The sequence below is a fragment of the Oreochromis niloticus genome, linkage group LG15 (genome assembly GCF_001858045.2).
Source record: "Oreochromis niloticus isolate F11D_XX linkage group LG15, O_niloticus_UMD_NMBU, whole genome shotgun sequence".
In the NCBI taxonomy this organism is placed as follows: Eukaryota; Metazoa; Chordata; class Actinopteri; order Cichliformes; family Cichlidae; genus Oreochromis; species Oreochromis niloticus.
Genome location: NC_031980.2, coordinates 24,328,224 through 24,389,280, shown reverse-complemented (window position 1 = coordinate 24,389,280; position 61,057 = coordinate 24,328,224). Strand labels below are relative to the sequence as shown.

Genomic DNA, 61,057 nt, shown 5'->3' with positions numbered 1-61,057 from the left:
AACATTACCATGACAAAATAGGCAGTTTCATTAGGGAAAAAACAAAACAAATTTGTGACAAAAATGTAGATTTTGAAAGAAAAATTCAAAACTAAGGAAAGATGAGAAAACGATGGCAAATTTACAATAAGCTTTACTTTTACTTGTGCTGTAGCTCTCAGTAATACTTTAAATGGCTCAGTATAATGTGATCACTTTTAAAACTTAACTTGAATCCAAAATCCCTTTTAAATATGCAGTTCATCCATCATCACAGGTGTGGTGTAATAACCTGTTTTTATTAGCTCTAGCTTCATATTTACCATTGAGACATTATTTATTTATTTTTAGAAAGAGGGGCAATACATATTAATGAACATTTTAATAAATGTAAATATGCCAGATTATAGCCTTGGGCTAATTTCCATCTGCAGACCCTCTGGCAGGTTGGTGTTAAACACAAGTTAGTAAAAACATACAGAGACACTGTTTACAGGTCATGTGACAAGGACAAAAACAGTCATCACATTATACTAGAGCAAACAAATGACAAGAAGAGTGGACACAGAGGACAGTATAGATAACAATAACGGAAACACATCAATTATATTGCACAAACCCCAGTATTGCACATGCCCTGACTGTCGTGATATTGCGTTCACCCATTGCACTAACAGTTGTTTACCTTTTTGTAATATGTTGCACCCTCAGAGAGACATGACTCCATTCTCCTTTTGGCAACTTTATTCTCCTCAGTTCAGGTTCGGAGTTTACAGGCAGTATAGCGTATCATCAGCAAAACATCGCTCTCATGCCTCAGACACTGTTTTTTTCCTTTCTGCGCTTACTGATGACATCACTCGTCTGAACTCTAACCTCTGGTGATAGTAAACTACAAAAATTAACTAGAAATGTGTCCAAAAACAAAACAATATTAAATAAGAATAGTCTTTAGAGATTTTTCCAATGATTCAGAAAATGCAAGTTCTATAACTACTTTTAGAGCGCAACACCCTCCCCCACAAAAGAAAAATGTTGCCACACATTTTCTTTCTAATCTTTGACAATTTACCAAAAACAAAACATTTAACCGAAGATGAGCAAGGAAACCAGTATTTCCACACATATTACACATTACTGGGTTATGACATCTCTTATTATCTCAGGACAAGTCTCTCATGGTCACGATACAAAACTAAATGTTCATAGTCCTTTTGTATTGAAGGGTGGGTTATCCCTCGAAGCATTGGTGGACCCGTCGAATCTTCGCAGTGGGACAAGGAAAATACCATTTACACCCAAACATCATGTGATTACACACTTCAAAACCATGAGTCCATTAAACCCGTATTGTACCCACTACTGTCTTAACTCTTTGACGCTAGAATGATAAACCTTTCCTCTATTTATTACAGTAATAATGCTCAGAGTACCTGTTTTCTTTTAACTGTAACATGTGTCAATACCACATCAACATGAACTGCAACTGTAATGTTACGTTTAGATTAAACTCTCATGTAAAGTTGACTGTGTGTTTTCTGTTATTTCTATTCATACTGTAAAGGATACATGAATGATGGTGGGGCAGAGGAATGGTGGATGGCACTTGAAGGGCTGTTCACACTGACAGGGCACGTGCTCCAATGCTGGACAGTTGGCTGGCCTAGCTTTTCATATGTGTAGACACGCCGGGGCTGTCTAATTCTCTTTGGCTTGTGCCTCCATGTCTTGGCATCACTCTACTCACTCTCGGGTCCAACAGCTGGAGCTTTAACCTCCTCCTCCAAATTGCGTCTCTCCTCCACCTGTTCCTCTTCAGGCTGCCCCTCTGCTCTGAAAGCAGGCTCAGACTTCTCTCCGAGTGCTTCACTCCGCAGGCAGAAATCCTCTGCTTCCAGGTTGAGGGGTGGATCAGCATATCTGAGTGCTGTCCACGTGTGACAGTCGTCTTCACTGGAACTGCCTGTGTCTGTTTGATCAGTATCGGGTTTGGTCTGATGATGTCTTCTTGGTGACTGTCTCTGTTTGTTTCCACGGCTTTTCTCTTTCAGGCTGCTTTCACACACCACAGAGTCGTCGACCAGGTAAGGACACGGCAACAGTAGGTTACGGTGTAACACTCGTCTTCTTCCTGTCCCCTGCAATGGCTCAACCACATACACTGGACTATCAGGACCTTTCGTTTCGGTGATGACATGAATCATATCCTCCCAATAGCTGCGCAGTTTCCCAGGACCTCCTCTGGGTGTGAGATTTCTCACCAAGACATGGTCACCTGGCTGAAGCACAGAGCTCCACGCACGTTGATTGTAGTTTTTCTGTCCCCTTCTTGCACTCTTTCTCATTTTCTGCCTCGCAATTGCATAGGCCTCTTGCATAACTCCTCTCCATTTCTCTGCATAGCCAATGTGTGATTGACTCTTCTCTTCTTCTCTTTTTGGGAAGAGCAGGTCGATAGGCAAGGTTGGTTCACGACCAAAGAGAAGGAAGAATGGAGAAAATCCTGTTGCTTCGTGCACAGTCGAGTTGTAGGCATGAACTACTTTGTTCAAATGGTCTTTCCATCTTGACTTCTGTGATTCATCAAGTGTCCGCAGCATACCTAGCAGTGTCCTATTGAAGCGCTCTGCAGGGTTGGCCTGTGGGTGGTACGGGGAGGTACGAGAATTACTGATACCGCAGTAGCCTTGAAGCTTGCGGAAAAGATTGTTCTCAAATTCTTTCCCCTGGTCATGGTGTATTTTGGATGGGAAACCGAAACGCATGATAAAGTCATCAAAGAGCTTTCTTGCCGCAGTCTTCCCAGACTTGTCCCTTGTTGCATATGCCTGGGCATATTTGGTGAAATGATCCACGACTACGAGTATGTATTCCTCACCTCCTTTGCACTTGTCCAAATGCAGATAGTCAATGGATATCATCTCAAACGGTGCAGAGGTTTCAATGCTCTGAATTGGTGTTCTAGTTATCCTGTTAGGCTTCTTCTTCTTTATACAGCGACACACCTGAGTGACATAGTGCTCCATTTCCTGCCTCATTTTAGGCCAGAAGAAGCGCTCCCTGGCGAGAGCGACCATCCTGTCTGCTCCTAACTGTCCCATCTCCTCATGTAGATGTTTATAGACCATGGGCTTTAATGAGTCAGGAACAACTAACTGCATTCTCCTTGTGGTCTCACGCCTCAGAATGCCATCTCCATCAATCTGCAAATGGGGCCACTGCCGAAGAAGGTACCTAACTGCCTCACTCTCCGCCATCTTTTCTTTATGCTTCAGGTAGGTGTGTGTTCTTTTCAGGGACAAAACTCGATTTATGGCTATGTCTGCATCCTGGGCTTCCCTGATGTCGTCACTTGGAAATGGCTGAATTGGCTCTGAGATGATGCATTCCTCTGGAAGCGCGTTGACATTACAGGTGACAGCTGAGATCCAGTTCACGTCTCCTGTTCTTTCTCTCTCTAGAGCTTTCCCAATACATTCAATGGCCTCCTGCTGACATTCCTCTGTGCATTCCTGCATGATGTCTTCAATGGGCTTTCCTCTTCTTGATAAGAAATCTGCATCTCGATTCGCTGCCCCTGGCCTGTACTTAAGAGTGAACTGATAATCTGCCAACTCCGCCACCCATCTGTGTCCAGCTGCATTAAGTTTCGCTGACTTCATGACGTATGTTAGCGGGTTATTGTCACTGTACACAGTAAAATGAGGCGCATGAAACAGATAATCACGAAAGCGTTCTGTTATGGCCCATTTCAGTGCCAGGAATTCCAGCTTGCCTGAATGTAGCTTGTAGTTTTTTTCTGCAGCTGTCAGTGTCCGTGAGCCATAGCCTATGACTCTCAGGGCAGTCCCTTGACGCTGGTACAAGACTGCACCCAAACCATCCTCAGAGGCATCTACATGAAGAACAAATGGTTTCTCTAGATCCGGATATGCCATTACTGGTGGGTTTGTCAGCTGGTTTACTATTTTGTCCAATGTCTCTTGATGAACTGTCATCCACTGGATTGGATGGGATGGTGGCAGCTGGGCAGATTTGCAGTGGCACTCCTTATTCTTTCCACGCTGCTTGTGTTCAGACTTAGGCTTTGCTAAGAGTTCGTAGAGGGGTTTGGCTGTCCTCGAGAAGTCTTGTATGTATGGTCTGTAGTAGCTAAGGAAACCCATCAACTTCCTCACCTCTCTCACAGTCGATGGTTTCTCCTGTTTCAGGGCTTGCACTGCTTCGACTTCTTTGGGGTTCATCTTGTATCCCTCTGCTGAAACTACTCGCCCCACATAGCAGACTTCACGTTTGAAAAAGTCACACTTCTGTGGCCTTAATTTGATACCACATTCTCTTTGTTGCTGTAGCACTCTCCTCACATTTTGGATGTGTTGTTCGAAGCTTGAGCTAAAGACGAGTACATCATCCAAATATGGGACACACATTTCATCCCTGAGGTCTCCCAGGCATCCCTCCATGTAGCACTGGAATGCTCCTGGGGCATTAGTAAGGCCGAATGGGACCCTCACCCACTCATAGAGTCCCCATGGTGTTATAAATGCGGTACAGGGTCTGCTGTTCTCACTCATGAAACCCTGGTGATAAGCCTTTCCCTGGTCCAATACTGTGAACCAGGAGTTGCCCCCAAGGCTTTCCAGGATCTCCTGTATTCTCGAGATGGGATGTCTGTCGGGCAGTGTCTTTGCATTCAGGAGCCTATAGTCTACACACAAGCGAAGGCCACCATCTTTCTTCCTGACACATACCACAGGCGAAGAATATGAAGAACAAGACTTTTGGATCCAGCCCCGATTGAGTAAGTCTTGTATGTGTGCTTTTACCTCCTGATAAAGGTGTCTGGGGATTGCATTGTATGTCTTTTGCACAGGCACATTGTCTTTTAGCTGTATCTCCAGCTCTAGATCTTTAATGCATCCTGTGTCCCAGTCATCTTTTGCAAAAACATTGCATTCCTCCCTCAGCATCTGTTTTACCTGCTGCTGTTGGTCACTTGTCAGATGGCTCAAATCCACTGGTGGGTCCCAGGGCTCAGTTTGTGTTGTCTGACTGGACTGCGCTGTGGGTGAGGAAGCACTGTCTGATGTTTTAGAAAGCTCACCCTCCATACATTTTACCTGCGGCATGTAGATGGCATCAACATTGTGCAGCCACCCCAGTGTAGTGCGACCACAGAGGGTGATATCATGGTCAGTCATATTTTCCACAGTCACTGCAACTTTAGCATTATCTTCTGAGGGGAGCTGGATTAGCTGTTCTCTAACAACTAGGCCTGCTGGCCATGGTGTCTCACAGTTCGGCTCCAACACTGCATGTGACCCACTCAACACACTCTTATTTAACCAACCACATTGCACTGTCATCATGTTACGCTTTGGGATGGTCACAGGTCGCCTACCTACTCGGGCTATGTGGGGATGGCTGTCAGGTGTTTGTTTCTTTAGGACAGACAGGACAGCTCTTGCAGTTTTGTGCCCCACCTCGAATGCTGAGCACAATCTGTCCAGCATATGCCCTGGGGGGATACAGTCTTTGCTGGTGTCATTTCTCAAAGCTAATTCTTCTATCACATTAAAACCGATGATGGGGCATTCAATGTCACCACTGGCGACTAGGATTGGAACTTGGACGGGCCTGTTGGTCATCCCAGCCACAGCATTTTTGGACAGGCTGAACTCAGTCTCTATCCATCCTTCATATGGAATACTGGTCCCATTAGCAGCCGAGAGCTCTAAAGCTCCCTCTTCGAGCAGCTCTTCCACTGACCTCACTTCAGCATGTGTTTCTTTCTCCAGTTTGTCCCCACTATCGATACTTGTGAGCCGGTGTCCCACAATATTGTGGTGTCGACACCTCCTAAGAAGCCACGGACCTGCCATCTTTTGCCTACCAGCTTCGCCATTTGTTGTCGTTTACCAGTGAGGAGTGCTTTGAGGCTGAATGGGTCGGTTTGGTGCTTCTCCCCTTCAGGGTTAAGTATGATTTCGATCTTACTTGAATTAGCTGAGCACTTTTTCCTACGACAACCTGCTGCCCAGTGTTCCGTACTGCCACAGTTGTAACAGTGGTCGCATTTGTTTCCTGTATTGGATGAGTGACACTGCTGGCACTGTCTAACGTTTGTGCTCCTAGACTGTGATTGGTATTTCCAGTCAGGTGGTTCGGCCATTCTCATGTGCTGAGGCTTAACGGTCTGCTGGAGACTGGCAATGTGAGTGGTGAGGTTCTACAGAGCCTCACATATAGCCTTGTTGCCTTGATCAACTTTATCCATTAATGTGTCTCGTTTGACCGCTCCATCTTGCTTGTTCTTACTGTTTGATGTGTGCATACTGCTTTCTTTCTCCACCTCTGGATCTTCCCCACTAACTGCTGCAACTTTGATCATCTTTGCTCTTGATGCAGCTGACAGCTTATTCCTTCTTTCCATTTCCAGACTGTACACCGCAGTCATTTTTTCCAGAAGAGCCTCATCTGTGATCTTAGGATTTTGCAGGTATAGCTTCACATCAGCTCGGATGGTGTCATCATGGAAGCCAGTGAGTACTGTCTGGAGAAACTGATTTTGGATGAGCTCCGAACTGTACTTCAAACCAGACTGAACTCTCTCTGAAGCAAGAACAAGTTGTTGTCTCAAATCCATTGCTCGCATCAAAAACTGGATTGGAGTTTCTTTTGGCTCCTGTACAGCACATGTGAGCGAGTGATACAACTCTGTGGCATCTTTCTCAATGTAATGAGTCCGTAATATTTGCCTGAGAGCTTGCAAAGTCAAATCTACTCTACTCTCAAGATAGCTTTTCAGTTTTGTTCCTGGGGTTATAGCTTGAATGATGGCTTCAACAATGTCTCCTTCATCATAACCCCTCTTCAATGCCCTCTGGATTTGTCTTTCCAAGCTAGTGTATGTTAATTTGTCCTTTTGATTTGGTTCTCCAATTTGTCCCATTATCTTCAGATCCCGTCGGTACAGTGGATGTACAAAAGGGACACTTTGAGTAGCGACAGGGGTGACTCGTGTAGCATTCAGATGAGAAACACTTTCTCTCTGCTCGTCTGAATTACTGGGTGCTATCACATTTTCAGCCACAGGATGGTGCTCTTTTACCACTTGTTGAGACAACGGGGCATTAGTTTTGCATCTCTTTTGCTTCACTTCATTAATTTTGTCATCTAATTCCAACAACAGAGACATTCCTTCATCTTCTCGTGCAGTAACATCCTCTCCCTCTAAGTACTGGAGAATACGCCGCCTCAGTTTACGAGGTAAGTCTTTTTCACTTTCATCCACGGCTAAACTAAGGGCAGCACAAATCTCATTCAGATCCGGTGCCAGCAGTGTAAGTAACTTTTCCTCTATCTCCTCAAGAAGTTGCTCCCAATCAGGAGACATCTGCTGTACTTTAGATATGATGAAAAACTTTTACCTTCACTGCCTTTTCTCGGAGGGATGGCACTGCCGTACGCGTTCAGGTGGGAGATAGTGAGCGAGGCTAGTCACCTCTAGCTCGTCCTTCTTTGCAGTATAAACTCCAAACCGGGCGGAAACACCAAGATTATGTTGCACCCTCAGAGAGACATGACTCCATTCTCCTTTTGGCAACTTTATTCTCCTCAGTTCAGGTTTGAAGTTTACAGGCAGTATAGCGTATTGTGGCGAGCTCAGTCACGGAGGAGACAAAGGTTTCTTTGGGAGCACCCGTTTATTTACAACCGGCCCAGAATACTGCCGCTACCTCCCTCCTCCGCGCGGCAACCCAACATAAACAACAACAACAACAAAAAAAGGCGCTCTCTCACCGGAAAACAGTCGCCGAGAGAGCGCGTCACTCATCACCATGACAACAGTAAACAGAACTATAATAACAAAACCCCAAAACAGCCCTGACCCGCTACATAGCCCCCACCTAAGGGGTCAGTCGTCCCCGACAGCCCCATTACCCCACACAAAGTCCTGTAAGTGTCCGGGTGCCTTCTTCTGGTGCACCGGCCGGTCTCGACCGGCGGGGGAAAAGTCACTCGGATCAGAACCTGGGGTGTCACCAGCATCCCCTGCCCCAGCGTCCGCCGGAGCGAGTGGTCGATACGGTGAAAGCCTGTCCCGGTGCAACACCACCATGCGCCCCGGGCCCGGCATGCGGATACGGTACACCACTTCCGTTAGCCGCTCCACGACCTCCGCCGGCCCTTGCCAGTGACTGCACAGTTTGGGGGACACTCCTCTCTTGCGAACCGGGCAGTACACCCAAACCTTGTCGCCAGGCACAAAAGCCTCCCCCCGGCACTTGGTGTCGTAGGCTCTTACTCCGGCGCTGGCCTGGGCCTGGCGGGTATAGTCGTGAACCACCTGCAGCCGCTCCCTCAGCCTCCTGTAGTAGTCCATCTCTGGCCCACCGTTAATCTCCGGCTCAGGGGGGGACCCAAACACCAGATCCACAGGCGTCCGGAGCTCCCGCCCAAACATCAAAGCGGCAGGCGTGCACTGGCTAGACTCCTGAACCGCAGTCCGATACGACCAAAGGACCAGGGGCAGATGTCGGTCCCAATCACGCTGGTGGCGGCTGGTGAGAATGGCGAGCTGGGTAGCCAGTGTGCGGTTAAAACGCTCAACCAAGCCGTCGCTTTGCGGGTGGAGCGGTGTGGTTCTTGTCTTCTCCACCCCCAGCCGCCGGCAAATCTCCCCGAAGACCTTCAATTCGAAGTTGTGCCCCTGGTCACTGTGGAGCTCAGCCGGGACCCCAAAACGGGCGAACATCTCCTCCACCAGCCTCTCTGCCGTCGTCATCGCACTCTGGTCCGGCACCGCGTAGGCCTCCGGCCACTTTGTGAAATAGTCCATCGCCACCAGCACGTACCGGTTCCCTGACTCCGTAACGGGGAAAGGCCCTAGGACGTCCACTCCCACTCGCTCCATCGGGGCCCCCACCAAGTACTGCTGAAGGGGGGCAGTGGAGCGTTGAGTGGGGCCCTTCTGCGCCGTGCAGGTGTCGCAGCAGTGCATGTGAAGTTCCACATCCCGTCGACAGCCAGGCCAGTAGAACCGTCCCCTGAGGCGGCGGAGAGTTTTGGCGGTCCATAGTGGCCTGCCCCCACCGAGCCGTGGACAAGCTCAAGCACCTGCGACCGCAGCGACCGAGGCACCAACAACTGCAGGAGATCTCTGCCCTGACCGAGGGCCCGCCATCTCCGGTACAGGAGGCCGTCGTGGGTCTCCAGGTTGTTGTGCTGGGAGTAGTAGGCCTTCACCTCGGGCTCCTGACCCGACACCCCCGTCCAGTCTGGGCGTTGCGCCGCCTCCAGCCAGGCCCCCACCTGAACCAACGTCGCTTCGGCCTCCTGCTCCCGCTTCAACTGCTGCGTTGTCAATGGGATCCACCCCCCTCCGCTGGCTGTGGCCTGAGCAGTAGCCACCCCCAGCGCCTCCTGGGCCCGCTCCTCCTGTTGCAGACCTGGCATGGCTGGTCCTCAACACAGCAGCTCAGGTAGAGTCCCTTGAGGTGCCCAACTCGGCCCACCACCGTGCATCGTCCTTGGAGGGGGGCAGGAAGCTGGAGCGGTGGTCCCCTCGCTACACCGCTCCCTCCCCGTTTCCTTGAGGCTGCGTAGTCCTGGTCTTTGGGGCAGGTGCTGGGCAGTCCGGTCGACGGAGACGCCTCCGGGGCACCGAGGGTTGCAGCTGGCATATCTCGGCGACCTCCCCCTCCCCGTCGCAGTCTGCGACTCTGATTTGGGGACAGTTTGGGGGGGGCACCTGCTGGTTAGGTTGCGAGGTGAACACCAGCTCGGCCCTCTCAGCCTCAAGGAGCGCCTCACGGAGAGTTTGAGGCATGGCCAGGCGAACGTGTTGACGTAGTCGCTCTGGAAAAAGTCCTCGCAGAAAAGCATGCAGGCTAAGCTCCTCATGGGCTGCTGCTGGGAACTCCGGGTAGCCACGACGAGCATGCAGCAACACGTCCGCTGCAAAGGTGCCCAGGCTCTCCCCCGGCCGACGGCTCCGGTTGGTCAGCTGCTCTCTGCTCTGATCAGTGGAGTGCCGCTGCCCGAATCGCCTCTCGAGTGCTATGGTGAGGGTCTGGAGCTCATGCTGCTCTGACGGGGCTAGGTCAAGGAGTACCTGCAGTGCATCTCCTTCCAATGCTAGCGCTAAGTGTGTAGCAGCCTCTTCATCGCTCCAGCCATTATGCCTCGCGGCTAGCCGTACTTGTGAGAGGTAGGGCTCTAGCGGGGTTAGCCCGTTGTATTTCGGTACCTTAGCTGGCGTTGCAGGCGTCACTGCCCACTGTCGGGGGCTCGGTGTGTCGGTCGACAGAGGCAGCCCATGAAGCATTGCCCTAGCGCAGGGGTCTGCAACCTTTTACACCCAAAGAGCCATTTGGACCCGGTTTCCACGCAAAAGAAAACACTGGGAGCCGCAAATACTTTTTGACATCTAAAATGAAGGTAACACTGTATATATTGTTTTTTATCTTTATGCTTTGTGTGAACAACTAAGGTTAAATTATATTATATTTATGTAATCAACACATTTTGAACTCTTAAAGAAATATAACAAAAGGAAAGACACCCAGCTGAACTAAAATGATCCATGTAGCAAACAAAAACTGTTGTCAGCCGCCACCCTTATATCGCCTTTGGGCTGTTGGAGCCTTGACCTGACTCTTAAAAAATAATTGGAAAAAAGCACTATGCTGCTGAAAGATGAAAAATAGATATTTGCAAAATTCTGCCTAATTATGTATTTTACCTGGTTAATGCGTGCGGCGGGGCGTGGTTTGCGGCGCCGCTGCAGGGGAGGCGGACGCACCTGAGCGACACCCGCAATCACGCCTCGCTGCCTTTACGTCTGCGCTATCTGTGCTGTGTTGGTGGTGTATGTCGGGCTGTGAGCTGAAAAGCTACAGCCGGCTGTATGCGTACAGCAACCGTGTGTGAAAAGAAAAGTGCCCAATAAAGAGATGCTCAAAAGCGTGTTCATGGAAACATCGTCGGGTCTGCCGTGATTTGTTTACAATGGGACTTCTGCTCCTGAACCTCTGCGCACAGAGTCCGCAAATCGGGGCTGTACGAAGTCAGTTTACGCAGGACTGTAAGCTGTCATCTGTCAGGCGTGAACGGTGTTTGTCTTTAACATAGTTCACGGTGGAGAACAGCTGCTGACATAATGTGGATCCGAAGATCCATAATTGGCCTACCTGGGGTTGAAAGTCTCGATAAATGCACGGCGTTTCGGCGGGTACACCGGCTTCCGCGAGTGTGACTCTTATTTTGAGCAATGAAAAAATAATAGAATATAATTTTATTTTTATATTTCAATATCACAATAATCTTCCAATTTAGAACTCCGAGTTAAAAAGAACTAACATAAATAAAATACACTTCAGCTAAATGCTTCTAATTTATTTGCCCAAACCAGGCGGAGCCGCACTTTAAGGACTAAAGAGCCGCATGCGGCTCCGGAGCCGCAGGTTGCCGACCCCTGCCCTAGCGTCTATCGCGACGGGCCGCTGCCGCGGTGTGCTCGCGCCGTCGGGACCCGTCGGGGACTTACATGGCCGCTCGCTTCCTCTCTCCTCGATCGCCAGCTTCCCAAGCAGCGGATGCTCTCCTCGACAGCTTGCTCCAGCCTCCGAATATCTCTCTCCATTATGGCGAGGGTGAGCAATCCCACTTCTGACACCAATGTGGCGAGCTCAGTCACGGAGGAGACAAAGGTTTCTTTGGGAGCACCCGTTTATTTACAACCGGCCCAGAATACTGCCGCTACCTCCCTCCTCCGCGTGGCAACCCAACATAAACAACAAAAAAGGCGCTCTCTCACCGGAAAACAGTCGCCGAGAGAGCGCGTCACTCATCACCATGACAACAGTAAACAGAACTATAATAACAAAACCCCCAAAACAGCCCTGACCCGCTACAGTATCATCAGCAAAGCATCGCTCTCATGTCTCAGACACTGTTTTTTTCCTTTCTGCGCTTACTGATGACATCACTCGTCTGAACTCTAACTTCTGGTGCTAGTAAACTACAAAAATTAACTAGAAATGTGTCCAAAAACAAAACAATATTAAATAAGAATAGTCTTTAGAGATTTTTCCAATGATTCAGAAAATGCAAGTTCTATAACTACTTTTAGAGCGCAACAAATACACTAACTCTTTTTCCCGTCCAATATAAAGCATGATTATTAAACATGATCACATGTTTGTGTGTCCCTCACCCGCCCTTTTAAGTGACTCTTAAAGATGGGTAGACTTGTACTTTCCCTCACTGACAGTGGAAGACTATTCCAGAAGCTCACTCCCTGATGATGACATGATCTGTAGAGGTTTTAGCTTTGCTTATTTCAGCTTTTCTGATTTTGTCCATTTTTGTTTTTATGCAGAATTGTGACGTCATGTGATAGCTGAGTTCAAATACTGCAGACAAACCGGATAAAGCAATTTAAACATGTTGCAGGACCGAAAAAAGGGAAGAGGAAGCAGGTAGCATTTAAGCTCTGTCACTAATTCAATTAACAAAGCTAAATCACTCCAGAGTTCTGCATGAACTCAGAGTCAGGACAGCATAAACCAACTCAACTGTATGCAATTCACTCTACTGCTGCTGACACGTGCTTTCATCTTTAACCCTTACAAATATTTCTATTTACCTTTCAAATCATTTCTTTTAAATCTGCACAGAGAAATCTGAGTTTATTTTGACTGCTTAATCTTAAATTTACAATCTTTCATGCATGTAGTTAGAAAGTTAACTACTCAATCACTACAGTGAAGACATCGCTGAGCTCTTTAAGGGTTTGTAAACTACTTAAAGTTGAGTGGAAACATCTGCACAACACATGACTTAGATTTGAAGGTCACAATCAGCCGTTTACTGTTTTACATATTGTTAAGTCTAATTGTTGAATGTTGTCATTGTGTTTCATAAATTTGTAAGTCTGAGTTCAATCTATAGGATCAAGACATTCCTTTGATCCTGACCACCTCTCCAACCACTCTGTGCTGGGGGAGGTTTTATTGCAGATACATCTATCTGGAAGATTCTGTTTGTTGTTTGGTAAGCTTCCTGCCCTTTTATATGGCTTCACTGTGTTGTGCATGGTGAACCAATACAGGAATTGAGCCACATATTGGGTGTGGGGGAGATTACCATTTTATGACCGAGGATTTTGTTAGAAACAGTTGTGATCAGGAAGTTACGCATACAGAGAGACACACGCGCATTCTCACATGCTTACACACACACACACACGTTCTTGCACATGCATACAGGTGCTTACACACACACACACACAGTGCCTTGTCTTAGAACCACTGGGGGGTTTTACGGTGGGAGGGGCTTTTGCTTTGATCCGTATTGTGTGAACTGTTTTTCCCAATAAAAGGCAGCGAGCGGAGGCTGGAGTCGGGGTCATTTGTGATAGGATTTGAAGTGCGTTTCTGAGATACCGACGAGTTCTCCCTTGCGCAAGTAAAATCGATCGATCGCTGACTGTCTTGTTTTCCGTTCTTCATGAGGAATAAGTCTCTAAACTAGCGGAGCATGTGGAAACACAGACCCAACACATATTTAAATTTCAAATTAAACAACCATTTCTGCCAGCTTCCACACTTCAAAGGCCAAAAATGATTTTTTTTTTTTTTTTTTTTTTTTTTGTCTGTCCCATTTGGTTCTTAAGCCGTCAGAATTGTTGTCTGAAGACCAACAAGGATACCAAATGGATTTATTTTGCCAAATGGATCATCATGGCATTGCCGTATTGGTCCATTTGATCAAACTTTGTTGTTATTATTTATTTTATTTTCAGTTGTTACAGATGGGACAGACATGACTGGGGGATAGGAAAGGGAGAAAGAAAGAGAGGAAGGAAAAGAAAAACAGAAGGGAAAAGGGACAGTGAGAAAGGGCACTTATAAAGACAAAGAGAAAGAAAAAAAAAAAAAAAATCTCCTGGATCACCTGTTGAGAGAAAAAGAAGAGAAGACAAGCAAAAAAAACCAAACAAAAACAAAGCAACATACTAAACACAACACCATCACGTTAATCTAGCTGAGTGTGAACAGCAGTAAATACTAAATATTGAAAGTTGTTGTGCAGCACGCAGGACAGACAGCGCACAATGTGCTTTGAAGTAGCAGCTAAGAAAGGTGTAGTTTATGTCTACGAACAGTGAACACCCGTGTGCACACCTGTGTGGATCAACGCGCTTGTATACAAAAGGTTTTCCCATGTAACGGTCTGCTAGAGGGTGTGGAGGCCCATAGCCCCGTCCCCCAGGGCATGAAGCAGGCATGGAGGAGATCCAGGCTCCAGACATCCAGAGGACCCAGAGTGCGAGAGCCCAAGGAGTACCACCGGAGGGGCATCCGTGCCACCTTCCTGGGAAGGGCTGAGGAGATCCCCAGACGAGGGGTCACCCAGTAGCCACGGAGCAGAAGCCAGAGGGGGCTGCACCGGCTCTGCCGGCAGCCAGCTGTGCCAGAGTGAACCGAGTTGCAGGCCCCAAGGCCGGAGGCCCGAGGGCCCCCTTTGCCCCGGAAGAGGCCTGACCGAGCGACAGGCATCGGGCCCCGCCAAGTAGCCACCGGGAGTGAGCCGGTGCATACCTGAGCGCCCAGCCCCGGACACAAAAAACCACCAATGCACCAACCCCTGAGGGCATCAGTTACCAGCAGGGAGTGTGGTGAGGGGAGATAGGCCTCCACACTTGGAGGGCCTGGGAGTACCCAGGGAGGTGGAGTCTAAGACCCGACCTGACATATAGACACAGACAAACAGGCACACACAGACATAAACATGCTTTCCCACCCTCATGCACACATATACAAACACTCAGCACTCACCCAACGTAGGGATAGACATACATAGACATGTACACACAATCATACTCCCCAAACATCCTCTATGCCCTGGGTCCAGGTACCCTCACCCCCAGAGGGGGAAACGGCACCCAGACCCAAGAGATGTGACCCTTTCCCCCGGGGTGGAGGCAAGCAGACCGCCCCAGGCTCCGCAGCAGCAGGGAGGCCAATCGGACAGCCAACACCTCCTCCCAGCCCCCCGCCCGATGGCTAGTAGAGAACGGGGGTGTGTGAAGACCCCATACCTCCCTCCTCCCGCTCATGTGTAGTGTTGCTGCGTGTTGTTCTAAAGTGCATTTAAAACAAGGGAGGGCATGGTGCTGCTGCCAGAGAGCAGCAGGTGTTAGCACGGCCCCTCCCGAGAACCCTCAATGTCTACATGGATTTAAAATTGAGAGGTGGGCACCGGCGCCAGAGGTAGGGTTTGTGGAATTACAGGGATTATTTTACATAACCATCATCTTATCATTGCATTAATTATCATTTCATCAAAGTGTTTATTGAAGTTGCTGGCATTATGTTATAATTTATATTATAGGGGTTATCATAATCAAATATTAACATTTTTATTACAGGTGCAGTTATAACTACTTTAAAATGATTGAGTTAAATATATATGTATCATAACTCATATGCTGAGTATATTGGTATAGTAAAAAAGTAGCTGAGCAAAGGCCTGAATGTATTCAGCTTCTTGTTGCATTTGAGTTTGCTTAGTTACAGGTGACGGAAGGATGTCCAGTCCATGGTGACCTCAAAGGCCTTAGGTCATCACCATATTCGGAAGAGTATGCCACAAGGAGGAACCTCTATGTTGCATTTAATTCTTAAAATACATGAATGTTCTGTACATGCAAATTATGTGCTTGTAAACGCAAGAAGGGGCGTTACAATACCCTGATGTTATAAAAGCAATCTAGAGTGTATTTTGGGTAGAGATGTACAACTGTTTGGCAGTTTACACCTCTCCACGCTGCGTGCATTCATTAAAAATCAATTGTTTGATTGACCTCTTCTGGACCATCATTGTTTTACTCTCGTCCTCAATTTCGAACCCGTAACAGGTTGAATACACAGACCGTCCTCTGGACGCCGTTAACGTGATCACCCTCAAGGCCCTATATATATATATATATATGTGTGTGTGTGTGTTATGAGAGTGTGAATAATGTGGATGTCTAAGTTGTGAAATAAAATTGAGGCACAGGTGGCCAGAAGGGGACAGAGGGGGGGGGAATGCCTCCCCTGCACCCTGGTGACACACCCGCACCCCAAGGCCCTACCTGTGTGGGTGGGTGTGGTGGAGCGGGAAGAGGGAGGCAGCCGGGGATGGGGAGGAAAAGAAGGGAGGGGCAAGATGCCCCTCCTTAGGGCCAGCTCCCCGGCTGACCCCAGTAGGCACCCCCGTCCTCTAGTACCCACCAAGGCAAGGGAGCCCAGGCCCATCCCGATCGGGGCCCACGGCAGCAGCACCGCTAAGCCCCACAGGACCTGGGGAAGCCCACCCCACCCCACCGCAGAGGAAACTATACCCACCCCAACATTCAATCATCTCCAGACTACACAAGACAACAGACACCCAGGTTAGGTTTATTCTCCACCTCTCCTGTGTCTCTCCCCCACCTGCAGAGTGGACTTCTGCAAGGATGGAACTCTGCAAGGCCAAAAATGATTGCCTAAAGATGTGGAAATTTGGCTTAACTTTCCTTGAAAGAAACTTTATTTATTTGCAAGTTGGAGCATTTAAGTACAGAGACATGAAAGGAACCCCACAGTGCCAAGTATCCAGACTTAGAAAAACAGGAAAGGCAACATGAAACTGAACTTAAAGTCTGAGATGGGGTTATAGACCCTGACCGACTCCCACAAGACATGACACTGTAAACCAGCTGTTATTAAACCCTTGTTTAGTGAGTTTAAAGGTTCTGAACCCCTAAAAGCTTATGAAGATTTTAGCTGGTTGCTAATTCATTTTTCTCTTTGGCAACTAAAACCCACTTTTTCACAAGTCCTGTGACATACACCTGTCACACACCTGTCAGGGGTGTATCCCAGCTGTTGCTTGTGACAGCAGGGATAGGACACCCTTTCACAGCTTCAATCCCACATGATGAAAACTCACTCTTTAGTGCATTTAAAAGTGGCCCACTTTAATCTTAGGCAGGCTGAACCAGTGAAACTCATTTTTCTCTTGGTGCAAAGACTTTGATATAGAACATTTAATCTCTGACATATCTTAATATAAGAAAATGAAGTGCAATTTCAACAATACCTCTCAGTTTTCTGCATGACTCATGTGTAAAATAACAGGAAAAAAGTTCTAATACTTATTGCACATAATGTTGTCTATAGTAGAAAACTTGGTAGATACTAGGAAGAACAGGAACTTTTTTTGTTTTTTAAATGTTTATCTATTATATAACTTTGGTGTAGTATGGATGGTAATGGGGGGCAGGGCATCTTTATTAACAGAAAAAGCTGTTAAACGACAAAATACAAAAAAAAATAAAAAATACAATGCTTTCCAGTGGGTTGCAGTGGAATCTTTGCAGGCCCCGGGCTTTATGTTTGACACTACTAATGAAGATGGAGTAGAACCTAGCTCCATTTAGTGTGCTAACATGCTAACATTAGCAAATTAACACAGAGCATGTTTGGCCGTAAACCAAGTTACTGGAGAAACTCCAAAGCTGACGAGATGACGGCACTACATTAAAAAGCCAGAGGATCACTAAACTGGTTGTGTTTCCTCCTTAGGCAAGCAAGATATCTAAACCCAACAATTCCATTTGTTAAGGAGAAAGAAGTTATTCAAGCCAACCTGCCCTGTGTGAAAAAGTAACTGTCCCCTAAACCTAATAACCTGTGGTGCCACTCTTGGCAGCAGGAACTGGAATCAAGTCTTTGTGATAACTACAACAAGTCTTTTACACCATTGTGGAGGAATTCTGGCCCACTCATCTTTGCAGAATTGCTTTAATTCAGCCATATCGGAGGCTTTTCAGGATGAATGTCCAGACTTTGACTTGGCAACTCCAAAACCTTCGTTTTGTTTGTTTGAGCCAATCAGAGGTGGACTAGCTGCTGTGTTTTAGATCATGCTGCTGCATAATCAGAGTGCTTTTAAACTCCAGGGCATGAACTGACGGTCGGAGATTCCCTTTCAGGGTTTTCTTGTATGGAGCAGAATTCCTGGTTACCATCAGTCACAGCGAGTCATCCTGAAGCAGCAGAGCAACCCAGACCATCACACTACCACCACCGTGTCTGACTCCTGCTGTGATGTTCTCTTTATGAAACGCTGTTGGTTTGATTGTAGATGTAACGGGATTCAAACCTTCCAGAAAGTTCAGCTTTTGTCTCATCGATCCTTGTGGGTTTGATTATCATTCGGGATTAATAGAATCTTAAGTTTTTCACTGATTGAATAATTACTTGCAGACATATCAGTATAAAAGAATTTGCTTGAGGCAGCTGTGGACACGATGACTGGTGCCTGATATCCATCATAGCCACCTCTTAGCTCAGGGCCTGCAAAACAAGCAGCTTGACTCCACCAGTTTTAACCGGTTAGATAGATGCACATTCTCATATAAAGCTCTGTGAACTGCTAGGGAGGCTAAGCTCTTCTGGAAAGTTGGCTGCAGCAAACTGTCTTAATCATTCAATGCTTTGATAAATAATAATCAAAAGAAGAAGTGTTTCACTGGTGATTCCTCAAGGTGGATAAACAAACACTTTATCAGTCAGAATATTTTCCTAGATGTTTGTTGGCAGATATGATATGATATAGTCAGCAGTGGTTTTCTCCTTGAATTGTCCCACGGAGGCTATTTTTGGTCAATCTCTTTCTCATTCTTGAATCATGACCTCTGACCTTCACTGAGCCAAGTGAGGCCTGCAGTTTTTCAGATGTTGTTCTGGTTCTCCTGTGACCACCTGGAGGAGTCGTCCATGTGTTCTGTTGAAGTGATTTCTTGAGAGGTCTGGCAGTAGTCAGGTCTGGCAGTGAAACTAAACTTTTTCAAAAAAAATTGTCTTTATTACATTCAATTCATGAATCATGGGGGGATAACTACTTTTTTTTACATGAGGCAGGTAGGTTTCGGATAGCTGTTTTTCCCAAATAAATGAAATCATGATTTAAAAACTGTGTTTGTTCAGGTTATCTTTGTCTAATGTTAAAAAAAAAGTTTGATGATCTGAAACATCTAAGCGTGATAAATGGCCTGTATTTATATAGCCCTTTACTAGTCCCTAAGGACCCCAAAGCGCTTTAAACATCCAGTCATCCACCCATTCACACACTGGTGATGGCAAGCCTCGCACTGACAGAGGCGAGGCTGCCGGACACTGGCGCCACCGGGCCCTCTGACCACCACCAGTAGGCAACGGGTGAAGTGTCTTGCCCAAGGACACAACGACCGAGACTGTCCAAGCCGGGGCTCGAACCGGCAACCTTCCGATTACAAGGCGAACTCCCAACTCTTGAGCCACGATCGCCCACACTTGCGAATACATGCAAGTCCCCACAACCACACCACACCACACTACACAAACACACAAAAAAAATCTCTGTATTTCACTCTGGTCCATTTTGGTAGAAAGACCAAGTGACCAGCTTTCCACCAGCTAACAGCTAAACACTCAACACACACACTCAGTTTTTACCATATGTTTATTATGAAATGGCAGCGCTGTCCAGCTTAGCAGTGCAATACCTGTCACTACCCAAATGTGCAAAATATTAATACCACTGTGCATCTGCCACAGTAGGCAGGTATCTGGCTAATGGTGTGGTGTGGGGGAGTCTGATGGTTCCTCCGGATCTCACAGTTAGCAGGGCTTAAAAAACATCAAACACAAAAAATCTTGTTGGTGCTGATTTCATTTTGAGGCCAAAGTATACAGAAGACGAGAGTTATAACTACACACAAAAGATATTTTACACATTTTCTTCTGACCACAGCACTTTTTTTCATTCGAGGCTGCCAATGATTACTGGATTTGTTTCAACTCTTGGCTGCGTTTTTTACGCTTTTGTCCAAATTTGTTCCTAGATATTACCACACTGACATGGGGCTTCCCTGTTATAAAAAAATATTAGTCATTAAGGTCAGGGTTTTATGAAGAAAGTTTTCCGGTCCTGCATGATTACATCAGGGTGTTATTTTAATCGGTCGTGGTTTCACTGCCTTTGAAAACAGTTTTTAAAAGTTAGATGTTTCCACGGAAACTCCAGAGAAGCACGAGTGAAACCATAAAAACCAGGGAAGCTGTTTGGCCCTCAAGTCCAGCAGCTGAGTTGTACAGCTTGATGCGTCCTTCAACAGAGGGATAAACTTTTTTTCTTTGTGTGATGTATCTTGACACGACTGAAATGTCCAAATCCCCTGGAAGCAAAAGAAACGGGTGTGAAAAGAAGCACCTGAAAAAATTAAAGCAAGCGCAAGACTAACAAAACCCTCACCGCTGTTATGTTTGAGGAACCCGTCTTTAATCATCGAGAATCCATCGCCTCCTGTCACCATGTACGATGGCAGGACCACCTTGTAAACCATCTCATTCTCGACGGGTTCATAGACAGGAACGCGGCATTTGGTGCAAAGGATGCTGAGGCTTTTGACGCGATGCTGCGGCGGTTTGGAGAGGTCAAATTCTACACGAATTCCTGTTGGAGGAAACAGAGACACTATCAATCTGAATCAGATGTACTGTACGGGTAGCTGGAGAGTAAGAACAGAGAACGTTCTCTCCAGCTCCTTATACATGTGGAATATGTATAATGTGGAGAGAGAGTCTTGACACAACAGAGAACTCAGGTTCTCTCTGGTGCTGACTAATTCCTGGGTCAGATAGATCCTGATTGAAACCAACCGGATGATGATATTTTTAAGTTCTTGTCTAGTTTCTAGTACTTGGACGACATTTGAGGCACGCTGTGCTTTTCAACACAGGATTTAAGTAAGGAGGGCACAATCTATCAAATGTAGCTTATGTTCTGTACATCCAAAAGACAAGACTTTGCTTTAAGTTTTCTCAATGGGGCAAATGTTGATGGCACAATCTAAAAACTAAGTAATGACACCATCTACATGTACACTGAGTCCATCTTTCCAGGTCAAACTTTCACAGTTCTTCATCTGAATGAAGAGGAGAGTGTACCTTTAAACCAGAATATCATTGATGCAGTAGCTCATGTGGCTCAGGATCCTTCACAATTCACAAGTTTTTATAAAATAACAAATGTGGCCAGTTTGGGTGAAAACCCATTTGGTGAACACTGTATGGAAGTTGATTAGATTCTGACCAATAATATAGTAGGGGGTGCCACTGTGAAATTTGGAGAGATAGTCGCCTCGAAATGGCTTAAGCTCATTGTTCCTTTGGCCAGATGAGCTAAAAACTGTTCTCATAAGCTGAACACAAGCAGGTATTTTAAAAGGGAGAGCAAATCCAAAGCAGCAGGGATGGGTGGGCTGTAGAAAAGTTATCTATTGTAAATGGTAAATGGCCTGTATTTGTATAACGCTTTACTTAGCCCTAAGGACCCCAAAGCGCTTTACACTACATTCAGTCATCCACCCATTCACACACACATTCACACACTGGTGATGGCAAGCTACATTGTAGCCACAGCTGCCCTGGGGCGCACTGACAGATGATAATAAAACAGATTGGTTTTATTATCCAAGATTTATTATCCAAAGCAAACCCAATGTTCCCACAAAGATTTCTTTATACTTCAAGGCTTCTCAAAAAGTTCAGGTTAAACAGATTTAGATGCTTTACTGAACTCTTCCCATCCGGTACCATCGTCATATTAAAAATTGAATTTGTCCAAAATGAGATGCAATCGATCAGACCCAGTTCTGGATGTAATGAGTAAAATGCATGCCAAATATAAGTTTAGCTCATCTACTCTTTGTGGAGGTGTACAGAGATACACAGGAAGATGGTGTTGAAGGGGGACAGTGGCCAAATTTAGAGAATGTATGGTTTTTATATTGACATTGGGTAACCTATTGAATCTTATATTGGACAACCTGAAATTATGAAGTGAAAGCGCTGGAGGGAAAATACATAAGTTTTTGTACCAACAAAATCACAATTGTGCACTTCGAAGCTGCACCAGAGTAAAAGTCAGAGGATCACATGGTTCCACTGGATATCAATTTAAGATTGAGTGCCAAAAAACTGCTGATAATTCTGTCTGAACCAAATAACCAGAGTAGATGTACACGTGCAGATACCGGACACTTGAAGGAACTCTCCGGTGCTCTGGCCGTATCGTTCCACCGAGTGTTCGAAAGCTTTCCTCAGCGTGGAGCCCTTTAGCTCCACCAGGTCAAATGTTCCGCTAAAGGGTAAGACGGCTATCAGGTCCTCCATTGTGATTGAACCTATAGAAAATCAATCACAGAAAACAGTTTTATAAAATCCTCTTGACACAAATCAGAAACTGCTTTGAAGAAAAATCCCAAGTAGTCAATGACAGGTTGTCCTAACGTTCTGACTCTGCACATGAAATACAGCTCTATGTTTATTTGACTTCACCGTTCCTCGTGCGCTCGTCGATAGATGCCCGAACGCCTCCTCCGTTCAAGATGCAGGCGCTGACGTGGTTCCACTGGATATCATTTGAAAAGCTGATGTAGTTGTCAAGCTGAGGAACAGAAACAGGAAGCAGATTTCCTCGGTCATACGTGGGTCTATTGCATGTTGCTACAACTTCTCTACTTCTGACAGATGTATATGATAGCTGTTGTTATAGTGCTTTTATACTGTTTAGTTCATAGTTCTGGAACTTTGGAACAGATAGCACTGCCTACACTGCTAAACTGGAGTCACTCTGAAGTTTGATTCATGGAGATGATACTAACCGCTAACCCTCAGCTACAAGCCTCTGAGAGCCAGGAGGAGGAACATAATAGTACTCAAGTATTTCTATAAAGGCTCACCATGGCGTCGCAGATGAGGTTTCCCAGGTTGCATTCCTTAAAGCGGCAATCGTGAGTCGACCCATTCAGGAAGACCAGAGTCTTTCCCACCACCTGAGCAGAGTAGTTGGCCAGATTCTTCTTCCATTCCTCCACATCAGCCAGCACCTCTGAATCTGTGCAAGACATTATTCCGTTTTAAAAACAGTCAAGCAGTTAACAGTTTTAAAAGCCTGCTTTACTGTTTTGACACCAAGCTCCTACTCTACACATCATTTACATAACCCACTCTGTCTGAGCGACTAAAATCCACTCCACTCCATCCAAGCTCCCTGCTTTTCTTTTACAATCTTCTGATATCAAAAATGATAAACAATCTGATAAAGATACGATGTCTGTTTGTAAAAAGCAGACATAGCAGTAGCTAATTTTATTTGCAAGCATACACAAGGTCATAAAAATACTTCCAGACAGAAGTACAGGAGGCTGATCAATCCACCCACTAATTTGAAGGTTGGTGGTGGCCAAAAAGTATCTTTGGGCAAGATACTGCCTGTGTTCATCAGACCGTGAGTGTTGGATAGAAAGAACTTAGACACAGAAAAACATTCTGGTATGACTGGGTGAAGCTTCAACAGAAAAGTGCTACATAAGAACCAGCACATTCAATAAGTCCTTGCTCTCCCCATAATCCACAATTTTCAGCATAGCAAGTATAAAAGATGGACATAGAGACTGGATCTAAACAATGAAGTCAGTATGTAAGTGCCTTTAACCTGGATTCTTTCTAATGATCAGCAGGGGACACCTCTGGTTGCAAAAGAGAAATATAATTGGAAAATGGTCCTTGCCTCCCTTATCTGTGACCTTAAAGACTTTTCTGATGAACTGATGGTATCAAATTGTAGTTTCAAATTGTACTGAATACAAAGGAAGGCTTATTTGATTTCTATGTAAATTACGGCCAACATTACACTAATGGAAGACGGCAGCGAAAGTGAGCGCACTCATCTTTTTTATGCCTTCTGTAGCACAGTAATAGACATGGCATGTTCTTTTAACATCAACGGCTGTGCAGCTCGGAAGGTGTCCCAGGGGCTTTTGTGCAATTCATAAAATTTAAAACCAGAACCATAGCACAAAAATGGCAAAATACATTCAGAGAATGTGAGCTCTGAATGTGACAGCCAACCAGATTTGTCCAATTTGCACCAAGTAGAAGATAAAAGATTCCACAAACTCTCTCAAAGAGCATTCAGATTTCGGCTGCTGAGGCAAAACATCCACAAAAGACACCAGAGATCCCTCATGTGCCCTGTCACCCTGTGACAACTGCAATCAGAAATCCTCCAACAGCACAAAGACGGCACGAAGAACCTGGTAAAAAACAGAAAACGAAGAACAAAGATGGCAGACTCTGCTTCATTACCCTGTTTGATGCTGCTGTTCAGGAGGATGGGGTTTCCAGTTGACTTCACTACATTCCCAGCATCATCAAAAGAGACCTTCAGATAACCCAGATATTTTCCAAAGGCATAGGCCTGCACAACAGGAACCTTTCGCCCATCCTCTGAGTTCACCATGAAGGGATACGGACCGACTGGGACTTCAGTAGAAGGAGGAGTTCCTGAAAAACAGAGCAGAAAAAACAAAGGATGGAAAGTAAAAAATGATAAGTTTTCTGAATATAAACATCCTCAGCAGATCTTCAGCTCTTTGTGTCAAAGGGCACATTTGAAAAGATTCGCCCTCCATGGGAAGCTTCCAGGAAGGGAGCCTCAAAACTACAGCACAGAACGGGCCTTCTGAAGTCACGTGACCTGGGCAGATGGCTCAAAGAGCTTCTTGTAGTCTGATATCAACTCAGTTTGATCGGGTAGATTAAACTCCTTTGTGACATCACTCAGAGACAAAGATGTGAAATCTGCACTTATAAATATTCATTCGTTCATTCAAAGAAATTCCAAACAGTTCTCTTTTTTTACTCTCCTGTTTTTCAGTAACATCCTTTCACTGCTCTGAAGTCTAATCTGTGCATTCGTGACACTACCAGGGGAATGTTTTCCATCACGAAGAGGTTAAAGACTGAAAAAGAGCAACGCTCAGAATATGCACTAACCAACGCTGATTAATGATGCTTGCCTGTCTAAACACGAGTCCAATGGGCTGTGCAGGATTATCTGCACAACAGGAAGACACCGTCACCCTTCAAGGACTCTCTTCCTTCCTGAACCCCAAACAGTGATGAAGTGCTGCCCAAGCCTCTAAGTGAAGGCAGTTCCACACTGCAGACAAACAACTCTGTGCGGTTAGAAGTCCAAACCTCATCTTGCCCACGCAACACTCCAGAGTTATTTATAAGAGGCTCACTCGCACAGACAGCCTGTTTACTCCAAAACGAGTCAGAAGGATGAAGACTCAAAGTTTCCTCTCATGAAGAAACAAAGACACGCCTCACAGAGACGGACTGCGGGAGAATGAAATGCATGAAGCAAGATGTAAATGATTTTGCTCATGAAAATGCATGAAAGAGCAAAGCCACAGCCGCAGATCTGAGCTGCTGGATGGATGAAAAATCAGGTCAACATTTTTACCTCCTGACCATTAACAGAGCAAAATCAGCTGAGGTATGAGTAGTATTGTACCCATCTAAGTAAAATCTGTTGTTTCGGATAAAATGCTAATCAGCATTGTAGGGCATAGAACACCGACAGACCACTGAAACAGACTACTTAAAAAAAAGAAACATTAAAAACAAGCAAAATAAACTTTATTTAAATGCATTAAATAACCTGCTGATCAGTTTTAAATCATTAAAAACTGCCTGCACCTTCAGTAATAGTGTGAGCCTCACAGTGTAGGTGACAGATGTGACAGCTGTATCCGCTTTCCTACCTGTATACAGGAACGTGTTGGTGTGTCCGCCGATGACGACGTCGACCCCACGGACCTTCTTGGCGATCTTCTTATCCACAGTGAAGCCAGAGTGACCGAGAGCGATGATCTTATTGATCCCCAGAGTCCGAAGTTTATCCACCTGTACCTGTAGAGAGGTCACCTCGTCCAGGAACTGCAGGTGAGGTCCTAGGGATAAACATTGGCACTGGTCAGTTTGTCCATGTCAGTCTGCTTTTCTGCCAAATCCAAAAAACAGCACAGGCACTATTTTCATATTTATGTCTGTGATTTATCATAAGTAACAGTTATTTCTGCTGTGACCAACAAACTTCTGTGAAGAGGAAGAAGAATAGAGTATTTCTATGTCCTGTCCTTATTTCAGTGTTCATGCAGGCCTGAAGACCATTTGGTGGCCAACAGATATGGATGTTTTTACAGCTGTTAGAGAGGTGGAAGAAAGCATGTCGACTTAGATAACAAAGCATATTCATCCCATTGTAAGGAACAATAAATGGTGTATGTTCCAAAACCTGGGACGAGCCATCGCAGCACATTCAGACCCGGAAGTCTTCAGGAGCCCCAAAACATCGCCAGCAGATCTGCAGCCTTCATGTCAAAGGGCACATCTGAACAAATCTGACCTCCACAGGAAGCTTCCTGGGGAAAAAAAGACTCAAGTACGACACAGAATGGGGCTTCTGAAGTCACGTGACCTGGGCAGATGGATGAAAGGTCTTCTTGTCTGGCCACAGCCCCAGCTGACATTTTTGAAACAAAAGAGCTTTAAGAAGAACTTCACAGCAACCGTGAAGCATGGCAGTGGAAATGTTCTGCTGTGGGGTTTCTCCACTGCGCCAGGGTGCAGTCATTACCAGAACACACCTAAAATGCATCGTACTTTAGATGTTTTATTTGATGGTTGTTTCCAATCTTGTCCAGTGAAACACTTTGTAACCTTGATTTAAAAGGATCTTAATAAATAAGATGAATGGAGGATTATGGAAAGGCCCAAATCAGAGCTTGGGTTTTAATCCGCATGAAATGCTGTGGCGTTATTTTCAAATTAAAGGTTGATCCCACTTCCTGATACCAGTTACTTCCTTTCACTGGAAAACACTACATCCACTGATGTATTTGTTCATTAATAAACCATTAAACAGTTTCCATGGGGTTTTTTTCACATTACTGTAAATGTGTCAGAAGCTCAGAGGAGCCACTTACCAGGCTTGGAGAGAGCTGGTGTTTCCTGTGAGGTGTACCCCACCACGCCCACCTTCTCTTTGCCAATGGTAAATATCTTATAAGGTAAATAAGTGATCCCAAACGTTGCGTTCAGAGTGTGGTCCGGTTTGATGTTAGCACTGAGAACGGGACACTTGATCTGTTCCAGGAACGGTTTCATGAGTCCTTCGACTCCGTTATCGAACTCGTGATTCCCAAAAACCTGAAAAAGAAAACAAGGAATGAAGAGCTCGGACTGATCAGCAGAAGTTGGTTGTTACTCCAAACACCCCACCAACCAAGCTCACGCTGTGTCCTTCAGTTTCTTCTGGTTTCAACCACTATAACTGCCTTCACATCAGCCACGGCCATGAAGCCGTCCACTCACCTCCGACTAAAATCGCGGAACCTTCTCAAACATTGCTTTCATATGAAAAACCTTCTCTTGCTTTTGAACCTGTTCTGGTTATATAGACAGAGTTTCTTCTGAAAACTTAATTATTTTATTGTTTCAGTGTTTAGGGCTAAAATAAAACTCCTGCTGCAGCTGGATAGTGTAGTGGTAAGACCACACACCTTTGGAGCGGAAGCCGCAAGTTTGATTCCCTCCCAGTATACAGTAAGGGTCCTGGCTAGGCCCCCCATGCCAAAAGACCAAACCATGGAATGCCGCGGCTACGTCTGCAGCCTGTCCGCAGCTCGGACACGACACATTTCACTGCATGTTGTACTCTGTATGATTGTGTACGTGGCCAATAAAGCTCCTTTCTTCTTTCTGTGTGCACTTCCTGCACTTCTTTAAACTCACCACAGGCCTCAAACCTTCATACAAAGAAAACTTTAACCTTGTTAAACTGCCCAGGTGACACTTCTGTTTCTGGTGATCAGAGTTGAGGAAACAACTCGGAGACCAAACAGCAGAGTTAGTGGAACAGTCCGCCACATTTAAGCTCATCAGCTCACAAGCACTTATTTAGGAGTTTGCCATCATTTGCAGGATTGTACACCTTGAATTCAGCTGCTGATGTGACATTTTGTGCAGAAACGTCTAGTAAAACACTTTGAAGGTGAATGATGACAGGAAATGAGCTGATGGAGGGGGAGGAGTTTCCAGGCCAAACCAAAAACCTTTGACAGGGGCAAAGATGACCTTCAAATTCGGATGGTGGGAGTTAAAGTGGGTGTAGTGTTTCACCAAATTGTTTTGCCTTATGGAAACTTGCTTTGTTGTGTACTCACAGTGAAGTTTTTCATGTTTTCACATAAATTAATTAAATGTAATGTGTTTTTATTTTTCATTCATGAACTTTTATTCACCTGTGGAACATTTAGCTCTCTTGGCCGCTAGAAACAAATCCTTCTTCCTACTTTCACAATTTAAAAGACAAAATGTTTAGACTTGCTGAGCCAATAAAAACGCACTTTTGTTACCCGCCAAAAGTAAATCAAATGGAGACTCTAAACTTGGATCTCTGATTCTGTCTGAGAGTTAAAAAGCAAAGAGAGAAGAAGCTTATCTGTCAATGAGTAATTAGAGGAATTAAAATCGAGTGCAGCCTTTAAACCTGAACCAATAAATCAAGCCTTTCACTGAGTGCAGTCCTGCGTGTGCCTCTCCCAATAAAAACCAGAACAATGATTGGACCCCACCATCTCTGCAGAGATGGAAATTGTGTTTGAGATGCTTATATTCCTGCTCTTCATCTTCACGCTAACATTTCCATAAAGCCCCTAAAGACATAGAAGCAATTAGGATTTTGCAGTAATGTATTTGGGTAATTATCAGATCAGAGCGTCCGAATGCCCGGGAAGCTTCACGTTACAGAGCCGGGATCCTCCCTCAAGCCTCCAGCTCTTACACTAACTCAGGGACAGCAGCACCACGCACTCGGGCTGGTGCGCTGACCTGGTGCACATGTGGCTGTGCTCTCCAGATGTGAGTAAGCAGCTCTCTCTCTGCCTGTTTTGTGCTTTTTTCTTCAAACTTTGGATTTTATCAGCTCAGAAACATTTTCTAAACTTCCTGCTCAGCGGGGGGGGATTTCAGTCCTCCTCTGCACTTCATCAGACCCCCCCCCCCCCCCCCCCCCCAAATCCTTGTTTATCTGGCACCAGAGAGCAGGTGAAGGAGGTGGAAGGGGGGGTCACGTCTGTGTGGGACGGGTAATTACGATCACTACCACAGAGAGTAATCTGATTACTCAGCAATACTCAGTTAACCCAGCATCTACAGCGGAGCTGGGCAGCACAGGAGGCGCTCCTACCGTGGCATTGTAGCCCAGCTTGTTCATGAAGTGTGCCGCCTCGGCCCCCTTGTAGAAGTTGAACCACACGGTACCCTGGAACTGGTCCCCGGCGTCCAGGAGCAGGACGTTGTTCTCGGTGCTGCGGATCCTGCTGACCTCCGTGGCTCTCCGGGCCACGCCGGCGAAGCACTGCCCGTTAACGCCGCATTTCCCGGAGTTAACGTCGGTCTCCTCCACACGAGCGTGTACGTCGTTGGTGTGGAGCAGCACCAGGTCCCAGACCGCCGACGAGGACGCGAAGAATCCCAGCAGGAGGAGGAGGAGGAGGGGGAGCAGGCGCACCGCTTCCATCGCTGCGCGCAAAAAAAGTGCAGGAGGAGCCCGGAGCACGGCGGCTCCCTCTCCTCCTCCTCCTCCTCCTCCCCCGCCCTCAGACCCGCTACCTGCTCCCTGTGAGGGGGCTCCGAGGGGGCAAACAGAGCATGAGAACCTGGAGCAAGTTTTTCATCTTTTTGGAGCTTCGCCTTCTTTGTAACTGTGGAGCAGGGCACATGCTCGCTCCCTGCTTTTTTCTAAACTTTCTGACGTTTCACATTCGCCTGATGTCTGCTCTGCAACACTCAGTGTGATGTTCAGTTCACGGACTTTGATAAACGTGCTGCATTCACTGTTTGAGAACCACCAGCATTTCAGACACAGTGCCCGGTTTTCTTAAAACGAACTGGGCACTCTCACATAACCGCTGTTCAGGATTAAACCTCCTTTGGTCAGTCCTTATTATCCAGTCCCCTGGATAATATTTTTCCTTAATTAATTCCTTAATTAATAATATTATCCATTATTTTGACAATAAAGTGAAATTGTGGAGATTATTAGACCAGACACAGCTGCTGGACCCTCTGACTCGGTTTTAGTTACAAGCATTAAACGATTTAAACTCATGAACTTGTTGCAGTGATGACACATGTTTTCTCACGCCCCTCCCCGAGCCTGGGTCTGTCGAAAGAAACTTTTCTTCCTGTTAAAAGGGACTTTTCCCTTCCCACTGGCGCCAAAGTGCTTGCTCATAGAGTGTCATATCTGGTCAGAAGGACAAACAACCAAATGTGGAAGAGTTGATTCGTCCAGAATCAAACATCTGCGGTGTTTGTGAGGTGATTGACGGTTATGGCCTCCTGAAATAAAGACGATGGATGATGTAGCACTTTTTCTTCCACCAAGGCTTTTGGAAAGGGAACAGCAGCCGTGGCAGTGAAACGACAATCTAATAATCTCCACATTTATTCTCAAAATGATTTATATCATTTATTTCATCTGTCCAAAGGATTTTCTGAAGATCTGCGCAGCTCTTTAGATGCTTTTTTATGAACTTTGACCTTCCCATTCCTCAGTGTAACCAGCGGTTTGCACCTTGTTGTAAAGTCTGTGTATTTCATGAACGTATTTCTTGAATGTAGACCTGGACAGTGATACTCTGGCTCCTCATCACTTTCATGGGTTAAAAGTTATTTTTTAAGCACAGAAATAATTCTGTCATCATGCACGTTTTCAGGCCTTTTGTTGTTGCCGAGCTGCTCAGTGACATTCAGATTTTAAAATGTTTGCTTTCTCTCTGGTTTATTTTAAATTTTCAGCCTAATGATGGCCTCTATCAATGCACTAACTTTTCTTTGGAGCTTTTATTTTAGAGTTTCATGGAAAGATACTAAACTGTAATTCCTGAACAGAGATCACAGAGAAATGTGTCATTGTTCCAAAACTCATTGCCCTGACTGTATGGTCTCTGAAATGAATGAATGAATGATTAATCCTTGCATTCAGAGCATTAGAGAGCTGCAAAAAGAAAAAAGAAAATGCAAAGAGAGGTGAGAAATTTCACTGTGGTGAGATTTTCCGGTTTACAGACCAAGTGTGGAAACCCTGGTGAACAGAAAAGTTCCTTCTTAAGCAAGAGTGTAATCGGTCCCACAGAGCTCAGTTTGATCTTGTAGCACATTCCTCCATTCATAAAAAACCCAGAGACTTCAAAAAGACACCAAGATTAGTTTTTATTCCACATCTGATTTCATCTTAAAACCCACCATCATATCAGAAACTTCATTTTTACAGCTCTCCCCGCAGCACCCCTACTGCGGGGAGAGCTGTAAAACATGCAATAGTCACACCCATTGCATGTTCCAATGGGTGTGACCTGCAGAGCTGAAAGATGTGCCAAAAAACTGCAGTTCCTCTAACGTCCACTAGTGTCCTCTAAATATCCAACTTTACAGCAGAAATAAACCTGTTCAATAAAAGTGGCCATCACACCAAGTACATCCATCCATCTTTTGGATCGGCCAATCCGATTTGGAGAAAACCATCTAAAATCTTTACAAGTGTAAAAAGAATCTTCACTTTTATAAGGATCCATTAAAAAAATAAAAAATAAAAGTAAGGAGCTTTTTTTCCAACATCACACACACAGAACCATTTACAGCTCACTGCACAACACACATAACTAAACAGCAGGAATGTTTGACATCTTCACGATTCAGAATTTGTTGATATATAAATATAGTTTTCAAAGATTTTCATCCTGCTCTGTGATGACGAACAAACACCCGAACCGGCATGGGGACGACAGAGTTGTGAGCGTGACCTTGGCCTCCTTTTGGATGTCAGCATCATTTTCAGGTGATCTGTGAAACAGGATGTGATGAAGCTGCAGGGATATCACTGCACATCCATCAGGCCCGTGACCCTCTCTGCTCTCTAACTTCATTCAGCATGCCTTACATGAGCAGCTCAGTCCTCTGCAGTGACACAACCTTTAAATTTACCCTCCTCTGCTGCTGTAAAACACTTTGACACATGCTGTACAAACACAGCTGTTTTACTGCCCCATACAGGCATGAACTCTCTGTGTACACAGCACGCACACATACACACCTGTGCAGAAACACACATGAAGCTCATCTATCCTCCAGCTCGCTTTACACTCATTTATTATTTCTAATCGTGCACAAACACTGCAGCGACGCTCAGACTGGAATGAAATGTCCTCACAGCGTTCGCTGATGGATGACTGAACTGAGATGGGGCAGGAAATAAACAGCTGAAGGTGCCGCGGTGTCGACTTACTTTTTTTTTTTATTATGAAACCAAAGAAAAAGATAAAAAAAAAACAACCTGCAGACTGTGCTCAGACATGTTTTGCTCAAAGTTTTAAAAAAAATGAAAAGATTTTATTAAAAATGTGACTCAGAGTGGTTTCATGTGGTGTACACCGAGCCTTTTTGAGTTCACACCCGACATCAGGCCGGGAAATAATTGTCAGTTGACAATAAAATCTAATAATGGCCACCCCAACATTTGCATCAGTGGAATGCTCCACAAGCTCCTTCTGCTGTTTCAGGAAGTCTCTCCAGAAAAGATGTGAACTCGCAGGCGAATTTCTGCTCTGTGAACAGACCGACGCAAACGTCAGCTCTGGAAAATTTAATGTTAACCAGAATCCGCAACAGACACGTCTGTAAAATATGATGCTGAGCACAGAAAGAACAGAGAGGCCAGGAAGACGAGAGAAAAGAAAGAGAGAGCTGAAAACACAGCAATGGTGGCGTAAGAATGGAACAGGAATAAATCCTGGAGTTATTTTCATGAGTTCTGTCCTCTCCAAAGTGCATGAATCCCCCCTGTGGTGAGCCTTTAAAGCCTCGTGTAACCCCTTCTGCTCATAAACAGTCTGGTGGATCTTTGTGAGTGTGAGCATATTTGGAAAACCACCATCACCGACAGAAGAAACTTTGAGACATACAAACAGAGCTTTCCCTCACTGTGTCCACGGCTCTGCTGAAATGGACTCTTTGTAAGCCACAATCTGTTCAGTTAGAAGTTTGATATGTGCCGCTGTCCCTTTGAACACCAGCACAGTGTCTACACGTGAACCTGGGACAGCGGCTCAAAGTGAAAAATGTTCCTATATGAGGCTTGAAGCTCAGTCTTTGGGTTCAAGTGGCTCCTTGAAGCATAAACACAGCAAGATATGGACTTTTATTTGAATGGCCCCAATCACACTGAGGAAAGGGCCTCCATCTGCTGTGACTGGAGGCGAGAGGAATGAGACCAAAAGTTGTTCTGTCATCGTGAATCTGTTAAACTTCTCAAACCATCAATATGGGACAAACTCTGCGTCACAATCACGAGTGCACAGTCATCTCGTGGTTTCTCAAAAAGCAGAACAGAAACCTTACTAACGTCTGTGCTGGGGTCGGCTTTATGGTAAATTATGAAGTCTGTAAATGCGTTAGTCCTCCCCCGTGTCTGCAGAAGCGACCACACAGGAAATAAGTTTCAGTTCTGTGTTTGGCTTCAGCTGTTCAGCAGGTGAAGTCAAATTTAACCCAATAATTCACTCAACCTCAGACTTTAATTATAGTGCAGCTCTGACACAAAAACATCTCATTACGCTGAGCTTCTCCTTCTAACCTGAATAACAGATGACTTGAGCGCAGGAGGTTCGTTTATTTTGAGTTTTTTCAGACTTGACAGTCTCAGTATGTTGCACACTTACGCCCACAAATCAAATGGACCCAGTGAATCCTTACTGACGTTCACTATGATAAACGAATAAAAGATGCAGTGTTTTTATCGGGGTGATCTGATAACAGCGTGTTCAGTGGATAGGTCAGCCCTGAAGTTAATGTTGCTGTTTAATGCACAACTCAAGTCTTTCCAAGAGGAAAGAACTGCAGAAGACACAAATTACCACAAGTTTTGACTGCCTGGTTCTATTAGAGGTTTCTTCCTGTTTATTAAAGTTCTTCCTTAAACTGTCACCAAGTGATGCTTTTAGCAGCAACACTGGTCAGGTTTACATAAAAAAAAGAGCAAATATGTGAGAAAAAAATGGGCAAATCGGAAAAAAAAAAAGCAAATTTATGAGGGGAACAAACAATAATCCCTGCACAGCAACGTAAGTGAACAAGTTCTCTCTCAATGGGAGAACGTGACAAGAGAAATAATAAAAGACCTTCTGTTGTTGTTCTCTAACTTTTATTCAAAAATGTTACATGTGAATGTGCCACAGCTCAGTCATCATCTTTACCCGTGTGTCAGTCATGAAATCAGCCTGCAGTCACAGCATGAATCACAGCGTGACTCCTGACCCGAGCCAGTCACACCCACAGACGGCGCTCTCTCTCAGGCCTGGTATCTGCTCAGTGAGGGCCTTTTTTTCAACCGTGAACTCGGCTTTTCACTCCACAATAGCAAAACAGTACACAGACTTAATATTTAATGAGAGAAGCTCTGAGCCACAGACTGATTAGTGGCGTTAGTGCTGTTGAATGTCGCTGGCTTCAGTTTCAAGCTGTTGGCTTTGGTTTTGGCTCCAAGCACTAAAACACCAAACCTGGAACTTAGTTTTCACTGAAAAATGGAAATTGGAAACATTGTGCTTGTTGGAGTCTCCTTACAGTAAAAACTCTGCTGCAGCAGAAGACTCATAAGCACAAGCTCTTAAAAATAACAAACTCTTACTACAGAGCAGGGCACTACTGCGCCTGCACACCCAGGTAAGAGGACTTCAATCACATTAATGAGGCACGTTTTAGTGAAAATGGACCATACTGCTCTTGGCTCTTGACGGAGGCGGTCGCACTTTTTCCCTCTCCCTCTCCCTTATCTTTCCTGCTTGGCTTCTCATGTCTTTTGTATAGTCTCGCTTATTCTCTAACCCTAAGAGAGTCTCCCAGACTTGTTCTCTAAAAACAAGTGACACTCTCGATGGAGGACATTGAATGACATCTACCAATTTGGAACTACGGTAACAGAGTTCTGGCTGATTGGAGCTGGCTCGGACCTGGCTTATCGAAGAACAAGAAGCGGCTACAGCTGTTCAAAATCCCACAAGGCCTGCCGACATGATAGACAATGGGCAGGGCTGTGAGTACTCAGACTGTGTTTTTTTTGAAGAAGAACAACGGGAATTGAGAGACCTGGTGACCAGTGACGGACATTAGACCAACTGTAAAATTGGAAGCAGTTTGTTCGCACTAACCAAAGTGTAGCTGCCGTCATAGGCAACTCTCGCATTTAAGTTCATTTTATTGGATTTAATGTTGAAACAATTAGTAGTTGAAATATTAAGAAATAATAAATGAATAGTAATTCATGTTTGTTGATTAGATTTATATGTTTAAATGTGTTATTTGTGCTAACTGTGCAATCAGATAGGAACCTTTTCTATAGTTCCGTTTGTTGTTGCTAAGAGGGTAATTTTGGCTGTCACACTCAGCAAGCTAATTAAGAGACGAGCCACGAGGTTTGCACGTCTACAGAAAGTTGTAAAAGAGTGCCTTTTTGGACTACCCCACGACGTAAAGATGAAAGGTTTTATTCCCTTTGAGTGAGGCCAATGAGGTAAATGTTTTCTTTTGTTTATTATCATTGTATGTAAATACGCTAGTATTGCGTGATATTTCACTGCAATTACCACCGTGTGAAGTGTAATGTGTATTTTATTGATCGTTTTGTTGGAATGTTTCGTTTTATATAATGCTTAAGGGCTTTATTAAGAATATTCATTTAAGTTTGTATTTCTTTTTAGTTCTGACGGCATTGTATCGGCTGTGGTTGGACATCATTACATGTTAAGGCATGTCGAAGAATCCTCCTGTCCGAAATAAATGTCAGTTTAAAAGCAAAGAACAAGTTGAGCTTTATTAAGACTCGAGGGGAGTAACAGTCAGAACTCAGCCTGCTTCGTGCTGGAGGAGAGAGAAGGAGAAAGAGGTCTGCCGCAGCGGAGCCGGGCCGACAGCCGAGCGCAGCGGAGCCGAGAGGGAGCGGAGCTGAGCCGACAGCGCGCTGGGTCACGTGGTTAAGCTCGCGTCACTCTCAAGCATCAAAGACACCCAACCACACACACAGACATCCCATAAGGCAACCAGAGTCCAGTGGTGCAGCTTGCTTAAGCTACAAATAAGTAACATGTTTATACAAGTTAAATGTGGAGAGTAGATTTCCTTAGCTCATCTTAAAGGGACTCTGTCAAGCAATGAAAGGGGAAGTGTGGTGGGTTTGGAGTAAAGGTTTAAGTTCATGTTATTAGTTGTTTATGCTAAGTAACTGCAATTAAGGTACGTTTAAGTTGATTATAAGGGTTTTTGCTTGTTTTTAAGACTGCATTAGATATTTAAAGGTCACATTATAGTATTTTGTTTGACATTGAAGGTTATTTTCTGTTTAACTACAAGTGAAGAACAATTTATTATTTTGGTTTAAGTGATGGTGACATATATTTAAGTTGACACTTTAAAGTAAAGCAATTTAAGTTCCTAGGTGCTTCATAAGGTGACTATTCACGTATTTAAGTTGACCTAGGTGACTTGAGTGTAGTATAACACCTTTGACTGTCTGTGACATGGAGCAAGAAGGCTGTGACACTGAAGCTGTGGAGCAGCAAGAAGCTTTTGAAGAGCAAGAAAGTTTGCAAGAACCATGCACAAGTAAAGCTACTAAAGAAGGAAGTTTGAGGAAAAGTCAAAGAGTTAAGAAGTTCACTGAAAGGGGCCAAGCACTACATGATGAAAAGGTGAACAAGCTTCAAGCTCGCTTTAAAGTCAGTTATGAAAGGTGGAAAGTTGTTGCAAAACAAGGCAAAAAGGCACTTGAAGAACCTGTTAGTGCAAAACTTAAAGAGCTTATTGACCGAGTTGAACATACCTCGGCAGAAGTGAAACAAGTTTATGATGAACTGTGCAATCATGAAACTCCTGATGCAGACACTCGCCGCAGAGTGGACACCTGTGACGCGGTTTCTCAGAAGATGATAAGGCTAGCTCAAGAAAAATTAGCAGCAGAAGAAGACGAAGAACTTTCTGAGAGATTAGTTCACTGGAGTGATATAGGATCAGCATTCAATTCTACAACCTCTCAAAGATCCAAGAGTTCAAATAGCAGGCAATCAAGATGCTCAAGTAAGTTGTCTGTAAAGAGGCAAGAAGCAGCTGCAGAGCTTGCGGCTACTGAAGCGACTCTGAAGATTATGGAGGAAATGGAAAGTGAAAGAAAGGCACTTGAAATCCTTGAAGCAGAGAATGCTGAGAAACAGAAGGCCTTAGAGCAAAAGCGAAGAGAGCTTGAAAGGCTAGAAACAGTAAAGAGAATGAATGCTGCTAAAGCACGTCTGAAAGTGTACAATGAAGAAGGAAACTCAGATGAAGAAATATCAGATCTTCTGCACGAAAGGGGTAAACAGAGAAATGTCACATCCAAACCGATGAATCAGTTTGCACATTCGCAACTTAATACAAATGCAGAGCCGTTTGATATGCCACAAGCCACGTCAAGGTCACAACCAAGAGAAAGCAAACAGGAAGATAGTACCACAACATTGGCCCAAGCTCTAGCTGAGTCCATTCACATAAGTCGCCTACCAGTACCAGAACCTACAGTCTTCAACGGAGATCCTCTCAAGTACAAGGATTGGAAATTGTCGTTTCAAATGCTGATAGACAGAAAGAACATCCCAGTGAATGAAAAGATTTACTATCTTCGCAAGTATGTTGGAGGACCGGCGAGAAAGGCTGTTGAGAGTTATTTTCTCTTGGGAACAGAGCTTGCTTATTACTCAGCATGGAACATTTTGGAGGAAAGATACGGAAGTTCATTTGTAATCACCAAAACTTTCAGAGATAAGTTGACATCATGGCCAAGGATTGGTAACAAGGATAGCGTTGAACTTCGAGAATTTTCAGATTTTCTCAGAGGATGTGAAGCGGCCATGCTTCAGGTTAAAGGTCTTGAAGTTTTGAACGACTGCAATGAGAATCAGAGAATGCTAAGCAAACTACCTGATTGGTTGTCAGCAAGATGGAATCGTAAGGTCATTGAAATTGAAGAGCAAGATGGTTCTTTCCCAACATTTAGCCACTTTGTTGACTTCATTGCGAGAGAGGCCAAGATTGCGTGCAATCCAGTAACATCGCTTCATGCACTCAAAGCAGGTGACTCAGAGAAAACGAAATCTTCCAAGACATGAAGTGTTGGAGTAAAGGTGCTAGTGAGTGCTGCAGAAGAGACGTCCAACACAAAAAGATGTGTGTTTTGTGAAAACTCAAATCATAGCATTCACACATGTAGGAAGTTTATGGACAAGGTCTTGAGTGAAAGAGTCAAGTTTGTGCAAACCAAGGGACTGTGCTTTGGATGTCTAGGCTTTGGACACCAATCAAAGAAATGTGAAAAGAGAAAGATGTGTGACACATGTAAAGGGAAACACCCGACATGTTTGCATGAAGAACGAGACAAATTCTCAAGGAAAAGGAAAGAAAAAGAAAGTGACAAGGAACCACAAATGAAAGAGATGGAAGACAATAAAGAGAGTAGAGAAACCAAACCCAAGGAAGCACCAAGTGAAGCAATATCAAACCGTGTGATTCAAAGTGACAGAAGTAATCTCACGTCTACAATCATTCCAGTTTGGTTATCCACAACAAGCAATCCTGAACATGAGATTCTTCTCTATGCTCTTCTTGATAGCCAAAGTGACACGACATTCATCTTGAAAGAAAAGGCAGATGCTCTGGATGCCGAGAAGAAATGTGTGCAGTTAAAGCTCTCGACAATGTCTTCTAAAGATACTTTAGTACCAAGTCAAAGGTTGTCCGGATTACAGGTCAGAGGTTTCTATTCTTCAAGGAGAATTCCTCTTCCTGTGACATACACAAGAGAGTTTATTCCTGTGAATTTGAGTCATATTCCCACACCAAGGACAGCAAGAGCGCAGCCACACTTAGAGCACCTGGCTGAAGAAATTGCTCCACTGATTGAATGTGAAGTAGGCCTGCTCATTGGTTACAATTGCTCACAAGTGTTGGTACCCAGAGAAGTTGTGGCAGGAAAAGATAATGAACCTTTTGCCCAAAGAACAGACCTTGGCTGGACAATAGTTGGAGGAACTAATCCATGTGTTGACTATGGGGATGCCATAGGATGTAGCCACAAAATCATTGTGAAGGAAGTGACACCCAATCAGTCAGCTGAACAGTTGGTCAAAGAAGTGCAATACATCTGTCGCACACAAGTCAAAGAGGTGGTCACATCCGCAGATGTAATTAAAGTGCTCGAGTCCGACTTCAATGAAAGAAAGGTGGAAGACTCACACTTCTCACAAGAAGATTTAAGGTTCATCTCCATAATGGAAGAAGGAGTGAAGATGAAAGCAGATGGACACTGTGAGTTACCTTTGCCATTTAAAGAAGACAGACCAAGTCTGGCAAACAACCGGAGCTGTGCAGAACACAGACTCAAATATTTGAAGAGAAGATTTGAGAAGGACAAACAATACCACAAAGACTACACAGAGTTCATGAGAGAGACTATAGAGCGTGGTGATGCAGAAAGAGTTCCCTCTGTAGACCTGGACAAAAGCCCTGCCTGGTACATTCCACACCATGGAGTGTATCATCCACAAAAGCCTGGCAAAATAAGAGTGGTGTTTGATTGTTCAGCGAAGTACGAAGGAGCGTCCTTGAACGACTACCTGCTTACAGGGCCAGAGTTAACCAACTCTCTGGTTAACTCTGTCAGTTAACCAGAGACTGACAGAGTTAACCAACTCTCTGCACGTCTACAGAAAGTTGTAAAAGAGTGCCTTTTTGGACTACCCCACGACGTAAAGATGAAAGGTTTTATTCCCTTTGAGTGAGGCCAATGAGGTAAATGTTTTCTTTTGTTTATTATCATTGTATGTAAATACGCTAGTATTGCGTGATATTTCACTGCAATTACCACCGTGTGAAGTGTAATGTGTATTTTATTGATCGTTTTGTTGGAATGTTTCGTTTTATATAATGCTTAAGGGCTTTATTAAGAATATTCATTTAAGTTTGTATTTCTTTTTAGTTCTGACGGCATTGTATCGGCTGTGGTTGGACATCATTACATGTTAAGGCATGTCGAAGAATCCTCCTGTCCGAAATAAATGTCAGTTTAAAAGCAAAGAACAAGTTGAGCTTTATTAAGACTCGAGGGGAGTAACACAAAGCAACCATCTTCATCTCACGCCGCCTCCGAGCTGGATGCTGAAGGCAAAAGCTGACGGGAATAACAAAATTCTCCCTTAGATAACAAAACTGTGTTGTGACTCTTCCCCCTCAATCAAGGCCACCCGTGTTGATCGAAGACTGTTGACTTTTGCTTAACCGGGTGGAGGGACACTTTCTCTTGGTTGAACGCAGAACACACACACACACAAACATATGCATGTACACTGACACAGACCTACGCTCACCCCCGCACCCCCTCCAAACGCCTTCGAAGCTTATGTCTTCTATGTTGTGAGATGTGATGATTCATGTGCTATGTGCTGAGCACATGATCTCCCTGTTGGAGCCTAGTCTGGAAGGAGTTTTTTTCTCCTCGTCTTTCCTCATGTTGTGCATTTTCCATTGTTATACCTCTCTGACCTGTCTTCCCTGTGATGTTTGTGTAATGTATGTATGGTCGGAAGGGTAGGATGGCGCTGGCAAGGCTGGCAGCCTTAACCCAATTTCCCTCGGGATGAATAAAGTATTATCAATCAATTAATCAATCAATCAAATAATTGAACCAAACCTGAGGCAGAGCCTCATACAGCTGATCTGCAGCTCCAGCAGGCCGGGCACGTTCAACTGCATTTGTCTCCTGGGTTTGTCCCGACTTCCCTTCCTGCGCCTTTTCATGTCATGTGATTCAGTTTTGCAGTCTGGTATCACTAGAGGGCAGCAGAGGGCAGGGAAAGCATTAATTCAGGTACAAGTCTCACACAGAGCACAACAGGTTTAAATGAAAGAAGCAAAAATTCTAACCTGTCAGCTAAAGTCTGTGAGAATTTCATTATGTTTGGACACCGCCTAAAACTTACGAGACCTGCAGCTCATTCCAAACCCTAGATTAACCTCCCAGGGAGTGCCCATTGTTCCCAATTCTACACATCAGCTGCAATTTTCCCTCAGACATCATTTCTGCTAACTGCTTCACTGTGTGATTCATCTGAAGCAAAATAAACCTCTGAAATGATAATCTGCTCGATTAGAGGAGGAAGATCAACCTGCCTCTGAGAGCTTTGACTTTGGATAAATAAGGATGATTTTACAACAGGTGTGTCAAATAGACTGTTTAACCTCCACAGGTTACACTTGATTGTATGGATGTAGAGAGCCTGGATATTCTTCCCAATCTTTACACTGCCATTTTTGCATCACATGCTACTCTGGGAGGAAACACATGTGAATTCAGTTAGTCCAAGAAAAGGAAGGCCTGAAAAAGTGCCAGATGTGTGAATTCAATTTTTCTTTCTGTCTTTTTTTAATTATTTACAATAGAAAGTAAGCGTATCATTATAATTATGTATATTTCACATCTCAGAACACGAGGATGGGACAGGAAACATCGCCCTCTCCTTCGCTGTAACTGCAACCATCCAAGACATTTGATAGAAAACACACTGCAGAAGTGGAGGACATTAAAATAAAGGCAAAGCAGATGAAATCAAAACTCCATAAAAGAAATGATTAAAGTCAGGACTACTTAAAGCTGAAACAACATCTGTAAAACCAGAAAGAAACTCTCCTAAACTGTGCCTTTTTACTACTAGTCCCATTCACTCAAACACACATTCATATACATGCTTTTTCTATACCTAACATGTACACACACTCACACTCCGGAGTTTGTTTCAGCTCAGGCTGACCTCTCTGAGCAGCTCTGTGAGGATCTTCAGGAACAGTTCTTCAGGTTTCTGGAAGGATGTTCAAAGCTCTTCTTTGGATGTTTCTGTCTTTTGTTGTGTTCTCTGTCAGGATGATCTCACACTGCTTCAGTAATGCTGAGGTCAGAGCTCTGATAGAGTTCCCCTGTGTGTTTCTATCCAGGTTTTACTCCACAGCAGTGTGTTTGGATCATTGTCAGGCTGAAACATGAAGCTGCTATAATCAGATGTTTCCAGATGTTACTGGTTGGTGGATCAGACTCTGATGGAACTTTTCTTCCTTCATAATTCATCAGTTCATCAAAGATCTCCAACACCACTGACTGACCTGCAGCTGAAACCATGACAGAGTCTCCACCCTGTTTCACTGATGGCTGCAGACTCTCACTGTTGGACCTCCTCCTGACCTCCTCGTACATACTGACCATGATGTGGATCCATCTCTCCATCAGACCTGTTCCTCTGATCTTCAGACCTCAGCCTTTCCTTCTTCATTAAGAAGAACGGCTTCCTGTCAGCCGTCCGTCCTCTGAGAAGACCTTTAATGAGGCTTTAGAGAACAGTAGATGATCAGCTGACGGTCCTGAAAATGACTAGAAAATCTGTCTTCTTGGAAACAAAATATAAATAAATCAGGGGTGGCTCAAGACTTTTGCACAGTACTGGATTCGGTAGCTTTCCTTTGGAATTCTCTTCTAGGTCCGAAGAGATGTCAAAGATGTTAACTATACTGAAAAATCAAATTCAGACTCTACAAACATTCACAATCATTTTTCAGAGTGCGCCAGGTGGAAGTGAGAAGACGAGCCGAGACCTTTTCTCCGTGTCTCATTGATGTTAACTGGACGCGTTGCAGCCTCCTAATTGGATAATTGTGTCTGACTCGATGTGAATAAGTTGTTGTAATGAATCAGGCAGTAAACGGAGTCCCGTGGTGGTAATCAGTGTCTCCCCTAATGAGCACAGCTTTTATTAATCCCCTCTAATTTCAGCAGCGCTGACTTGCATCTGACCTCGGTGTAGATGAGATGAAATCCCCCCACAGAGATCAAACGCACCATGAAGACTCCACACGGGGGGCAGGTCACCATTTGTCTTTCCTTAAAACAGCTGCAAACCCTCCAACAACACATCAGCTCTGATTCAGAGCCGTGAGTAGAGGTTTGGTGGGTCACAGAAGATTTCCTCTCAGAGGTTTGAAATATTGGTGATGTGTTTATTTGTTTTCTGACCTCTGATGGAGTTTTCCTGGTTACTGTCCCGAAGCCTGATGCCAATCAAATACGACATTTAGAACATGTACAGGTTTCATTCATGATCGCAGGTGTAACAGAGCTCATGGCCTGGTTTAGATTTATATCCACTTTTAATTAAGCGGCTGGGTGAGACAATATGCTTCCCCTCCTTTCGTCGACCTCTGTTGGATCCCCGTATTCTGGCCTCCTACCTGTGACACCAACCTGCTGAACCTTTCCTTCTTTTTCCAGCAGAGGGCAGTAGAGTGACAGAGATGAGTCTGTGCCAGCCTCTCAAAGGCAGAAGAGTAACAAGTGAAGCAGAATTAAAGATGATTTTACTCCATGTGTGTCTCTGTGTGTTTGTATGAATTATGGACTGGTGGTGCTGGTCTGTTATCATGAAGGATGTTTGGGTATTTTGACGGGTGCTCTGGGGGAATAAAGGAAATGGATGAGGGTGTGAGGACCAGCAGAGTGACGCAGCCTTTTTCTTTCAGCCTTTCGTACTCTGGCTGATGGATAACAACGGCTCTCCAGAGAGAGGCCGGCCGTATCAGGAGGACAAGAATGCAGCGGGCGTACGGCGAATAATAAAACTCCTCCTTCATGCCTTCATCCTGCTCGTCCTGCATTAATACCGCACGCAGTGACGGCGCGCCCCCACGGATTCATTCCTTTTCTACTCTCTGTTGCACCTGAAACCCATTCAACGGCGAAGGTGATGGAACATCAGCCGCCATCTTTGTGAACTTGTTTCACCTTTTCCCGGAGAAGAGGGAAAAAAGGAATCGAGTCACGAGGTTCTGTATGAGGGATGAGACCCTGTAGATGAAGGTGACTCGTGTCCTGCGCTCACAACTGGCTCATCCGAACCCGAACGAACGCCTGCAGAAGATACCTAGACAGTTTTGGCTACGTTCACTCTGGATTTCATTTAACCGTTAGTTATTATTCATCTCTGCCTCTCTTCCACAGCGTGTCTTTGTCCTGTCCTTTTCCTCTCACCCCAACAGGTTGTGGCAGATGCCCGCCCCTCCGTTCTTCCTGTTAAAATGGAGTTTTCCCTTCCCACTGTCGCCAAGTACTTGCTTATAGAGGGTCATTTGATTGTTGGGGTTTTCTCTGTATTATTGTAGAGTATTTACCCTATAATATAAAGCACCTTGAGGTGATAGTGGTTCTGATTCTGTGCTATATAAAAAACACTGAACTGATTAGGAAGTTTGTGAGTATTTAGGAGTTCATTAGTGAAGAGGCACTTCAGAAGAAGCACGGTTTCTAATGACCAGCAGTGGGTTAATGGTTTCAGTTGTTCATTTCAAGTTTAACTGAATGAAAAATCATGTTTTTCTTTCTTTCTTTTTTTTTTTGTAAATTATGATACTCACCAGAGTGAAACAAGGGTACAATGGGAATCTCTTGTTCGAGCTTTGTTTAAAAAAAAAACAACAAAAAACAAGATGGTGACGGCAAAAACAAAAACACTCAGCTCGATGCTTCAAAGCAGTAATCTTAACACCACTGGTTGGCGTCACAGAGGAAATGACCATCTTTCGTGTGGAGTCAGTGACTCATTGACTGCCTTATAGGGGAGATTTTTTCTAATGACTCAAACATTTGGATTTTATCAAGGCTCAAAGTTTCAACGATTAATGATCAACGACTAACTGACAAATTACATTATTTGCTTTGAGGTACTTGACATCCAGTTTTTATTAAGGTCTCAGATCCCAGCAAACACAAAAACACCGTTTCATATGCAACTTCAAAATCTAATAAATTGTGGATGTCACCCACCTGTCATTTAGGACAAACTTTAGCACATCCAGGCCAAACAGCTCATATTCTATTGGAGATTATGTATTGGAATTTCAGGAGCAGGACCACGCCTCCAAACACGCTCCTTCCGGCTGTCATCTATATAGGTTCCCCTAGTTCTGCAAGCTGATCATTCTCGTTTACGTGCCCCACCCTCCCTCCCTTCTTCTTCTCCATTCTTCAACTTCTTCACTTCTGTTTAGTACATGGGGATCTGCCAGGCCCATCGCCAGTCCTCTTCGAGGCCTTCCCCAAACCGCAGCTCAATTCACGTCAAAGCATTCACTTTTACCTACTAAAACGCTGTCACTTAACTTAAATGAGGACGTGGGCCCAGCTAGTGAATCACATTATTCCTAACTCTCTTCCTGAGTAAATACAATAAGGATAAAAAGGAGGCCCGGGTTTGTTCTTAAGGTCTTGTGCAATGGTCTTCTTGCACTCCTTTTATTTCAGCTGCTGTGCTGCTGGGAACAGTTTTTGGGCTTCAGTTTGGATGCAGTCAGACTTTTGTTTGGCATACTTTTATCTGACACTCATACTGAGTCACGTCACACGCATTTTCTCTTCTGTGCCAAGCAGAAAAATAACTCTAGCCAAAAAGACAAAAACAGTTTCTCAGAATATACTGGCCTTCATCTTCTGCGTGATAGTTTCTATCATGTTCAACATAAGCACCATTTCATCGATACAGGGTGGCACAGTGGTGCAGCGGTTGGCACTGCTGTCTCATACTGCTGTCTCACACTGCTGTCACACTCCACCCACAGGGCCGTGTGGGTGGAGTTTCCATGTTCCACCAGTGTCCTTATGGGTCCTGTCTGGGTGCTCCGGCCTCCTCCCACACTGGTGACTTTAAATGGGTCATAGGTGTGAATGGTCTTTCTATGTCACACTCACCAGGTGTGCACTAGCTCGCCACGAGCCTGAAGTGGAAGGATGGATTTCATCCATACTTTCATGGTCAGAAGTTTTTTATTTAGTGTTTTGATACAGAGACATCACATTTGCTCCTCCCGTGGTCAAACCCATGCTGTTAACACGACCTCCACACCTCATGTACCGACGTTGCTCCAACACTGCCATCGCCTTTTCTCTCTTTCATGCAGTTTGTGATTTTTCCCGTTTGTTGTTCTTAGAGATTTATTCCTGTTAAAAAGGACTTCTTCCTCTCCACTGTCGCCAGATTCAGCCCATAGAGAATCGTGTGATTGTCGAGGTTCTATTATTATTATTGTAGTGGCTTCACCTTATAGTGTGACGAGTCTAGAGCTGATAATCCCCACACAGGCTGCTTCACCTGAGGTGGAGCAAACAGCGAGTGGTGAACACAGTGATTTACAGAGAAACCCATCTGTCAGCAGAACATAGGAGAGACTACAGGTTAAAGAAGGCTCAACACGCGCCAACACGCCACCGCCCACCTGTCATGATTTGCGTCACGATCTCCTCTCCGGCCGTCGGCACACATCAGCTGCCAGCAACGCACCTCCCACGGCGAGCACAGCGTGGAAGAGGTCTGATGATGAGGTGAGATCTGCTGCCCTGTCAGAGCCGCTGAGAGTCAAGACCTCAGTTTCAACTCAATCTGTCAACCTGTCCGTGTCTGAAATCCTTCCAAACAGGCAACGAAGACATCGGAGAGGCCCCGAGGACGGAGAATCAAACTGAGGTGCAAGGGGAACACCGGAAGGGGTTTCTCTCCAAAACAAGATGTCATAAATGATGGAGAGCGTGTTCATCTCCTCATACACTGATGTCATTTTAAGCCTCAGGTGTACCCGTCTACCACCCAATCAATACATGTCAGTAGGTACAAAGAGACATGGCAATCCTCCAGAAAAACCTGGTTTTATTTTTACATTCACTCACATTCAAAAATAAGCAATGAAGACTTCTGATGCATAAATCAGAACTTAATGTGAATCTGAGGGGACTTAAATTGCAGAAACTGAAATAGCAGAATGACAGATCGAGATCAAACTGATAGAACAAACTTCATCATGTCTGCCGTTTCCTCTCCACCCGTCTCTGAATCTTCATTAGATTCTAGTGATTTCCGCTACACAAAAATCTTGGATGTTTTCATTCCTCGTTTTCCACCTCTCATCTTAAGAAAAAAACAAAAAGGTTATTATCTGTTTAAAGACAATCATTACCACCACCGGAGCAGCCACGCTTCCGAGGATGAAATCTGCAGTTTGTAAATGCAGTCACGTATCCTGGGAATGACATTTTCTTCTTTTGAAGACCACAGAGATGGAAAACTTAGATCTGCTTCCCTAAACCAGCCTCTGACTCTTCTGCTTTCACCAGCATTTCCCAGAAATACAGACAAATATTCAGGGGCTGCACATCATTTGTCAAACGATGAGGGGATTAATAAAATGTTTGATTAGATATATGAACGGGAAATACTGAGAAAGCAGTTCAATAAAAATAAAACTGCCAACAGCTCGCAGATTTTACTGATCATCTGTATTTTATTAGTCATGAAATTGTAATAAATCTGGTAAAAACCCAACATGAGCTCATTAAATGCTTTGCTCCATTATGTGAGGAGTTTTCATCTTCTCCCTGTGTCCTGGTTTCATAAAGATTTCTTTTCTTAGAGGTCACCAAAGTGGATCATCCTATCCCAGCATCCTTCTCTGTCACTCCAACCCTCTGGACATCCTCCTTCACTACAACCTACAACCTCTGTGGTCTTCCTCTTTTTCTCCTCCCTGGAGGAGCCCCTACATTTAAAGGATTTCATACTGGAGCGCTTCCTGACACCCCCCTACCCCCACTGATCTGAGCTTTGGGCTGAAAATATGAGCAGACTGAACCTGTAAGTTCCACATTAAATCTGAACCTCACCTTATAATATAAAGCACCTTTAGGTGACTGTTGTTGTGATTTGGTGCAATACAAATAAAACTGAATTGAACTGAATATAAAAGGCGGACACAGCAAATGATCACCTGCTGATTGATGGGTGTTCTTTGGAGCCAGAGGTGACCATGTTGTACAACCGAGAGCCTAAAATATGAATAAAGGTACCATAACACACTTGTTGGTTTTCAGCGGTGACTCTGGTGTTCTGCCTGCCGCCATGTCGTTTCAGTCTCGGGGCCTGAAGTGACGATACATGGATGGATAGATGGATTTCCTCTGTTTGTGCTTCAACTACAAACTAAACTCTGACAAGTGTTGTCGGGACAGAAAAGCATAAATCATGTTGTCAATCAGTCCCTCACGTGTCAAGCAGCACATTCGCACAAACACGTTGGAGTAAGAGCTCAAAAATCATTACAGCCTTCATCCTCCGAGCAGGAAATGTATCCCCCACTCTTGGGTAAAGGGTGAAAGTAAAATGAGCATCACAAACAAAACATAACAAAACGATGACCTTCGGGGAGCTGGGTGGAGCGGCAGATTGCATTTACAAGTCTAATACAGTCGGCACTCAAACACACTCACTGCTCTCCGGGATTTCCGAGGACGAGGAGGGAGCTATCATCACTGGCTTCATGGTATGGCTCTGACGTAAGCGTGTGCACCCGAGAGCCTGAAAACCAAAACTTAGTTAAACACATCGGAAAAATGGAGCAGTTTAACATTTTGGGAAATAACTCTTTTCAACCGGGCAGAAATATTTTCTACCTGGAGCCAGGAACTTCCCATCCAGATGTCAGACGAACCCAGCTTTCCTTTTGGAGAGACTCAGACTACACCTTAGCACACACCCCCACCCACCCACCCACCCACTTCAGTTTAGTAGCACTCCTGAAGTTTTCTATTATCAGGTAAAGTCACAGGAGGATTTTACTGTTAAACAGTGGTGCCAAGGTTAAGGTTACTTTCTCTATATGAGACATTTTTGGTGAATAAATGACTTTATAAAATAAATGATTGGTTTTGTTGTGAACTACCCCCCTTTTCTTGCAGGCACTGTTTCAGAGATGTTCAAGTATGACCTCAAAGCCAACACTTTCAATCACTTTTCCAAGGTTTTTTAGGTTAGTGTGGTGGTAAAGACGAAGAGTGAAGAAAGCAGCAGGTGATTCTGAAGGAAGGTTATAAGCCACCTACCCAATCAGAAAAAGATACTGAAACTGTGAGTGCTATTTTTCTAAATAAACCCCCCCCCAAAAAATCATCAACCTTGAGGGCTGAGAGACTGAGTGAACATGGAGGTGGCATAAACTGCCGTTCCTCAAATGTCCACTTGAGGCTCTAGGTGAGTTAGTCCCCCCAAAGACTTCCATGTTAAAAAGTCTGCCTTGTTTACAGCCTGATATTTAAAAGTTTTGGCTTCTCTGAACAAATCTGTCTCTTCATAACCAATGTCGGGCTACCTGAAGGGTTTTCTAAAATGACCATCTGCTGTTGTTTTCACCGCTGTGCGAATAGTTTGCAAATGGTAACCATGACAATCCAGTCACGACCAAAGCAATCGCAAGAAGGTGACGTATAGCTCTTCGCAACCAGGCTCTAGTAACTTCCAGCAACCACTCGCCAAACAGAAGAGAAATGTAGTTTTTTTCCCTAGCAGCTGGTGGTTACCAAGGGTCTCACTGACCGGTATCTAGGCCTCCATGACTGAGGCTTAGTCACTGCTCTGGATGCTGTAATTAGGGGTTTGGTCACTTTGATTTTGTGACCATAAAATGCATGACGACACCTTGATATCGCTCCATGTTCTGAGGCGTTAACCTCAGGGTTTTGTCCCAGCCCTGCCCCATAGCGACTGCTGGCCTGCACCAGATGAAGAGCCGATGAAGGTTTAAGGCATGAAACACTTACAGTTAGTAGAGATTATACATCACCAGTCCAGGATTTCTTGGCTCCTTCAGAGTTCGTGTGAGATGTTTGCAGAGTGTCACAGGCCACAAATCAGTTTGGGGAGAAGATTTAGCGTCCACACAGACATCAAAAATGACTTGGATTAACATTTTGATGAGACGTAGGTGGAGGAGGAGAGGAATATTATTCATTCATTTCCCCACACATATTTTTTCCCAGATGGTCTGGAAGTTGGAGCCAGTGATTTGCTGCTCACACGCCCACTTTTCTAACCTTGAGGCTGGTCTGCAAATGACAGCAGGCAGTTGGAGCAGGAGGAGGATAAGAAATACTTTCTGCCGCAGAAAAAAAGGAGGATCAGGGAAAATGATTGTGCAGATGACAGAATGATGCTGAAGATGAAAGAGTAAAGTTGTCTTAAAAGAGGTAAATATGGCACCTGAGCATGGCCGTCCAAATCAGCGTCGCTTCGTTTCTGATGTGCAGATTTTTCTCTGCAGCATAAAAATTCTTGCAAATGTTTCACAATAGTTTGTTGTGAAGATTAGATTTTCCTTCAACAAAAGCCAGATGGTTAACGGTGTGTGAAGTGCTTTTGAGATGGCTCGATACCAACAGCAGCCTGCCGCTCATAAAAGGAAATCTCTACGAGCATGCTCAGAGACCCGGGGGTGCTTCAACCATGACATGATTAATAACCCTGCACTTAAAATAGGCTTCACAAATAATTATAGGAGATGGATGGGGGAAGTGAAGTTTCTGAATCAGAATCACTTTAATTACAGAGTACAAAGGATGAGGAAGGATTTGTGTTGGTGGGATCACTGCCGAGTCAAAGCAACGATAAAGGCGAGGTCCGCCGGGAGCGAGGTTCTGATACCGCCAGGGATCACTGGGTCAGAGCGACTCAGCAAAAAAAGGCGAAACGTGCACCAAGCGACGTGGAAAACTCAATTTCACAACATCACATTAATCCATCAACGTCCTCGCTGAGTTTGTTTGATGTTTGGTTGCATCAGTGCCGACTCCTCACAGCAGGTTTCAGACAGAGGTCAGGCTTTAGCTGCAGTTTGATCTTCAGTTTGATCTTCTGAGCTACACGCAGTGAAGTGATGAAAGGGCCGCTGGGTTAAAGGCGAAATGACAGGAAAAGGGCCAAAAAGAATGCAAATTACATTGGAAGTGATTAACCAAATGACTGATTACATGGTTTTAGTGGGAGCGTCCGCTCATCTGCAGACTTATTAAACATCTGGAGCACACCAAAAACCGAGCCCTGAAAACAACGAACAAGAAGATCCACTCAAAGAGCGCCACCATCTGCCAAGGCAGCGCACAACAGGCAGTATTTACTTTTAAGGGATTAGTATTGTATTTTCTGTATATTCAGTTTTCTTTGTTCCTTTAAGTTTAAGACGTTTGTAGTGCAGCAAAACCAGTGTGAAGCGCAGCTTATTGTGTTGTTTGCCCCACTGAAACTTGTTTTAATCTACCATAAACTTTATGTGGATATAGTACATGTGCCGCACTCACTATTTAGTACATTTTGCTTAGGTGTTTGGTAATAAATACCAAATGAAAAGTTTTTTATCAAGTTTATTTTGTTTTCCACAAAAAAAGGCACCCATGTTCATCTCTCCTTTTCTATTGGCGGATTGGAGAACGTTGACAGGACATTGGTCTGATCCAGACTCAGGAAGCTGAATCGGGTACGGTGAAAAAAGAGCTGAGGTTTCTGATTTGGGTCGGTGTTGTACTCACACAGCAGACCAGCAGCAGCAGCAGAGCTCTAACAGCAGCGACATCATCAGCATCTCTTTGTACGTTTGCATGTTTTTTCTACTTAAACCCAAACTGCTGCCACGGATCGTCGAGACGATGAGAATGCATTCTTCTCACAGTTCTGGGAAACTTTTATTACACTTAAGGTCACGGTAACATGTTTCCATCAACTCGGTTATTAATATTTACCTCACCTGTCTCTTATCAGCTCATGACACAGAGTGAAAGCAGAAACAGCACCGAGCTAGTTCAAATAAATGAATTTCCTCAGTCTAATTACTTTTCATTTTATTTATCTTGGGCCTGATGCCGCCTTAAACATAAAAGACACTTGCGTACTAATTTAACACTGAAATCAGATCATGCTTGGCACAGGCAGACACCTAAAGCCAAGGTACTGGTATCAAATCAGAAACAGAGGAAGTTGGATTGGTGCACAGCGTCAGAATAAGATTTATCGAATAACAAACTGTGCAGCTGTAAAACTGTTAGCCTGGATGTTTTCCAGACCACAGACCAACCCGTGATTCTGGTAAACAATAAAAATGTCATCCTTACATCACAGCAGGAAGATAAACCAGAAGAATTCTCAACACAGGAAGGCGACAACGGCAAATCGAAAACAAAATATCCCATAAAAATGCTGTAAAGCGATTTTCACAGTCAGCATCAAACTGGAGCCGCTGTCTTGATCCTGTTCCTGGTCGAATGTGGTTTTATTGGCCCTACGTGAATCAGCATCTCGGTAATTCTGTGACATCTTGTCCGTGCACGGCGGTGGAGAGTACTGACGAAACCTCAGATTGTACTTCGAGTACATATTCAGTGGCTTTTGGGGCGCAGTGGCTCATCTGGGTATTGACTGTTTGCTGCCATAAAATGGATCTGCTGGCTCCCTCTGAATAAAAGTTAAATAAGTTCAGCTCGTGCAGAATAAACCTCACGTGTCACAGCGCAGTTTTCTTTACATCACCTTCTACATCTGCTCCACAGTTGGAGAGGAATAATATGAGGCTGTGCTCTCCATGCTGCTTCTACCAAACTTGACCTCGATGCCTCCAGAAAGAAGAACTGAAGATGATCCACCTGAAAAAGGCTCCACCGAAGAGCTTTTACATACTCGAGAGCTCCCACTTTCTGTGATAGCTGCACTCAAGAAAATGAATACGGCATGAAATGAGTTTCTTCTGGAAAACGTAATTATCTTTTAACAGAAGGGCCTGAGATGATGGACTTTTTGTCGTTTGCTTTGAGTTAACATCACATTGCTCCAAGGCTGGTGCCTGCAGCGTACCCTATGGGAGTGATAATTCACAAAATAAACACAAATTTGGACTTTACGACTTGAAACACTCTGAACTGACAAGTTTTCGAGAAAGAGACCAGCCATTAGAAAGAGTGCAGGTTTGAGGACCTCTGCATTGGCTTCAAGTGAATTCAATTCAATTTTATTTATATAGCTCCAAATCACAACAGTTGCCTCATTGCAATTTATATTGCAAAGTAAAGACCCTACAATAATATAGAGAAACTCCAACAATCAGACGACCACCTTATGAGCAAGCGCGTGGTGACAAAGGGAAGGAAAAACTCCCTTTTAAACAGAAGAAACATCTCTGGAAGAATCAGACTCGGTGAAGGACGGCCATCAGTCAGAAATAAATAATAACTAATGATTTTGTGGCTTTACCCCCAAAATGTTGGTAACACTATGCTCAGCAACCACTACCTGACCCTAACCCTAACCCCCTAACCCCTAACCCTAACCCCCTAACCCTCTAACCCTAACCCTACACCAGTACACCTGGTACTGGTAAACCAGTTTAACTAACTGGGGTCAAGATGGATCAAGATGACTTGCTGAAGTTCTGACCTGACTGTCTCAGATCTACCTGATAAAGCTTCACAGGGCAGATTCACTTCCTCAAAGGAATTTCAGGAATTTAAAATCCATTAAACTCATTAAAGCTCAGTCCTTAAAAAATGGTTCAGGGTAAATATCTGGTATTATGAAAGTGGAATATGAGCTCATGGACTGATGGATGCTTGAAGAAAAGCTCAGATCTCTGATTCGGAGGTCGTCGGGGCTGATATTTGATTTACAGTTTTTCAAGATAAAAGGCAAAAAAATATTCTTTAAGATCTAAGTCAGGTCAATGTTTTCACTCATTGATGCATGCTCAATCATCCAGGTAAGCAAACCCCCAAAAGTTGATTCTCTTCATCTGGACGTAGAGTTTTCAGTGGGAGAAACGTTTCCTGCAGTCAGACTTGCAGTCAGCTGAGACTGAAGAAGTCACTTGGATGAGTGACGAAACATTTGTCCCACTGAAAACGCTACGTCCAGATGAACAGAATCAACTTTTGGGGGTTTTGACTGATATTACAAATGTATAAAAATCAGCCAACGTCTGTGGTGGCTGTGGAGAGGCAAGTCTGGGCATCTCTACTTGGACTGCTGCCCCCATGATAAGCAGCAGAAGATGGATGGGTGGCCTTTAGACATACTTTGGTACGAAGTAGCTCGCTGCTATCATTTTTCTGCTTCTGCTCGTTTCACGCCTCAAATCAGGGTGGTAGGTAACGCAAAGGCTCAAGGTGGCATGATGGCAAAAACCCATCCATCACAGGGAGGCTGGGGCCTATCCCAACTGTTATTGGGTGATAGGTCGGGTACCCTGGACGGGTCACCAGTCTGTCACAGGGAATTCACGTACTGAATTCTATACATGGAAAACCTCAAATACTGAAATGGTGCAAATAATAAGGTGAACAAGCTGTTTAGCTCCATTTACTCTGATTCAGTCAGGACTCCGAACAGAGGCACTCATTGCACTCCCCCCAAGTTATAATCCTCCACATTCGGCAGGTGATTTTAGTGCAGGTTGAGTGAGTCATGTGACTGCAGCATGCTGCAGAAGTGGGTTTGAGTGGCAGCGGCAAGATCAGATAAAATGGGAGAAGCGTGGAGTATCTTTATTCTCTGCTTCCATTAGGACACTGGAGATCTGGTCTGATGCTGCAGAGCTGTGAGCATAACGCCACATCGCCTCACAGGCCACGTGTTTATCTTGTTGCCAAGCAACGTCACTACAGGGGAGGCTCCAACAAAAAGGCTCGAAAGGAAAAGAAAGGGTTTTTAAAGAAATCTCAGTTTAATATCAGAGTGCTGTGAGCATCCCTGACACGTGAAAAATGGCTTCACTGCAGGTGGAATAATTACCTGCGACCTCTTTCAGTAACATCTTTGAACTCACACCTTTAAGTGGCGGGCAGTTTACACGAGTCATCCATAAACATTAAAAACTAAACACAGATATTATTTGCTTTCATTTATGGTTTGTAGTTTTAGATGCACAAAAATACCTTAAAATAAATGAACTGTAACCATTTTAATGATGAGGCAAGTCTTTGAAGTAGTTGAAAATAATCTCTTTATCTTTTGCTAGCCCTTAGTTCAACCACCTCAATTCATCCTCTGTTTGAAACAAGGTGTTTTAGCTCCTCCTCCTTTAAGCCAACTTTCTTTTGATTGGCTGCACCAGATCAAAAGGTTTAACAGACTAGTGCTTGAGCATTTCTTCTTGAATATGTTTAATCCTCTGGAGTCAACAAACACGCACAAACCACGTGACCAGTTTCAGTCTCCGTTTCATCTTCGAAAGTGTGGACTTCAAATTAAACACCAGTTTTTAACTTGCGTTGATGGTCGAGCAAAACCAGGGTTATGATAAATAATGTATGCCGTGCTTTTTACTGAATACTGTTGTTGATATTTAGTGATCTGGCAACACGCAGCATTTGGTTTCTGAGGAAGAAAAGTTGCAAAAGTCATGGCAAAAGCAAGAAGAGCGATATCGTCAGCGAGTATAAAGATTCTAGACATTTCCCAAATAGCAAGCAGGTCTGGCCTGGATCTGGTATCAAGCCGGCACTGCTGGCTGACTGGTGTCGTGGCAGAGTGTATGTCAACCAGATGTGGGCCAGGTCTGGCAATGATGGCACTATTTATGTTCCTATTTTCCTATTTTAGTTAGAAGACCCAAATGCCATGTTACAATACTATACTGCTATGGTAGCCAATGTTTCAAATGCAGGTTTGACAGGTTTGTGAGTGTACACTTTATCCAAAACCTAGTAACGGTTTAGTCATCTTTGCCAGTGGGTGGCTGTAGCTCGGGCGGTAGAGCAGGTCACCTACTGATTGAAAGGTTAGTGGTTCAATCCCTGGTTCCTCCAGTTTGCATGTCAAGAGTGTGAATGTGTATCAATGTAGTTAGGAAACAGCTTAGAGAAAGTGTGTGAATGTGTAGAGCACTTTGAGTAATCCAGGAGACTAGAAAAGCACTATATAAGAATCAGATTTTTTTCACTTATTTCAAGCTAAAATATCTTGTATTAAGTAGAAAAAATCTGCCAATGAAACAAGTGAAAATTGTCTAGTTTTTTTCTAGTTTAAGATTTACTGTCTTGAAACAAGTTCCTTTAGCTTACTGAAATGTTGCCCTTTAGCTGATTCTGTCTTATTTTAAGTGTAATGAGATAATTTTGACTAGAAATAAGACAAATACTCTTGGTAAGATTTTGAGTTTTTGCAGTGTACCCCTCCTGAACCTCTGCAGAGCCCCTCATGTGCTCAAACATAGATATCAGATATCCTAAAGCTGACTCCTCTGACTAAATATCTCGACTGTCGATTCAAAAGTACTGCCTGAAAATGTTTCTTCAGTATTCAAACTGAAAAAACCTGATAAATACAGACTGAAGATACACTCGGGGCTAATTAGCTCCCTGGTAACCCCTCGCTAGCTCAGCAATGATTTCCAAGCATATTGTACGGCATGCTGTAAGGCTCAGAGAGCCGTGCAGCCGGCTGACTGCTGGGTTCAAGGTGTAATTAGGATGCAAACAAACAGAGACACCCATGGAGCCACTGACTGTCACATACAAACACAATCTGTGCAAGCAAATCTGGAATTCAATTAAAACTAAAGTTTACTTCACCGAATGTCCTATGAAAAAAAAAGCCACGTTTGCATGTTTCCACTGCTCTCTCCTGACAGCTCGAACATCTTTATTAAACTAATTTTACTGTTTTCAGCGATGACTCACACACAAAGCTCTTCCAGAATCCAAAAGACTGAGAGGACAGCATAAAGCAGGAAATATAACCACAAGTTCATGTAAGTTAGGAAAGAAATCTCCTCTCCTGTGTGTACTCAAGCTGTCCAAGCAATTAAAACCATCATAAAAAAGCAACACCAATCAACAATGACTGTGCACAGGGAAGAGTTGCTCCACCAGAGATTTCCCCCTCAACACCAGGAAGACCGAGAAGAAAGTAGTGGATTTCAGGAAGGAAAGAACCGACCTAAGCCTGGTGAATATAAACGGAGAGATGGCTTTGTCAACTTTTCCTGAAGTTTAGTTCCTTCCCCAATTACCCCAACACAGCACGAGTGGTGGAGCACCACAAACTGATGTACTGGAGCATTTACCTCGTTTTCATAGAATGAACTTTTTAAATAACTCATGAGTTCAGATGTAGTGAAGCCTCCTCCCACCAGGGGAAGGACCGTGCCGAGCTAACACATCCACACCTACCCGAGCAAACACAAAAACAGAAAAACATACAAACTGCAGAAAGGTCCCAGCCAATCAGGTGGTCCAAACCAGGTGACGGTGCCAATCATTGCACAAGTGTGCCCCCATGATGGGGCCGTCGTGCTCGCCGCTCTTGTACGACAAACATGAGGTCACAGCTACTCATGTATGGTGCGCTTTGGTGTCGTCTCAGCCTGCCGTGCACGTCCTGACTTTTGTAACCACACTTTAATGGCGGGTAGACATGGTTTTGGGTGTGTGATGACATCACTGTCAGTATATGAATCGACCAATCCAGCGGGCATAATGAACCCTGAGTCACAAGTCTTTGCTAGCAATGATCAGCTTAAAGGTCTGGTGCAGAGGTCAGAGGTCAGCCCACATGAATCACGAAGATGAAAAGTGTTGAACTGAACTGTTCAACTGCTGCGTATTTACATGAAGTTGTCCTTCCTGTTTGATAGCAGCAGTTTAAAGAGACAATAAATGTTGAGGAGAAAGTGTGAGCATGGATGTGGGACACGGTCCGGACTCCTCGAGCCATGTGGCTTAGCCAGCCGGCCCAAGTTTGCAGCTCTGATTACTGCTGTTCACATCCACTTTGCATTTACAGACTCATGGTTGCATAATGAACATGCTTCATACATATTAATGCAAACATTACGATGCAGTGCCACAAGCACACAGCCCAGCTCGTCTACTGCACACAGACCGCCGCAGTCAGCGATCAATAATTAACGCTGGCATTTTTGCTGTTTTCTAACATAACCTGTCAGTGATTTAGTCATATAAAGTGACCAAGGTGATCCAGCTCACTGACCATGATCCACTGCCAGAGGAAGTATCCACGGAGCAGCATGCAGTGCAGTTTGGGCTGGCTAATGCCGGGGTGTCGCTCAGAGCCACAGTATGACAAATGTTTAGCTATAAGCAGTCAACCCTGCTAAGGAGCCAGCTCTGGGACCAATCCCCATCACCAGTTGTGCACACGACACCCACAGTTCACAAAACAACAGAGAGAAACACAACGTTCAACATCAGGGGCAGCTCCCAGAGCCAGCCGCTCACAGTCAGCTCATCGGCAACAGGAAGCCTAAGACTTAGGTTTGACTACATGTCTTTATTTAATGTACTCCTTCGTGACTCTGCACTGCAGAAACGTCAACGTTACCTCCAGGCCTCACTCAGAGAGGTCTGGGTTTCTCCTGGTTTTGGTGGTATGCCTGGATCCAGGCACACAAGCACAGATGGGAACCATACAAACAACAAACCTTTAATCACGCTGTCAGGGGCAACCAGCTGGCGTTGGGGAGATGGACAGAACGGCCACTTCCTTCCATTTGCTTTTGAATCTGGTGGGAATTCAGAGGTATGCGAGTGTGTAACGTAGCATCTGATGTGTAGGTGGGGTTTATGATAAAAGTTTATAAAACAAGGAAGGAAGTGTTGATGCTTGAGGAAAAATCTGAGACGACTCTATCAGTATCTCTGATTTTGTCTGACAAGAAGTCAGAGAGGTAAAGATGTTGTACAGAGATGAATCTGAGAAAAAGTTCTCATTCAGTAAGCTGTTCAGTATTTTAAGGTTTACATTCATGACAGTCCGGAGGGATTATGCTCATTTTGGATGATTGAGCATGATTTCGGTTAAGTTAAAACATAAGTCTGATTTTCATTGATGGAACAATGCCTGCATCTCCTCTCAACCAACCAAGGACTTTAGCTGCCAAAACGCAAAATGTTTTATTCACTGTTACCTCGATCGATGGGTGAATATGGACAAACTTACAAAAGAAATTCTTTCACATAAATACTGCAATGCCTCTCGAGGTAACAACGTTGATTTGGGGTTTAAAGCAAACCCAGTGTAGCACAGATAAGTGCAGCAGACAGTGAGCTGCACTTTTTCCCTGTGCAAACTGATTTTGAAGTTAAAACCAACTTTCCCCGGAGAATGGCTCCCAGGAAATCACAGGGCAAAGGTTGAGAAGAAGTTTAAGGTGGAAACAGAGCCTCAGCTCCTTCAGTCACACTGTACCTCTCAGCCACAGAGAACCTTTACCCTAATGATTCTCTCCACTTTTCAAAAGCCTAACATGAACTCCAGGAGTCGCTTTTTACTTTCACAGCTGTGTTCCACTCTGCTGCGGGCCAGGGGATGACCTGCAGAGGAGGCCGGAGATTTAGCCCAGATTTCAGAGTTCAGACGCTCATCTGAAGAGCCGGCGCTGCCCTGCTGACCGGCTGCAGACGCTGGCTCCTCAGCCAGAATACTAACAGGCCTCATCTGTGAGTGAAGAGGTTGGAAGTGGAATCTGACGACAACACGTCGGCACAGCGGTGAATTAAACTGAAAAGACTCCCGAGTCTTCAGCGGTGCCGTTAGCCTGATCCAATATCAGTATGCAAAGCAGAATAATTAGATTTCTGTCTGCCGGCAGCATGACTAAAATTAAAATATAGATTCAGACCCAATCACCAGGAATTATTCTAATTATACTTCATAATAAAATTTACTGGAAACAGTCAGTTTTAAACACTGAAACAACCCCAATTTAATTAGATTAAATCGGAGAGCAACACAAATGTTTTTTTAATGAAGGTAAATTTTAAAGCTTTAAAATAATTATATTTTCAATTATGATCAAAGACAGGAATAAATTCTACAACAAACTGGAACCAAGTCAGTACAACAAGCAGCAGATGATCAGGGGACGGGTGGATGGGTGGGTGGATGGATGTATGAATGATGGATGGTTGGATGGATGGATGATGGATGAATGATGGCTGGCTGGCTGGCTGGCTGGCTGGATGGATGGTTGGATGATGGATGGATGGATGGATGGATGGATGGATGGATCGCACTTGAGGTGACTTTTGTTGTGATTTGGAGCTATATAAATAAAATTGAATTGAATTGAATTGAATCGCTGGATGGATGGATGGATGGATGGATGGATGGATTTACTGATTAACCCTCGAACTCTGTGGCAGTAACAGAGGCTTGACTGTAAGTCCAGCAGCAACCAGCAGTAAGTAACTTGTAAGATCGACCATGGGCTGAAAAATGAAGCCAAGAATCATCAACTGCAGTTCCACTTATGTCCATTAGGTGCTCTCACAGTGACTCAGTCCCCTTGTTAAAATGCCCAGATTTACAACAGAAAGCCAAACTCTCCTTCATAACACCTGAGCAGGAGTTGCATTTTCATATATCTCACTTATTGTGTTGGATTAATACTTAAAGTCTGCATTATCTGGTTGGCTTCACTTGTCTATTCATTGTATTTCTTTAGCTGCTCCCTTCAGGGGTCCAATTGTCTGCCTGAATCTCAATCTGTTTTTAGCATTTTCTTCTGTCACTCCAACCCCCTGCATGTCCTCCTTCACTACATCCATGAATCTTCTCTAAAGTCTTCTTCTCTTCATCCTGCCTGGCAGGTCCATCTTCATTATGCTTCATCCAGCATGTCCACTCTCCCTCGTCTGCACACATCCACACCATCTCAGCCTTGCCTCTCTAACCTTTTCTCCGGACTCTTGGTCCTGAGCTGTCTGTCTGATGGACTCATGTCTAATCTTGCTCACTCTCAACAAAGATCTTACCATCTTGAGCTCGGCCTCCTGTCTTTGTGTCAGTGCCACAATTTCCAAACAAAACATAAGAGCAGGTCTCACTACCATCTTATAAACCTTCGCTTTCACTCTCGCTGCTATTCACCTGTCACACATCATCCCTGATACTCGTCTCCACCCACTCCAGCCTGGATGATTCATCCAAGTGCACATTGCTTGCTAGCCAGAACTAGCGTTAGCTCACAACTCTGCAACGTCTTCCCTCTCATCCAAGTATGGTGGCTTCAAAGCAGCAGTCCAGAAACCAAAGAATGGTGAGGTAACTTAAACTTCTGACATCTCACTCTGGAGTCACATTTAATCC

The 61,057-nt window shown here is 44.5% G+C and overlaps 2 protein-coding genes and 1 long non-coding RNA gene across 6 annotated transcripts; 2 read left to right on the top strand and 1 right to left on the bottom strand.

Annotated features, from left to right (window-relative positions):
* Positions 1–19,503: 19,503 nt before the first annotated feature.
* nt5e (5'-nucleotidase, ecto (CD73)) lies at positions 19,504–29,704 on the bottom strand. Its single transcript, XM_003446671.5, has 9 exons — positions 29,167–29,704; positions 26,903–27,125; positions 25,679–25,867; positions 24,213–24,410; positions 22,805–22,959; positions 22,401–22,509; positions 22,097–22,246; positions 20,314–20,514; positions 19,504–20,236 (listed from the first exon to the last, which is right to left on the bottom strand). The coding sequence occupies exons 1-9, from the start codon at positions 29,497–29,499 to the stop codon at positions 20,061–20,063; spliced, it is 1,734 nt and encodes a 577-aa protein (XP_003446719.1). The 5' UTR covers positions 29,500–29,704; the 3' UTR covers positions 19,504–20,060.
* Positions 29,705–35,112: 5,408 nt separating this feature from the next.
* Positions 35,113–40,136, top strand: LOC109194731 (uncharacterized). 3 transcript variants are annotated; one of them, XM_019345482.2, is made up of 3 exons: positions 35,113–35,550; positions 35,738–39,851; positions 40,039–40,136. In XM_019345482.2, exon 2 carries the CDS (start codon positions 36,554–36,556, stop codon positions 38,171–38,173), a length of 1,620 nt encoding a protein of 539 aa, XP_019201027.2. In that variant the 5' UTR covers positions 35,113–35,550; positions 35,738–36,553; the 3' UTR covers positions 38,174–39,851; positions 40,039–40,136. The 3 variants fall into 3 exon arrangements, with proteins under 3 accessions (XP_019201027.2, XP_025754420.1, XP_025754421.1); XM_025898635.1 differs by lacking the exon at positions 35,113–35,550 and having other exon boundaries at positions 35,558–39,851; XM_025898636.1 differs by lacking the exon at positions 35,113–35,550 and having other exon boundaries at positions 35,561–39,851.
* Positions 40,137–48,780: 8,644 nt separating this feature from the next.
* LOC102079616 (uncharacterized) lies at positions 48,781–51,223 on the top strand. 2 transcript variants are annotated; one of them, XR_266244.4, is made up of 3 exons: positions 48,781–49,165; positions 49,951–50,157; positions 50,517–51,223. It is a non-coding gene; the product is annotated as an uncharacterized LOC102079616 (long non-coding RNA). The 2 variants fall into 2 exon arrangements; XR_003214136.1 differs by lacking the exon at positions 48,781–49,165 and adding an exon at positions 49,367–49,709.
* The last annotated feature ends 9,834 nt before the right edge of the window (positions 51,224–61,057 follow it).

Coding starts and splice junctions, on each gene's coding strand:
- LOC109194731 (XM_019345482.2), top strand. CDS start 36,554: ATGGAGCAAGAAGGCTGTGACACTGAAGCTGTGGAGCAGCAAGAAGCT.
- nt5e (XM_003446671.5), bottom strand. CDS start 29,499: ATGGAAGCGGTGCGCCTGCTCCCCCTCCTCCTCCTCCTCCTGCTGGGA. Junction 24,411..25,678: donor CAACACGTTCCTGTATACAG/GTAGGAAAGCGG, acceptor TCTGTTTTTCAG/GAACTCCTCCTTCTACTGAA. Junction 20,515..22,096: donor AGAGTTCCTTCAAGTGTCCG/GTATCTGCACGT, acceptor TTCCTCCAACAG/GAATTCGTGTAGAATTTGAC.